The sequence below is a fragment of the Ziziphus jujuba genome, chromosome 5, assembly GCF_031755915.1.
Source record: "Ziziphus jujuba cultivar Dongzao chromosome 5, ASM3175591v1".
Taxonomy (NCBI): Eukaryota; Viridiplantae; Streptophyta; class Magnoliopsida; order Rosales; family Rhamnaceae; genus Ziziphus; species Ziziphus jujuba.
The window spans coordinates 350,245-422,333 of NC_083383.1; the positions used below are offsets into that span (position 1 = coordinate 350,245).

The 72,089-nt window shown below is 36.4% G+C and overlaps 2 pseudogenes; one reads left to right on the forward strand and one right to left on the reverse strand.

Moving 5' to 3' along the window:
- Nucleotides 1–29,534: 29,534 nt before the first annotated feature.
- Nucleotides 29,535–46,842, forward strand: LOC125420236 (ATP synthase subunit alpha, chloroplastic-like; annotated as a pseudogene).
- Nucleotides 46,843–51,785: 4,943 nt separating this feature from the next.
- LOC125420237 (protein Ycf2-like) lies at nucleotides 51,786–58,216 on the reverse strand (annotated as a pseudogene).
- Nucleotides 58,217–72,089: the final 13,873 nt, after the last annotated feature.

Below are 72,089 nucleotides of genomic sequence, written 5' to 3' on the forward strand. Positions count from 1 at the left end.
TATATGTATAAATTGATATTTCATTAAAAAATATATTATTTTAATATATTTTTATTCACAATACCTATATTTTTTTATTTAAAATAGTATAAAATGTTAAATAGTCAATTGATAAATTATTTATATTTATAATTTAAAAGGGACACTGTGAGACGGAAGAAAAATTCTAACATATTTTCTTAGACACTAATCACCACACCTCACATGCATGCACTCCACTGCTCCTCTAGCACGCCATAATTTTAACATATTATGTTGGGCACTACTCACTACACCTCACATGCATGCACTCCATTGCTCCTCTGGTACTAATTTTAACATAATTTTTCAATTTAATTAATTTGAGCATCATAGTTCATTAGCTAATTTGTCGATGCAACCATCTCGAAAACTTATACAAAGTAATTAAATTATTTTACCATGCAACATCACCTCAAAAAGTATTGTATCTAATTTTAGATATGAAAACAAAAAAAAAAACAAAAAAGTTATCAAAAAATGAAATATATCTTCCGTACATTTTTTTATTTGGTTCTTAGTTAAGAAAGATACATTTTTCTTTTTTTTTAAATAACAAAGATATATAATTTATAGTTGCCAAACAACGTACGTATGAATATAATTGATATTTTGGTAAAAAATATATTATTTTAGTATACTTTATTTTAGTAAAAAAGATATTATTTTAGTATACTTTTATTCACCATAAGTATAATCTTTATTTAAAAATAATATAAGATACCATGATATGCATATTATCATAGCCTTTTATGTCAACTTAATCATGATGGAATTTGGTGTAGGTTTATGTTGTTATACCCTAGAGCACAATCATTCAAGGTGTTAGTCAAGAATAATTGTTGTTGGTTCTTGGTTCTTGATTTTGTTTTTTTTGGGTTTTTTAAGGTTTTGTTTCTGGTTTTAATGGAGGTTTAGGGTTCTTGAGAAGGTTGTTAGCTTTTGGGAAGAAGAAGAAACCAAAAATGCAGTAGATGAGAGAGAGAGAGCCAAACATGTTGTTTTTCAAAATCTGTTTTTGAATATTTTCTTTCTCAACGTTTTTCATTACAATTTTCATACTTTTAAATACATCAAAAAGACAATAAGGCATGCTGCCATATTGAGCAATAAATACAAAAGCATTAAAAGTAACCAACAAAGCCAAACTACCTCAACTAACTCTAATCAATGTGCTGGGCATGCAAGAAACCTTCTTTAATGGGCACTTCAGCTTATCTAAGGCATTTGAATTTGAAAACCAGCTCCATTTGACTTGAAAATTGGAGGGAAGCCTTTTTGAATATTAAACTATGTTCCAGCCAAAAACCAAATAAAACAAAGTCCATTTACCCATTCAAAAGTAATCAAACTCGAGGCAATTTTGCCTAGTTTTCTGGGCAACAAAACTGCACAAGGGTCAGATTGTTTTGGGCTTAACTCAGCATTCCCAGCTCCAAATTGGGCCATTCTTTTTGCTGCTGCTTCCTCTGCATGTCTTGCACATTGTGGCAAGATCACCACATTTCAACACTCCTCCTTGGTGTTCTTGCTTTAAATATTTAGAAGCTTCCTCAAGGTCTCAAATCTTGCTTTTGGAAGTGGCTTGGTGAAGACATCTGCAACGTTATCTTCAGTCTTGATATATTCCAAGCTTACTTCTCCATTTTCTTCAAACTCCCTCAAAGAGTGATACTTCACCGGTATATGTTTTGTCCTTCCATGTTGAACAGGGTTCTTGGCTATTGATATGGCTGAAGTGTTGTCACATTTGATGATGATTGAACCCTCTTGAGGATAACCAAGGTCCTCCAATAACTTCCTAAGCCAAATGCATTGATTTGCACATGAAGAGCAAGCAATGTACTCGGCTTCGGTGGTGCTTTGAGTGGTTGTTGCTTGCTTCTTTGCATTCCATGATAATGGTCCACTACCAAGTGAGAAAAGATACCCCGAAGTGCTCTTCATATCATCCAAGCATCCAGCCCAATCACTATCCGAGTAGGCCATTAATCTCATCACATCTTGCCTATCATACCAAACTCCAAAGTCTTGTGTTCCTTTTAAGTATCTAAGAATTCTTTTGGTACCTACAAAATGGTTTTGGGATGGTACTTGCATATATCTAGACAAAACACATGTGGCATGCATAATATCCGGTCTTGATGAACATACATAGAGTAAACTTCCTATCATGCTTCTATATAGGGTCGGGTTTACCTTTGGTGTGTCATCCTCCTTCTTGTATTTGTCTCCTTGGCTCATTGGTGTTGACATTGGCTTGCATTCATCAAGGTTGAACTTTTTCAAAAGATCTTTGATGTATTTCTCTTGACATATGAAAATACCCCTATAGCATTGCATCACTTCCACTCCAAGGAAGTAATTCATTTTACCAAGGCTTGACATGACAAACTCCTTTTCAAGTTCATTTTTCAAAACTTCCACATTCTTTTCATTTTCACCCGTGACCAACAAATCATCCACATAGAGTGAGATAACAATCATGCCTTCTTCATTCCTTGCGTATAGTGTTGGCTCATTTGGACTCCCCCTAAAGCCTTGGTAGGTCAAGTAACCATCAATCTTGCCATACCAAGCCCTAGGTGCTTGCTTTAACCCGTAAAGTGCCTTGTGTAGATGGTAGACTTTGTCCTCATGTCCTTGAACAATGAAGCCCTCGGGTTGCTTGACATAAACCTCCTCTTGAAGCACACCATTCAAGAAAGCTGACTTTACATCAAGGTGGTACACCTTCCATGACATTGAGGCCGAGATAGATAGGATGAGCCTTATGGTCTCCATTCTTGCAACCGGTGCAAACGTCTCTCCATAATCTACACCCGCTTGTTGTGCATAGCCTTTTGCCACAAGCCTTGCCTTGTGCTTGCATATTGTTCCATCCGGGTTAAACTTGGTCCTAAAGATCCACTTTACACCAATTGGTTTCTTGTTTTTAGGTTTAGAAACCAAAGACCAAGTTTCATTCTTTTCTATCATATCCATTTCGGTTTACATGGCCTCCATCCACTCTTTCTTTTGCATAGCTTCTTGAGCATTGGTAGGATCACTCAAAGCAACATTGCACCTTTCATATATTTCGGACAATGGCCTTTCTCCTCTAACACCATCTCTAATCTCCAATTCGGCTCCCATGGTCTCAAGTGCATCCTCCTCATCATCTTCATTTTCTTCATTGTCATTGTCATTGGTTTCTTCTTCTTCATCATCCAACCGAGCATTATCTTCATGGACAAGAAGCTCCTCCTTTGTCCAATCCCAAACAGCATCTTCATCAATCCTCACATCCCTTGTTACCACAAGTTTCTTGGTTTCTAAGTTGAAAACCCTAAAACCTTTGGTAAGCTCACTAAAGCAGACCAAGATGCCCACATTTGCCCTTTTGTCAAGCTTGTCTCTCATGTGTGGATGAACATGAAGAAAATAAACACTTCCAAAGATTTTTATGTTGTCCAAAGATGGTTTTTCTCCATACCATATCTCATAGGGTGTCTTGGACTCATTAGCTTTGGTGTATGCTCGGTTTTGGATGTAGCTAGCCGTGTATATGGCTTCGGCCCAAAACTTCTTTAGCATGTTCTTCTCATGTATCATGCACCTTGCCATCTCCATCAAGGTCCTATTTTTCCTCTCACAAACACTATTTTGTTGTGGTGTGTATGGGGTTGTGAATTGATGCACCATTCCATTTTCTTTGCAAAAATCCTCCATAGCCAAGCTTTTATATTCTCCACCATTATCGGTTCTCAAGCACTTCATCTTTGCATTGCTTTGGGTTTCCACCATCTTCTTGAATTCCATGAACTTCTTAAGCACTTGTGACTTGGTTGTTAGAAAATATACCCAACACATCCTTGAATAGTCATCAATGAAGGTTAGGAAGTACTTACATCCTCCAATTGATGACAAACTCATTGGTCCATTTATTTTGTTTCTTTCAAAGCCTATTTAAAGGCTTATTTTTCAATAAGAATACAACTTTGATTTGATAAAGAAAATACTTGTGAGATTAATTATCTCTTTGTTCTTTGAGAACACCTAAAACACCATTAGAGAATTGGTTGTTTTAGCTTGACTTATCAATAGGTTTTCCATCCCCTATTGTGGTGTCTACACTATACCACAGTTTCTAACCATAGGTTGGTTAGGGGTTGAGGTCAATTCCATTAGAACTTGAACTTAATTCAGATCCGGACTAATATAATACGGGTTTAGGAGCAGGCATCCTAGGTTCGTATCATTTGGTATCAGAGACGAATTTTGTTTAGGTTTGATCTATCTTTATTTGCTTTATTTGTTTTTGTGTTATTCTGCAATTTTAGCATTAGGTTAAGGTTGCTTCTATCATCATACACGTTCTGCATCTTAAAAAAAAAAAAAAAAATTCATTCCTAGTTGAATTAGGATTTCCTAGTTTTATCGTATTTTTGTTTCCTAGTTTGTTGGTTGTTTTTCATCATTGTTCTTGTTGATTTTGGTTTTTGTTGATTTTTCTTTGCTGTTTTAGTCTTAAATATTTGCATTCATATATTCAAAAAAAAAAAAAAAACTGCACATTTGTGTTTATTTGGAGGTCATGGGTTTGGTGTTTGTTTTGGAGTTGGAATTGCAATTTTGGTAATTATTCTTGCTACTACAGTTGTTTATGTTCTATGAGTAAAAAAAAGAGGAAAAAAAAAAAAGGAAGAGGTAAAGCCGAATAAAAAAGAAAAAAAATATTTCGGTTTGTTGGAGTTTGATTTGTTGGAGCTGCTGGGTTTTTTTTATTATTTATTCAATATTTGAGTTGCTGGGAAATTATTTTTGCTGCTGGATATTTGGATTTTGGGTGCTTAAATTATTTGGATTAAAATCAGTTAAAGGATTTGATACAAAACTTGAATTACAAATAACAACAACCAACAACTATTCTATATTTTTATTCAATTTGATTCTTGTTCGTATTTGAATTTCCTTTTCTGGAATTTTATTCTTGAACTCATAATCTACTACCATTTGGTGCAGTTTTCAAAAATTCCAACGTTTTCCCATTATTTTATGTGTTTTCTTGTCTAGAAAACCGAAAAAATTAGGATTTGTTGGATTCTTTCGGTATTGCCTACCTTTTGCTTTCTATTTTGTTGATAAGTTTAATTAAAACATACCAGTGATCTAATTGCTATTTTGTGGGAGTTTTAATTAGAACTTTGAGATAATCCATTGAGTGGAAAAAGGCAAGAGTGTGTGAGCTTAAAAGAGGGTAAAAGTCGAAACTAGTGTGCAAACACGAATGTCGAGACCTTATTTGAGTGAAACATGTGAGGGAGTGAATATAGTGAGGATTTATTTGATTTTTACAGTATTCTACTAACATGACAGAATCAAGAATGAGGAGGAATCCATAGCATTCCATGGCGATGCTCGAGCTACCGGGAGTGGAGACCAAGTGGACATGAGAGTTGTTTTGGAGTCAATACAGAGGGTTAGTGCTCAAGTTGAGCATGTGAATCAAAGGATGGGAAGGCTAGAAGTTTCCCAAGGAATTTTGAACACAAGAAATAGGTAAGAATTCCACGGAGGACGAGGCCGAGGACGAGGAGGTCGCGAGAGACCGAGAGAGGAATTTGATGAGGAGCCATTCGGTGGAGACTTTGAGGAAGGTATGGATGAAACTTTTTTTGTTCAAGATAGAGCTGGCCATGGAAGATATAGGAGGGAAGATAAATATGATGATTTGGGAAATATCAAGGATAACATCCCACCTTTTATGGGCAAAAGTGATCCCGAAGCTTATTTGGAGTGGGAAGAAAAAATGGAGATGATTTTTGATTGCCACAACTATTCGAAAGGTAAGAAGGTGAAGTTGGCAGCAATGGAGTTTGGAAATTATGCACTCCAATGGTGGACCAATGAGCAAAATACCCGAAGGAGAGTTGGTGATGATTTAATCTCGACATGGCGTCAAATGAAAGGAGCCATGAGGAAACGGTTTGTGCCATCCCATTACCATAGGTTGCTGCATCAAAGGCTTCAATCTTTATCTCAAGGAACTAGGTCCGTGGAGGATTATTACAAAGAGATGGAGATGCTCATGATGAGGCTGAATATGAATGAGGATAGGGAGGCAACAATGGCAAGATTCCTTGAAGGGTTCAACCGTGACATTGCCAACCAACTAGATTTGCAACAATACTTGGAGTTGGAGGAGATGTTGCATGTTGCCATTAAGCTTGAGCACTAATTCAAGAGGAGGGGTGTAAGCTCATGGTTTAGAGGTGTTTCCAATGGTGGAAGGTCCAATTCTAGTGGCTGGAGGAACAATCCCATCTATGAAAGCAAGCCAAAGCCGAAAGTCAAAGAAGAAAGTTCAAATTGGCCAAGGAAGGAGACTAGAACCGAATCTGTCCAAGCACCAAAGAATGAGGTAAAATTAGATCCTAAACCTTCTAGAACTTATGATGTTGTGTGTTTTAAGTGCCAGGGAGGAGGACACATTGCTAGCCAATGCCTGAATAGAATCGGAAAGTGAAGAAAGTGAGGATGAAGCCAAGCAAGAGGAGGAGGACTTGGAGGATGAACCCGAAACCTTGCAAGCATCCAATGCTGAATTAAACTTGCTTTCTAGGAGAGTACTTGCTGCGTACAAAGACGAGGATGAAATCCAAAGAGAGAACATCTTCCACACCCGATGTGAAATTCAAGGTAAGATTTGTAGTATTGATAAATTAGGCTTAATAACTATCTCCAGAACCTTATAGATTACAATGGCTTAATGATAGTGGTGAAATAAAAGTGAATAAACAAGCCAAAGTAAAATTTAATATAGGTAGATATGAGGATGTTGTTTTATGTGATATTGTACCCATGATTGTTGGACATATACTATTAGGTAGACTATGGCAATTTGATAAAGATGCTACTCATTTTGGTCGAGAAAATAGTATTGTTTTCAGGTTTAAAGGGAAGAAGGTCAAGCTGGAACCATTATCTCCTAAAGAGGTTTACAAATGCCAATTACAAATGCAACAAAGGAGAGAAGCCGAAAAGCTCAAGGAAAAAGCAAGTATGGCACCAACGGCTTCACCATCTTTTCAAGAAGGTAAGAATGAGGTTGCTGATCAAGGTAAGGTTTCTAAGACTCATATTGAATGGAAATATTAAGGAAAAACCGAAAGAGAGGGGAAAGAAAGTGGCAAACCCGAGAGCTTGGAGAAGGAAGGGAAATTCGAGGTTTGCGCAAATCCAAGGATGAAAAAGAAAAAGAAAGAAAAGAAAGGTCAAATAGCAACTTTTATTTGAGTTTAGGGGATATTAATAAGGTTATTGAGTGTAAGAAACCTTTGTTGGTCATGATTTATAAAGAAAATTATTTTAATGATCAAACTAACTTTGAAGAATTTGAATTGCCAAGTTCAATGATTTCTCTTTTGAAGGAATTTGGAGATGTCTTCCCAAATGAAATTCAAAGTGGACTACCACCTATTTGAGGGATAGAACATCAAATTGACTTTGTTCGAGGAGCTGCCATACCGAATAGACCAACTTATAGGAGCAATCTCGAAGAAACAAAGGAGCTGCAAAAACAGGTAAGTGATTTGCTTGATAAAGGATACATTCGTGAGAGTTTAAGTCCATGTGCTGTTCCTGTTTTGTTGGTATCTAAAAAGGATGGTTCTTGGAGAATGTGTGTTGATTGTAGGGCTATAACTAACATTACCATCAAATATAGACATCCCATTCCTAGATTAGACGATATGCTTGATGAGTTGCATGGTGCTTGCATGTTTACAAAAATTGATCTTAGGAGTGGTTATCATCAAATTAGGATGAAAGAAGGTGATGATGGAAAACCGCATTCAAAACTAAATATGGGCTGTATGAATGGTTGGTTATGCCTTTTGGATTATCCAATGCACCTAGTACTTTTATGAGGCTTATGAATCATGTAATGTGTCTATTTATTGGTAAATTTGTGGTTGTTTATTTTGATGACATTCTAATATATAGCCGAAATTTGGATGGCCATGTGGATCAACTTAGGCAAGTTTTGCAAGTTCTTAGAAAGGAAAGATTGTTTGCTAACATTAAAAAATGTGAATTTTGCAAAGATGAGCTTGTGTTTCTAGGATTTGTAGTAAGTGCTGCAGGAATCAAAGTTGACCAAGCTAAGGTGAAGGCAATTCAAGAGTGGCCGGTTCCTACTTCTATCACTCAAGTGAGGAGCTTTCATGGCTTGGCAAGCTTTTATAGAAGATTTGTCAAGGATTTTAGTACCATAGCAGCACCATTGAATGAAGTTATTAGGAAGAATGTTGGCTTTAAATGGGGGGAGGTACAAGAAAAATCTTTTAATTTGTTGAAAGAAAAATTATGTAATGCACCTTTGTTAGTTTTGCCAAATTTTTCTAAGACTTTTGAAATTGAGTGTGATGCTTTGGGTGTAGGTATTGGAGCTGTCTTAATGCAAGAAGGAAGACCCGTAGCCTATTTTAGCGAAAAATTAAATGGAGCTACCCTAAACTACCTGACTTATGACAAGGAGATGTATGCTTTGGTGAGGGCTTTGGAGTCGTGGCAGCATTATCTCATGCCAAAGGAGTTTGTGATTCATACGGATCACGAGTCTTTAAAGCATATCAAGGGTCAAGGAAAGCTCAACCGAAGGCATGCCAAGTGGATTGAATTTATTGAAACATTTCCCTATGTGATCTGCTACAAAAAAGGTAAAGAAAATGTAGTTGCCGATGCATTATCCCCGAAGGTATGTACTCTTTTCTACCTTAGATGCTAGATTGCTTGGATTTGAACAATTGAAAGAACTTTATGAGCATGATAGTGACTTTGGAGAAATTTTTAAAATCTGTTTGAAACATGGATTTAATAATTTTTTCATATTTGAGGGATATTTGTTTAAGAAAAACAAACTTTGTGTGCCTAATTGTAGTATTAGGGAATTATTGGTTCAGGAAGGACACGGGGGTGGTTTAATGGGTCATTTTGGTGTTTTAAAAACTTTATCCTTGCTGCAAGAACATTTTTATTGGCCTAACATGAAGAGAGATGTTGAGAGAATTTGTGAAAGATGTTTGAAGTGCCAAAAAACAAAATCAACATTGAAGCCGCATGGATTGTATAAGCCTTTGCCGATTCCTACCTATCCTTGGGTAGATTTGTCTAAGATGGCACATTTTATTGCATGTAACAAAACTGATGATGCATCCAATATTGCTAATTTATTTTTCAAGGAAATTGTGAGATTGCATGGAATGCCAAGAACTATTGTTTCGGATAGGGATGCTAAATTCTTAAACTATTTTTGGAAAACATTATGGGCTAAATTAGGTACTAAGCTATTATTTTCAACTACTTGTCATCCACAAATTGATGGACAAACTGAAGTAATAAATAGAACCTTGTCTGCATTGTTGAGAGCATTAATTAGTAGAAATTTAAGAACTTGGGAAGAATGTTTGCCACATGTTGAATTTGCATATAATAGATCTTTACATTTAGCAACTAAATTTACTCCATTTGAAATTGTTTATGGTTTTAATCCTTTGACTCCATTAGATTTAACATCTTTACCTTTAAGTGAGCGTGCTAATCTAGATGGAAAATAAAAAGCTGAATTTGTAAAGCAGATTCATGAGAAGGCACGAGCAAATATTGAGAGGAGGATCGAGCAATATGCAAAGGTGGCTAATCAAGGCCGAAACTCAATGGTGTTTGAACCTAGAGACTGAGTGTGGCTGCATTTAAGGAAAGAAAGGTTTCCTAAACAAAGGAAATCCAAACTCATGCCGAGGGGCAATGGACCTTTTCAAGTTTTGGAAAGGATAAATGACAATGCCTACAAACTTGATTTACCGGGTGAGTATAGTGTTAGTGCCACCTTTAATGTTACTGACCTATCTCCTTTTGCTGCAGGTGATGACTTCGATTTGAGGAAAAATCCTTTTCAAGAGGAGGGGAATGATGTGAACTCTCCCAAGCTTACACCAATGACAACTCGCTGGGGTACTGATCCGATACAGATGAAGACTGGACCGATCACTAGGGCTTAAGCTAAGAGGTTTAAGGACAACCTTGCTGCCTTTATCCAGAGAGTAATTCATTCTCAAAAGGGTTTGTCCATACCTGAAGATAAAAGACCTGTTTGAAGTATCCAAGTGGTGGAGGCTGATACATCGGATACTTATACATCGGACGTTTTATATTGGACACCCTTGTCTCGGACATCGGAGCCTTGCCTTGGACATCTGATCTCGGACTTCAGACATCGGATGCAACTTAGCTCGGGCAGACATCAGTTAGCTCGGCCAGACATAACTTAGCTTAGACAGACATCAGTTAGCTCGACCAGACACAACTTAGCTCAGACATACATCAGTTAGCTTGGCCAGACACAAGTTAGCTCGGACAGACATCAATTAGCTCGGATAGGCCATAAGTTAGCTCGGATATCAGGCAAATATAAGTTAGCTCGGTTGAAGACATAATTCCGCCTAGATGTCAAAGTCAACTCGTTACCTAATTTGCGATTGACTTTATTTCTTTTGGGGTTTTTATTTATTTATTTTCTGGACAAATAACTTTAGGAAGGTTTTTTATTTTATTTTATTGTTAATTAATTAATTCTTAATTTAATATAAAGGAATTAATTAATCAAACTTAGATTAGGAAAGGAAGTATAGTTGCGGCCAACTGGGTTTCTTTATGTGTGTGGCCAGTTTTTCCTAGGGTTTTTAGGGTTTAGTTTGTTTCTTTCAAAGCCTATTTAAAGGCTTATTTTTCAATAAGAATACAACTTTGATTTGATAAAGAAAATACTTGTGAGATTAATTATCTCTTTGTTCTTTGAGAACACCTAAAATACCATTAGAGAATTGGTTGTTTTAGCTTGACTTATCAATAGGTTTTCCATCCCTTATTGTGGCGTCTACACTATACCAAGGTTTCTAACCACAGGTTGGTTAGGGGTTGAGGTCAATTCCATTAGAACTTGAACTTAATTTAGATCCGGGCTAATATAATACGGGTTTAGGAGCAGGTCGTCCTAGGTTCGTATCATTTCCCCTCGGGAATCCATAAAATTGCCACTACTTAGCTTTCAATTCGCCTCTGACCATCAAATGAAATGTGAATAACCCGTCCTCCTTCATTTAAAACAAGGGGTGCTTTTGGTTCTGTTGGTACTTGAAACAATTTTGTCTTCTCCATAGTACTATATCTCTAGTGTCAATAATTTTATATGAGGAACTACTAAACTCAATCACTTGCTGCCATTACTCTTCAGTTTTCTGTTAAGGTATATCCTATTGAGGTACTCAAATTGGATCAGCGATCAATTTCTAAGTTTCGTCCTAAACCTAATTGGTTACTCCCAATTACGTAAATCAATTGTTCTTCCCATTTTTATGGGACCTTCTATACTATAAACAATGGTATCTCCAATTATAGCCCCTCTGGGATGTAAAATATATCTTTTCTCACCATCCGCATAGTGTATGAGACAAATGTATGCATTTCGATTGGGATCGTATTCTAAAGTTACGATTCCACCATATATGTCTTTTTCATTCCGTCGAAAATCGATTTTACAGCATAGTTGCTTATGACCTCCCCCTATATGCCCTTCGATAATGATTCGTCTGGCATCATGACCTTTACCACAACAATGCTGCCCATAGATCATATTATTTCGTGGATTGGATTTCACTTGACTGTCTACTACTCCTTTGCGTGTGCTCGAGGTAGAAGTTTTGTATAAATGTATCGCCATGCTATTAAATATTTTGATTTAAGTTCTTTTCTTTGTAATAGGTGGAATAGAATAACCCAGTTGAAGTGTAATGATCATACGTCTGTAATGCATTGTATGTCCCATAATAGGTCCCATTCTTCTATCTTTTCCTGAGAGTCCATGACTATTCGTTGCTATTACCTTGACACCAAAGAAAAGTTCGACCCAATGCTTTATTTCTATCCTAGTTGATCCTAATTCGACATTAGAAGTATATTAATTTTTCAACAATAATCGAATACTTTTGTCTATAAATATTGCATATTTGATTCCATCCATAAATCTATTTTCTTCCCTATGAGTTCAAGAAGCTACTCGATCAAAGCAAATAGCAAGTTGAAAAATGCTAGCTTGAACTTGAAATTTCGTCTCAATAAGAATGCTAGGTCTTACTGTTCATATGTTATGATATGAATATGCCACCCCAATTCGTTATGTATGGATGATGAGATTCCATTGATACCGAGCCAATTCCAATAGACTTATTTTATTAGAGGATCCCATTGGCGTGCATCCAGTAGCAATTGAACCTACGAATTCGCCAATTATAAGTGGGTTGCTTTAACCATTTAGCCATGGATGCTTAATGGCGATCCTCATACATGGCGAATAACCAAATTCCAATTCAAATGAAATCTTTAGGATAAATCAATGCAATTTAGGAGGACTCAATGAAAGGACATCAATTCAAATCCTAGATTTTTGAATTAAGAGAGATATTGAGAGAAAGCAAGAATTCTCACTATTTCTTAGATTCATGGACCCAATTCAATTCAGTGGGATCTTTCATTCAAAATTTTTTTTTCCATCTAGTATGTTTTATAAAACTCTTGGACTCCCAAATTTGAAGTATCCTACTTTCACGCAATTCACATTTACAGGGTTCAACAAGTAATTGATATTTCATGATCAAGGGTGTAGTACTATTTGTAGTAGCGGTCCTTATATATCATATTAACAATCGAAAGATGGTCGAAAGAAAAAAAATCTCTATTTAACAAGGCTTCTTCCTATACCTATGAATTTCATTGGACTTAGAAATGATACATTGGAAGAATCTTTTGGGTTTTCCAATATCAATGGGTTGGTTGTTTCACTCCTATATCTTCCAAAAGGAAAAAAGATCTCTGAAAGCTATTTCCTGGATCTGAAAGAGAGTACTTGGGTTCTCCCAAGAACTAAAAAATGTATCATGCCTGAGTCTAACTGGGGTTCGCGATGGTGGAAGAACTGGATTGGAAAAAAGAGGGATTCTAATTGTAAGATATCTAATGAAACCGTCTCTGGAATTGAGATCTCATTCAAAGAGAAAGATATCAAATATCAGGAGTTTCTTTTTGTATATTCTATGGATGATTCGATCTGCAAGGACCATGATTGAGAATTGTTTGATCATCTTTCTCTGAGGAAGAGGTGAAACATAATCAACTTGAATTCGGGATAGTTGTTCAAAATCTTAGTGAAAGACTAAATTCTCTCATGTTTGCTTTTCGTGAAAAAATACCAATTGGAGTGGAGGGTTTCTTCAAACAACAAAGAGTTGGGTCAACTATTCCATAAAATGATATTAAGAATGTTTCCCATCTCTTCTCGAGAAACAAGTAGGCTATTTCTTTGCATAATTGTGCTCAATTTCATATGTGGCAATTCCGTCATGATCTCTTCTTTAGTTGGGGGAAGAATCCGCATGAATCGGAGTTTTTTAAGGAACATATCAAGAGAGAATTTGATTTGGTTAGACAATGTGTGGTTGGTAAACAAGGATTGATTTTTAGCAAGGTACGGAATGTATCGTCAAATATTCAATATGATTCCACAAGATCTAGTTTTGTTCAAGTAACAGATTCTAGCCAATTGAAAGGATCTTCTGATCAATCCAAAGATCATTTCGATTCCATTAGTAATGAGGATTCAGAATATCGCACATTGATCAATCAAAGCGAGATTCAACAACTAAAAGAAAGATCGATTCTTTGGGATCCTTCCTTTCTTCAAACGGAATGAACAGAGATAGAGTTAGACTGATTCCTTAGATGCCTTTCTGGATATTCCCCAATATCCCGGCTATTCATGGAACATGAGAAGCAGATGAATAATCATCTACTTCCGGATGAAATTGAAGAATTTCTTAGGAATCCTACAAGATCCATTCGTTCTTTTTTCTCTAATAGATGGTCAAAACTTCATCTAGTTCGAATCCTACTGAGAGGTCCAGTAGAGATCAGAAATTATTGAAGAAAGAACAAGATGTTTCTTTTGTCCTTTCTAGGCAATTGAAAAATAAAAAATAGTTAATATATTCAAGATAATTATGTATTTATAAAATACCGTCTCAATTCATCCTATTTCATCAGATCCGGGATGTAATATGGTTCTGAAGGATGAACTTGATAGTTCCAATAAGATTTCATTCTTGAACAAAAATCCATTTTTTGATTTATTTCATCTATTCCAAGATCAGAACAGGGGGGGATACATGTTACACCATGATTTTGAATCAAATGTTCAAGAAATAGTAGATCTATTCACTCTATCAATAACCAAGCCAGATCTGGTGTATATAAAGAATTTGCCTTTTCTATTGATTCCTACAGATTGGATCAAAAACAATTCTTGAATGAAGTATTCAACTCTAGGGATGAATCGAAAAAGAAATCTTTATTGGCTCTACCTCCTATTTTTTATGAAGGAAATGAATCTTTTTATCGAAGGATCAGAAAAAAATGGCTCCGGACCTCCTGTGGGAATGATTTGGAAGATACAAAACCAAAATTAATGGTATTTGCTAGCAACAACATAATGGAGGCAATCAATCAATATAGATTGATAAGAAATCTGATTCAAATCCAATATAGCACCTATGGGTGCATAAGAGATGTATTGAGAAATGTATTAAATCGATTCTTTTTAATGAATAGATCCGATAGCAATTTGAATATAGAATTCAAATGGATCAAATAGGAAATGATACTCTAAATCATAGAACTATAATGAAATATACGATCAACCAACATTTACTAAATTTGAAAAAGAGTTAGAAGAAATGGTTAGATCCTCTTATTTTTATTTCTCGAATCGAGAGATCCATGAATCAGGATCCTAATGCAGAAGAGCCATTTTCATTTTCAAGTAGTGTTTGATCAATTAGGTATTAATCAATATTCGATTGATTGGTCTGATGTTATCTACAAAAAAGATTTGTCTAAGTCACTTCCTTTCTTTTTGTCCAAGTTACTTCTTTTTTTATCCAAGTTTCTTATCTTTTTGTCTAACTCACTTCCTTTTTTCTTTGTCAGTTTCCGGAATATCCCCATTCATAGGTCTGAGATCAACATCTATGAATTGAAAGGTCTGATGCAATCAGTTGTTAGAATCAATAGGTCTTTAAATCGTTCATTTGAAAAAATGGAAACCCTTCTTATTGGATGATCATGATACTTCCTAAAAGCAATATTCTTGATCAATGGAGGAACAATATCACCAGTTTTGTTTAATAGGATACCATAGTGGATGATTGACTCATTCCATACTAGAAATAATCATAGGAAATCTTTTGATAACACGGATTCTTATTTTTCAATGATACCCCACGATTAAGACAATTGTATTAATGCAAGAAGGAAGGCCCATAGCCTACTTTAGTGAGAAATTAAATGGAGCTGCACTAAACTACCAGACATATAACAAGGAGATGTATGCATTGGTGAGGGCTTTGGAAACCTGGCAGCATTATCTCATGCCAAAAGAATTTATGATTCATACGGATCATGAATCTTTGAAGCACATTAAAGGCCAAGGAAATTTCAACTGAAGGCATCCCAAGTGGATTGAATTTATTAAGATCTTTCCATATGTGATCCGCTACAAAAAATGTAAGAAAAATGTGGTTGCTGATGCATTATCCCAAAGGTATGTTCTCTTTTCTACCTTATATGCTAGATTGCTTAGTTCTGAACAATTAAAAGAACTTTATGAGCATGATAGTGACTTTGAAGAAATATTTAGAACCTGTTTTAAACATGGATTTAGTACATTTTACAAATTTTAGGGGTATTTCTTTAAGGAAAACAAACTTTGTGTGCCTCATTGTAGCATTAGGGAATTGTTGGTTCGGGAAGGTCATGAGGGTAGTTTAATGGGACATTTTGGTATTTTTAAAACTTTATCCTTACTTCAAGAACATTTTTATTAGCCTAACATGAAGAGAGATGTTGAGAAAATATGTGAAAGGTGCTTGAAATGCCGAAAGACTAAGTCCACATTGAAGTCGCACGGATTGTACCAACCTTTGCCGATTCCTTCACATCCTTGGGTAGATTTGTCTATGGATTTTATTCTTGGTTTGCCTAGCTCAAGGACAGGTAATGATTCAATTTTTGTGTTATGGGTAGATTTTCTAAGATTGCACATTTTATTGCATGTAATAAAACTGATGATGCATCTAATGTTGCTAATTTATTTTTCAAAGAAATTGTGAGGTTACATGGAATGCCTAGGACTATTGTTATGGATAGGGATGCTAAGTTCTTAAGTTATTTTTGGAAAACTTTGTGGGCTAAATTAGGTACTAAGCTTTTATTTTCAACTACTTGTCATCCACAAATTGATGGACAAGTCGAAGCAGTGAATAGAACTTTGTCTGCATTGTTGAGAGCATTAATTAGTCGAAATTTGAGAACTTGGGAGGATTGTTTGCCACATGTTGAATTTTCTTCTAATAGGTCTTTGCATTCAGCAACTAAATTTACTCCTTTTGAAATTGTTTATGGTTTTAATCCTTTGATTCCATTAGATGTAACACCTTTACCTTTAAGTGAACATGCTAATCTAGATGGGAAACAAAAAGTTAATTTTGTGAAGTAGATTCATGAAAAGACTAAGGCAAATATTGAGAGGAGGACAGAGTAATATGCAAGGAATGCTAATCAAGGCAGAAAACAAGTTGTGTTTGAACTTGGAGATTGGGTTTGGTTGCACCTAAGAAAGGAGAGGTTTCCGGAGTAGCGAAAATCAGAATTGATACCGAGAGGAGATGGACCTTTTCAAGTTTTGGAGTGGATAAATGACAATGCTTATAAACTTGATTTTCCGAGTGAGTATAATGTTAGTGCTACATTCAATATTACTTATTTGTTTCCTTTTGCTGTAGGTGATGACTTTGATTTAAAGGCAAATCCTTTTCAAGTTGAGGGGAATGATGTGAATCTGCCAGAGATCATACAACGGATACCCCACTGGGGTACTGATCTGATACGGATGAAGACCGGGCTAATCATTAAGGCTCAAGCTAAGAGGTTTAAGGACAACCTTGCTGCCCTTATCTAGGGAGTAATTCAATATTAAAAGAGCTTGTCAATACCTGAAGATACAAGACCTATTTTAAGCATCAAAGTGGTGGAGGCTGATATAGACCCTGATAGCTGTCACCAGACATCATACATTGGACATTTTACATCAGACACCCATACATCGGACATCTATCATCAGACATCATACATCGGACATTTTATATCAGACACCCATACATCAGACATCTGACATCGGACTTCAGACTTCGGACATCAGACATAAATTAGTTCGGACATCAAGCACTCATAAGTTAGCTCAAATATCAGAAATAAGTTAGACATATTCCATCATCTATAGTAAAAAAGAATATTAACAAAAGGTTTTTCAACCCAGAGTAGATCTTTTTTTTTTTTTTTGTAAATATTTCTAACTTTGAATTTTCTTGATTTTCATCCACATCCATATAATAAGCTTCATAAACAGGTCTATTTTTATAGCGTGTCTCTTTAAAATGGAATTCTTCCTTTGTTTTTTCTTTTCCATTCACTTGTATCTCTTCCTTTTCATTGATTTGGTCCGGATCCTTCTTTTCTTCCAAAAAAAGGGAAGGAGAAGGTTCTTCTTTGGTTGATCTCTTTTGTTCTTGTTTAGTCCCCCTCGTTTCTAAAATTGTTTCTATTTCTACGTCTATTTCTTCCTCACTTTCCCCCCTTCCTTCCATTTTTGAGGTTTCTTTCAGTTTCTTAGTAACAATGGGTTATGGTATTTTGCCTAAATAATAGACATAGGTAATAAATAAGAGAATACTAAAGATTCGAGCCATAGAATTTCTCAATTCTGACATAAGGTACTTATTAGATCTAATAGAATTATTTTTCTATATCCAGTGATGTGATTCCGCCCGAGCCTGCTCAACCGATAACCCGCTGGGGTGCTGACTCGACATGGATGAAGACTAGGCCAATCACAAGAGCTCAAATTAAGAGATTTAAGGACAACCTGGAAGTATTTATACAGGGGGTAATCAATCTCAATAGAGCTTGTCCATACTTGAAGATACAAAGCCTATTCTAAGCGTCCAAGTGGTGGAAGCCGATATGGACCCGGGTGACGGTTTTGGTACATTTTTGGAGTCCGAGAAGCATGAAATGGTTCCAATGATTTATGCATATGCCTAAGAGGTCATGGAATCAAGTTAAAGCAGCCTCAAATGCAATCAAAAAGGGCTTGTACGGACAGCTTCAACAATTTGGCCGAATTTGCTGTATTGCTTGCTGGCTTTACTGTATTTTACTGTATTAGCCTTTTCTTATTTTTCCAAGCATGGGCAACGTGTGGGCCTTCATATTTAGTTTATTTGGCATCCTACAAAGCATCTAGAAGCTGATTTGGAGCTCAATTTGGTCAAAGATTGGTCAAAGTCAACTTAGTCAAAAAGCTAGTATTATAGTTTCCTAATTTGATTCTACTTTTTGTTTTAGGAAATTACCATTACTTTTTAGTTTTTATTTATTTATTTTCTGGAAAAATAAGTTTAGGAAAGTTATTATTTTATTATTTTCATTGTAAATTAATTAATTCCTAATTCAAAATAAAGGAATTAATTAATCCAAATTAGATTAGGAAAGGAGTGAGAATTTCGGCCACCATAGAACTCTTTATTGTGTGGCCTGTTTTACCTAGGGTTTTTAGGGTTTACTTTGTTTCTTTCAAAGCCTATTTAAAGGCTTATTTTTTAATATGAATACAAGTTTGATTTGATTAAAAAAATACTTGTGAGATTAATTATCTCTTTTTTCTTTGAGAACACCTAAAACACCATTAGAGAATTTGTTGTTTTAGCTTGACTTATCAATAGGTTTTCCATCCCCTATTGTGGCGTCTACATTATACCAAGGTTTCTAACCACAGGTTGGTTAGGGGTTGAGGTCCATTCCATTAGAACTTGAACTTAATTGAGATCCGGGCTAATATAATACGGGTTTAGGAGCAGGTCGTCCTAGGTTCGTATCATTTGGTATCAGAGCTAAATTTTGTTCAGGTTTGATCTATCTTTATTTGCTTTATTTGTTTTTGTGTTATTCTGCAATTTTAGCATTAGGTTAAGGTTGCATCCATCCTATACACGTTCAGCATCTTAAAAAAAAATAAAAAATTCATTCCTAGTTGAATTAGGATTTCCTAGTTTTATCGTATTTTTGTTTCCTAGTTTGTTGGTTGTCTTTTATCATTGTTCTTGTTAATTTGGTCTCTGTTGATTTTTCTTTTCTGTTTTAGTCTTAAATATTTGCATTCATATATTCAAAAAAAAAAAAAAAAAAAACAAGAAAAAAAAAAAAGAAGTTTACGGCAACATTTAAAAAAAAAAAAAAACTGCACATTTTGTTTATTTGGAGGTCACGGGTTTGGTGTTTGTTTTGGAGTTGGAATTGCAATTTTGGTAATTATTCTTGCTACTGCAGTTGTTTATGTTCTGTGAGTGAAAAAAAAAAGAAAAAAAAAAGAAGGTAAAGCCGAATAAAAAAATAAAAATAAAAAAAAAGAAGAAAAAAAAAATATTTCGGTTTGTTGGAGTTTGATTTGTTTGCTGGAAATTTGTTGGAGCTGCTGGTTTTTTATTATTTATTCAATATTTGAGTTGCTGGAGAATTATTTTTGCTGCTGGATATTTGGATTTTGGGTGCTTAAATTATTTGGATTAAAATTAGATAAAGGAATTGATACAAAACTTGAATTACAAGAACAACAACCAACACTTTTTTATAATTTTGTTCTCTTTGATTCTTGTTCGTATTTGAATTTCTTTTTATGGAATTTTATTCTTGAACTCATAATCTACTACCATCTGGTGCAGTTTTCAAAAATTCCAACGTTTTCCCATTATTTTGTGTTTTCTTGTCTAGAAAGCCGAAAAATTAGGATTTGTTGGATTCTTTCGGTATTGCCTACTTTTTGCTACTGCTTTGTTGATAAGTTTAATTAAAACATACTAGTGATCTAATTGCTGTTTTGTGGGTGTTTTAATTAGAACTTTGAGATAATTCATTGAGTGGAAAAAGGCAAGAGTGTGAGAGCTTAAAAGAGGGTAAAAGCCAAAACTAGTGTGCAAACACGAGTGTCGAGACCTTGTTTGAGTGAAACACGTGAGGGAGTGAATATTGTGAGGATTTATTTTATTTTTGCAGTATTATACTAACATGGCAGATTCTAGAATAAGAAGAGGGGATCCACCCTTGAGGATCAATGAGGAAGAGTCCGTAGCATTCCATGGCGATGACCGAGCTACCGGGAGTGGAGACCAAGTGGATATGAGAGCTGTCTTGGAATCAATACAGCGGGTTAGTGCTCAAGTTGATCATGTAAATCAAAGAGTGGGAAGACTAGAAGCCTCACAAGGAAGGCCGAATACAAGAAATAGGCAAGAATTCCATGGAGGACGAGGTCGAGGACGAGGAGGTCGTGAGAGGCCGAGAGAGGAATTTGATGAGGAGCCATTCGACGGCGACTTTGAGGAAGGTACGGACGAAACCTTTGCTGTCCAAGATAGAGCTGGCTGTGGGAGATATAGGAGGGAAGATACAGATGATGATTTGGGAAATATCAAGGTTAATATCCCACCTTTTATGGGTAAAAGTGATCCCGAAGCTTATTTGGAGTGGGAAGAAAAAATAGAGATGATTTTTGACTGCCACAACTATTCGGAAGGTAAGAAGGTGAAGTTGGCAGCAATGGAGTTTGGCCATTATGCACTCCAATGGTGGACAAATGAGCAAAGCACCCGAAGGAGGGTTGGTGATGACTTGATTACAACATGGCGTCAAATGAAAGGAGCCATGAGAAAGCGGTTTGTGCCATCTCATTACCATAGGTTGCTGCATCAAAGGCTTCAATCTTTGTCTCAAGGAAGTAGGTCCATGGAGGATTATTACAAAGAGATGGAGATGTTAATGATGAGGCTGAATATGAATGAGGATAGAGAGGCAACAATGGCGAGATTTCTTGGTGGTTTGAACCGTGACATTGCCAACCAACTTGAATTACAACAATACTTGGAATTGGAGGAGATGTTGCATGTAGCCATTAAGCTTGAGAACCAATTCAAGAGGAGGGGTGTTAGTACACGGTTTGGAGGAGTTTCTAGTAGTGGAAGGACAAGTTCAAGTGGCTGGAAAAGCAATTCCACTTGAAAACAAGTTGAAGCCGAAATTAGGAGAAGAAACTACCAACGGGCCAACAAGGGAGGTCAAGACCGAATCTGTCCAAGCACTTAGAGGTGAGATAAAATCTGATCCTAAACCTCAAAAATCCAGAGAAATAATTTGTTTTAAGTGCCAAGGAAGAGGACACATAGCCAGCCAATGCCCAAATAGAAGAATCATGGTGTTAAAGGGCGATGAAGAGCTCAAATCGGAAAGTGAAGAAAGTGAGGATGAAGCCAAGCAAGAGGAGGAGGACTTGGAGGATGAACCCAAAACCTTGCAAGCATCCAATGCTGAATTAAACTTGCTTTCTAGGAGAGTACTTACTGCATACAAAGATGAGGATGAAATTCAAAGAGAGAACATCTTCCACACCCGATGTGAAATTCAAGGTAAGATTTGTAGTATGATTATTGATAGTGGAAGTTGTACAAATGTAATTAGTAACATTGTAGTTGATAAATTAGGCTTAATAACTATTAAACATCCAGAACCTTATAGATTACAATGGCTTAATGATGGTGGTGAAATAAAAGTGAATAAACAAGCCAAAGTAAAATTTAATATAGGTAGATATGAAGATGTAGTTTTATGTGATATTGTACCCATGATTGCTGGACATATACTATTAGGTAGGCCATGGCAATTTGATAACGATGCTACTCATTTTGGTCGAGAAAATAGTATTGTTTTCAGGTTTAAAGGGAAGAAGGTCAAGCTGGAACCATTATCTCCTAAAGAGGTTTACAAAGACCAATTACGAATGCAACAACGGAGAGAAGCCAAAAAGCTCAAGGAAAAAGCAAGTATGGCACCAACGGCTTCACCATCCTTTCAAGAAGGTAAGAATGAGGTTGCTGATCAAGGTAAGGTTTCTAAGACTCATATTGAGTGGAAAGATCAAGGGAAAGCCGAAAGAGAGGGAAAAGGAAGTGGCAAACCTGCGAGCTTGGAGAAGGAAGAGAAATCCGACAGTTTGCGCCAATCCAAGGGAAAAAAAGAAAAAGAAAGAAAGGAAAGGTTAAGTAGCAATTTTTATTTGATTTTAGGGGATATTAATAAGGCTATTGAGTGTAAGAAACCTTTGCTGGTCATGATTTATAAAGAAAATCATTTTAATGATCAAACTAACTTTGAAGAACTTGAATTGCCAAGTTCAATGATTTCTCTTTTGAAGGAATTTGGAGATGTCTTCCAAAATGAAATTCCAAGTGGACTACCATCCAATCAAGAGGGAAAAGGTGAGCTTGCTGTCCAAGGTAAGTCTTCTAATACTCAGGTTGTGTGGAAAAATTTTAATAAAACCAAGAGTGAGAAATTTGGTGTAAAAGCTGAGAGTGAGGAAGGTGAGATGGCCGTGAGTGAGAAAGGAAAAGGAAGACAAGAAAGGAAAAATATAAATTTTTATCTTAGCTTTGGTGATGTTAATAAAGTAATTATGAATAAGAAATCATTGCTGACCATGAATTTTAAAGATACTTATTTAAGGATGTCTTTATTGCATAGAACTTTATCTGCATTGTTGAGAGCTTTACTTAGTGGTAATTTGAAAATTTGGGAAATATTGTTTGCTAACTTTAAAAAGTGTAATTTTTACCATAACGAGCATGTATTTCTAGATTTTGTTGTAATAGTGTTTGACCCAGGAGAATTGGTTTGGTTGCACTTACAAAAGGAAAGGTTTCCTAAACAAAGAAAGTCAAAGCTCATGCCGCCTATGGATGGACTTTTTCAAGTTTTGGAGCCGAATAATAAGAATGCCTACAAGCTTGATTTACCGGGTGAGTATAACATGAGTGCTGCATTTAATGTTGCTGATTTAACTCCTTTTGCTGCAGGTGATAATCTTGATTTAAGGACAAATCCTTTTCAAGAAGAGGGGAATGATGTGATTCCGCCCGAGCCTGCTCAACCGATAACCCGCTGGGGTGCTGACTCGACATGGATGAAGACTAGGCCAATCACAAGAGCTCAAATTAAGAGATTTAAGGACAACCTGGAAGTATTTATACAGGGGTTAATCAATCTCAATAGAGCTTGTCCATACTTGAAGATACAAAGCCTATTCTAAGCGTCCAAGTGGTGGAAGCCGATATGGACCCGGGTGACGGTTTTGGTACATGTTTGGAGTCCGAGAAGCATGAAATGGTTCCAATGATTTATGGGTTCAATACATATGCCTAAGAGGTCATGGAATCAAGTTAAAGCAGCCTCAAATGCAATAAAAAAGGGCTTGTATGGACAGCTTCAACAATTTGGCCGAATTTGCTGTATTGCTTGCTGGCTTTACTGTATTTTACTTTATTAGCCTTTTCTTATTTTTCCAAGCATGGGCAACGTGTGGGCCTTCATATTTAGTTTATTTGGCATCCTACAAAGCATCTAGAAGCTGATTTGGAGCTCAATTTGGTCAAAGATTGGTCAAAGTCAACTTAGTCAAAAAGCTAGTATTATAGTTTCCTAATTTGATTCTACTTTTTGTTTTAGGAAATTACCATTACTTTTTAGTTTTTATTTATTTATTTTCTGGAAAAATAAGTTTAGGAAAGTTATTATTTTATTATTTTCATTGTAAATTAATTAATTCCTAATTCAAAATAAAGGAATTAATTAATCCAAATTAGATTAGGAAAGGAGTGAGAATTTCGGCCACCATAGAACTCTTTATTGTGTGGCCTGTTTTACCTAGGGTTTTTAGGGTTTACTTTGTTTCTTTCAAAGCCTATTTAAAGGCTTATTTTTCAATATGAATACAAGTTTGATTTGATTAAAAAAATACTTGTGAGATTAATTATCTCTTTGTTCTTTGAGAACACCTAAAACACCATTAGAGAATTGGTTGTTTTAGCTTGACTTATCAATAGGTTTTCCATCCCCTATTGTGGCGTCTACATTATACCAAGGTTTCTAACCACAGGTTGGTTAGGGGTTGAGGTCCATTCCATTAGAACTTGAACTTAATTGAGATCCGGGCTAATATAATACGGGTTTAGGAGCAGGTCGTCCTAGGTTCGTATCATCCAGACTAATGCCAATCCAACCCATTTCATGCATAAAATGTGACCAATTAATCAACCAACAAAATACTTGTTACAAATAACATTTTGTTGTTGTATCGAAACATATAAATGTTGACTAATCTGACTAACATTGACTTGGTAAAATGAAATGGTTAAGTAATTGAAAAATGAAATTATTCAGGAATACACATTGAATGCTAAGATTACGCATTGAATTTTTTTTAGTAGATCCATAGTCAAAAAAGTGTTTGTGCTTGTTTCATAAGAAAGAAAACAAAAGATACGGTAGAGCTAGGACAATTATTGTATGAGGTCTACCCAATGCTAGATGCAGAGGCACATAGTAGATCAATATGAACATCATGAGCTGTCCCATAATAAAACCAGTTGTTTCTGATACTTTCTTCTCAGTTCCTTCTCCTCCTTCTTCCATAATGCGAGCTCGGGGAAGGAAGAGATAAGAGGGCCCTATGGAGAATGTGGTCAGAAATCCATAATAGAGTCTGACCACAGCGACTGAATTGATTATCTTCTTGGATAAGGATACTAGATTACCTAGTATAAAAGATTTAAAAATCATCACAAACCTCCTTTTTTTCTTTTCTATTGCAATTTCTGGATTATTATATGATGATTTTTAAACTTTCCATATATATATAGAAATAGAAAGAGATAGACTAGAAATGAGATCTCTTATCTCAATGTCACCAAAGGGATATTAAATGAATGGAATTGGGATATGGATGGAATATAATGAAATAGAGCCACTTTTGGGTTCCATATGAAATGAGGCATGGAACGGAGTGATACGAACCTAGGATGACCTACGCCTAAACCCGTATTATATTAGTCCGGATCTAATTATGTTCAAGTTCTAATGGTCAGCTTGACCCCTAACCAACCTTTGATTAGAAACCTTGGTATATAATGAAGATGCCACAATAAGTGATGGAAGGCCTATTGATAAGTCAAACTAAAACACTCATTCACTAATGGTATTTTAGGTGTTCAAAAGAACAAAAAGAATTCAATCTCACAAATAATTTTCTGTATGAATAAAGTATTGAATGTTATTGATAAAAAGAGCCCTTAAATAGGCTAAAAAGTTACAAAATAAAATCCTAGTTAACTAGGTAAAACCGGCCACCAAAAGAAAAGGAAACAAGTTGGCCTACTTTTACACTAATTTCCTAAACTAATTTGTATTAATTAATTCTTTTATGTTGAATAAGGAATTAATTAATTTACAGTGAAAAAATAAATAAATAATAACTTTCCTAAGTTGATTTGTTCAGCCAATAAATAAATAAAAACAAAACAAAAAGTCAAACGTAAATTAGGTAACGAGTTGACTAGTTTGACAACTAAGTTGACTTGGATAGGATATTTTTTGTTTGGGATATATCGAACAAGAGACTAGATTTTGTAATGATAATCCTCAAAACCAATACTTACCTATAATATATGATCCTTTCTTGAATGGCCCTTATTGGGGACGAATCACAAATTTTTTTTTCAACTTCAATCCTAAATCAAACTTCCAGAAAAAATAACATTAACATAGAGGGTTTTTGGATAAATAAGATTCATAGTATCCTTCTTATTTTTAATTACCCAAAATTCGAACAAATAAAAAAATCCATTTGATAAGAAACCGTTAACAACAAAAATTTTATATTTCTTGAACTTAATCAATGAACTTACTGAAAAACCACCATCAAGTTTAAATTTTAAAGAGCTTTCTTCACTTCTCGAAGAAGAACAAATAAAAATTGATTTAAAAGATAGCAAAAAAATTTATAAATTTCTAATTGATGCAATTATAAGAGACCCTAACAATAAAAAATTAAAAAAAAATCTATCGGACTAAAAGAAATTAGTAAAAAAGTTCCTCGATGGTCGTACAAATTAATTAATGATTTGGAGCAACAGGAGGGAGAAAGCGCAGACGGGGTGGCGACGGAGTATGAGATTTGTTCATGAAAATCCAAACGTGTAGTGATTTTTACTAATAACCTACAAACTACTGATACTAATACCAAAGATACTAATAATCCTAATGAAATAGTGGAAGTGGCTTTGATATGTTATTCACAACAATCGAATTTTCGTTGAGACATAATAAAAGATTCTATGCGCGCTCAAAAACGTAAAACAGTTATTTGGAAACTCTTTCAAGCAAATGTACATTCACCCCTTTTTTTTGGATAGAATCGAAAAAGGCATTTTTTTTTTCTTTTGATATCTCTGAGCTGATGAAAATATTTTTTAAAAATTGGATGTGGAAAAACATAGAATTAACAACTTCTGATTATATAGAAAAAAGGCCAAAAGGCACTGAGAAAAATAAAGAAAAAGACAAAATAGAAGAAGACAAAAGACGAGAAAAAGCATGTATAGAAATAGCAGAAGCATGGGATAATATTATATTTGCTCAAATACTAAGAGGTCTTGTGTTAGTAACCTACTCTATTTTTAGAAAAAATATTCTATTACCCTTCTTGATAATAGTTAAAAATATTATATGTATACTACTGTTTCAATTTCTCGAATGGTTTGAGGATTTAAAGGATTGGAATAGAGAAATGCATATTAAATGTATTTATAATGGCGTCCAATTATGAGAAATAGAATTTTCAAAAAACTGGCTAACAGATGGTATTCAGATAAAGATCCTATTTCCTTTTCGTCTGACACCTTGGTGCAAGTCTAAGCTACAAAAAACTTATAACGATCCAATGAAAAACAAAGGACAAAAAAATGATTTCTAATTTTTAATAGTTTGGGAATTGAAACTGAGCTGCCTTTTGGCTCTCCCTAAAACCACCTTTCAGTTTTTGAACCTACTTTTAAAGAACTCAACAAAAAAAATTAGAAAATGGAAGAAGCAGCATTTTTTAGTTCTAAGAATTTTACAATAAAAAAGAAATTTTTTTCTAAATGTTTCAAAAGATATAAAAAACCAGTTTAGTAAAACCATTATATTTCTAAAAGAAATAGTAAAAGAATTCGAAAAAATAAACCCAACTCTATTATTTGGCTTTAGAGAAATAAAAATATATCAATTAAGTGAAACTAAAGAAGAAAAAAATTCAATAAGAAATAATCAACTAATTCATGAATCATCCAGTAAAATTCGACCTCCAGATTGCATAAATTATTCATTAACAAAAAGAAAAAATACAAAATTTGACTGATAGAACAAATACACTCATAAATCAAATAGAAAAAATAAAAAAAGAGAACAAAAAAGAATTTATAATACAAAATATAAGTTCTAACAAAAACAAAATGAGTTATGATGATAAAAGATTAGAATCGCCAAAAAATATTGGGCACGTATTAAAAAGAAGAAATGCTCTACTAATCCGTAAATCACATTATTTTATAAAATTTTTTTTTCATCGAAAAGATATACATAGATATCTTTTTAGGTATCAGTGATATTCGGAACATTAATGCACAATTTTTTCAGGAATCAACACAAAAAATTCTTAATAAATATATTTACAATGATAGAAATATTTCTAATTCTAATAATGAAACAAATCAAAAAATAATTTATAGAAATAATAAAAGTCTAATTCACTTTATTTCAACTATACAAAAGTCTCTTTCTACTATTAGTAATAAAAGTTCCCTTTCTACTATTAGTAATAAAAGCGCACAGACTTTTTTTGCTTATCTTACACTTCACAAGCATATGTATTTTACAAATTATCACAACCCTCAGCCCTTAACTTATACTTATATAAGTTAAGATCCGTTTTTCAATATAATAGAATAGCTTTTTTTCTGAAGAATGAAATAAAGAATTATTTTGGTGGAACATAGAAACTATTTCATTCCAAATTAAGACATAATTCTCCTTGAAATTCGGGAATGAATAAAAGGAAAAATTGGTTAAAAGGTCATGATCAATATGATTTATCTCCGATTTAATGGTCTAGCTTAGTACCACAAAAGTGGCAAAATAGAGTCAATCAACACTTTATAGCTCAAACTAACCGTTTAAAGAAATGCAATTCATATGAAAATGAAAAAAGCCGATAAATTCTGTATGAAAAATAAAAGACTTTTGAAGCCGCCTCATTACAAAAGGAAACAGAGAATTTTAAAAAAACACTATAGATATGATCTTTTAGCATATAATTTATATTATCTAAATCTATTAATTATGAAGATCAAAACAACTCATCTATTTGTGGATTACCATCACAAGTAAATAATAACCAAGAAATTTTTTATAATTACAGTACACATAAACGGAAATATTTTAATGTGCTAGGAGATATCCCTATCAATAATTATCTAGTCGAAGATGAATATTATATATATGGTGAAAAATCCAGATAGAAAATATTTTGATTGGATAATTCTCAATTTTTTTCTGAGAAAGAAAGTCGATATTGAGGCCTGGATCAATATTGATATTGACACCACTAGTAATAAATGTAGTAAGACTTGGGGGAATAATTATCAATTACTTGATAAAATGGATATGCAAGGTCTTTTTTATCTCACGATTCCTCAAAATCAAGAAATCAACCTATCCATATCAAATCTGGATCGTTTCTATACTTTCACAAATATGAATAGAGAAAAGTGACTAGGCTCATTACATTAAAAAAAGCTAAGGAGCTTCCCTCATACATAAGTAATTGGGCGTGAGAGCCAAATGAATCGAAAGATTCATGTTTGGTTCAGGAATGGATCTGGAAGTTTTGAAATGAGTGGAAAGAAAATCTACTTTCATTAAGTGATTTATTAGATAATTGAAAACAAAGGATCTTGAAGACTATTCAAAATTCAGAAGAACTATAGGGGGGGGGTCGTGGAATGGCTGGAAAAAACCCAGTCCCGCTTGTGGAAAGTAGAAACAGAAGCGGATCAATTTTGAGCAAATGGATGCTCTCAAATAGAACGAGAAGAGTTGAATTTGATTAATTCAAGTTATAAAACCTTGGAACCATTAGAAAATTACAAAAATGAAACCATTCATTTTGAACAACAAAAAGCTTTTAATCAAGTTCGACAACTGCTTTTCCAACAAGCCTTACACAGAGCTCTAGGAACTCTAAATAGTTGTTTAAACACCGAGTTACATTTACGTACCATCAATACTAATATTGGTATGTTTGGAATGATGAAAGAAATAAAGGGTTAGTCTTTCTACTGCAGGCATTATTTTTCTTTCAAACAAAAATAAAGAATTAAGAAATACTCATGGTAACTATTCGAGCAGATGAAATTAGTAAACATTATTCATGAACGTATTGAGCAATATAATAGAGAAGTAAAGATTTTAAATTTCAGTACTGTACTCCAAGTAGGTGATAGCATTGCTCGTATTTGTGGTCTTGATGAAGTAATGACGGGGGAATTATTAGAATTTGAAGAAGGTATGATAGGCATTGCTCCGAATTTGGAATCAAATAATGTCCATGTTGTATTAATGGGTGACGGTTTGATGATACAAGAGGGTTGTTCTGTAAAAGCAACAGGAAGAATTGCTCAGATCCCGGTAAGTGAGGCTTCTTTGGGCCGTGTTATAAATGCTCTGGCTAAACCTATTGATGGTCGAGGTGAAATTTCAGCTTATGAATCCTGGTTAACTGAATCTCCCACCTCGGGTATTATTTAAAGATGTTTGTGATGTGATTCCGCCCGAGCCCTCTCTACCGATAACCCGCTATGGTGCTGACTCGACACGGATGAAGACTAGACCAATCACAAGAGCTCAAATTAAGAGATTTAAGGACAACGTGGGAGTATTTATACAGGGGGTAATCAATCTCAACAGAGCTTGTCCATACTTGAAGATACAAAGTCTATTCTAAGCATCCAAGTGGTGGAAGCCGATACGGACCCGGGTGACGGTTTTGGTACATTTTTGGAGTCCGGGAAGCATGAAATGGTTCCAATGCTTTATGGGTTCAATACATATGCCTAAGAGGTCATGGAATCAAGTTAAATCAGCCTCAAATGCAATGAAAAAGGGCTTGTACGGACAGCATCAACAATTTGGCCGAATTTGCTGTATTGCTTGCTGGCTTTACTGTATTTTACTGTATTAGCCTTTTCTTATTTTTCCAAGCATGGGCAACGTGTGGGACTTCATATTCAGCTTATTTGGCATCCTAAAAAGAATCTAGAAGCTGATTTGAAGCTCAAAGAGGTCAAAGATTGATCAAAGTCAACTTGATCAAAAAGGCTAGCATTTTTAGTTTCCTAATTTGCTGTTACTTTTTGTTTTAGGAAACTACCATTACTTTTTAGCTTTTATTTATTTATTTTCTGGAAAAATAACTTTAGGAAGGTTTTTATTTTATTCTTTCCATTGTAAATTAATTAATTCCTAATTTAATATAAAGGAATTAATTAATCAAACTTAGATTAGGAAAGGAAGTGTAGTTTCAACGAACTAGGTTTCTTTATGTGTGGTGGCTGGTTTTCTTTATGTTTTAGGGTTTTATTTCATGGCTTTATAGCCTATTTAAAGGCTTAGTTATCAATAAGAAAAAAACTTTGATTTGATTAAGAAAATACTTGTGAGATTAATTATCTCTTTGTTCTTTGAGAACACCTAAAACACCATTAGAGAATTGGTTGTTTTAGCTTGACTTATCAATAGGTTTTCCATCCCTTATTGTGGCGTCTACATTATACCAAGGTTTCTAACCACAGGTTGGTTAGGGGTTGAGGTCCATTCCATTAGAACTTGAACTTAATTAAGATCCGGGCTAATATAATACAGGTTTAGGAGCAGGTCGTCCTAGGTTCGTATCAGTTTGGTATATAAGCCTCTTCAAACAGGACTTATTGCTATTGATTCGATGATTCCTATAGGACATGGTCAGTAAGAATTAATTATTGGGGACAGACAAACCGGTAAAATAGCAGTACCCACAGATACAATTCTTAATCAACAAGGGCAAAATGTAATATGCGTTTATGTAGCTATTGGTCAAAAAGCATCTTTTATGGCTCAGGTGGTGACTGCTTTACAGGAAAGGGGAGCAATGAATTACACTATTATGGTAGCTGAAATGGCCGAATCTCCGGCTACATTACAATACCTCGCTCCTTATACAGGAGCTGCTTTAGCTGAATATTTTATGTATCGCGAACAATACACTTCAATTATTTATGATGATCTCTTCAAACAAGCACAGGCTTATCGCCAAATGTCTCTTTTATTACGCAAAATGCCGGGCCGAGAAGCTTATTCAGGAGATGTTTTTTATTTGCATTCACGCCTTTTGGAAAGAGCTACTAAATCAAGTTCTCATTTAGATGAAGGAAGTATGACTGCTTTAACAATAGTTGAGACTCAATTGGGAGATGTTTCGGCTTATATTCCTATTAATGTAATTTCCATTGCAGATGGACAAATATTCTTATCATTGATCTATTCAATGCCGGAATCAGACCTGCTATTAATGTGGGTATTTCTATATCCAGAGTACGGTCTGCAGCTCAAATTAAAGCCATGAAACAAGTAGCTGGAAAATCAAAATTGGAATTGGTGCAATTCACAGAATTAAAAGCCTTTGTACAATTTGCTTCTGATCTCGATAAAGCTACTCAGAATCAATTGGCAAGGGCCAATTTTTTTTTATATTTATTTTCCTTTCACTTTTATTATTCGGACGAAACAAATATGTGAAAGAATTTTCACATATTTTCTCAACATCTCTCTTCATTTTAGGCTAATAAAAATGTTCTTGCAGTAAGGATAAAGTTTTAAAAACACCAAAATGTCCCATTAAACCACCCCCATGACCTTCCCGAACCAACAATTCCCTAATGCTACAATTAGGCACACAAAGTTTGTTTTCCTTAAACAAATACCCCCAAAATATGTAAAATTTATTAAATCCATGTTTCAAACAGGTTCTAAATATTTCTCCAATGTCACTATCATGCTCGTAAAGTTCATTTAATTGTTCAAAACCAAGCAATCTAACATCTAAGGTAGAAAAGAGAACATACCTTCAGGATAATGCATCGGCAATCACATTTTCCTTACCTTTTTTTGTAGCGGATCACATATGGAAAGATCTCAATAAATTCAATCCACTTGGAATGCCTTCGTTTGAGCTTTCTTGGCCTTTAAAGTGCTTCAAAGATTCATGATCCGTATGAATCACAAATTCTTTTGGCATGAGATAATGCTGCCATGTTTCCAAAGCCCTAACCAAAGCATACATCTCCTTGTCATATGTCGGGTAGTTTAGTGCAGCTTCATTTAATTTCTCACTAAAGTAGGCTATAGGCCTTCCTTCTTGCATTAATACAGCTCCAACACCTACACCCAAAGCATCACGTTCAATTTTAAAAGTCTTAGAAAATTTTGGTAAAACAAATAAAGGTGCATTACATAATTTTTCTTTCAACAAATTAAAAGATTTCTCTTGTACTTCCCCCCATTTAAAGCCAACATTCTTCTTTACAACTTCATTCAAAGGTGCTGCGATGGTGTTAAAGTCCTTGACAAATCTTCGATAAAAACTTGCCAAACCATGAAAGCTCCTCACTTGAGTGATAGAGGTTGGTGTCGACCACTCCTTGATTGCTTTAACTTTAGATTGATCAACTTTGATTCCTGCAGTACTTACAACAAATCCTAGGAAAAAAACCTCATCTTTGCAAAAATCACACATGTTAGCAAACAACCTTTCCTTCCTAAGGATATTTAAAACTTGCCTATGATGGTCTACATGTTCATCTAAGTTTCGGCTATACACTAAAATGTCATCAAAGTACACAACCACAAATTTACCAATAAATGGACGCATAACATGATTCATAAGCCTCATAAAAGTACTAGGTGTATTAGTTAAACCAAAAGGCATGACTAGCCATTCATACAGCCCATATTTAGTCTTAAATGCAGTCTTCCATTCATCACCTTCTTTCATCCTAATCTGATGGTATCCACTCCTAAGATCAATTTTAGTAAACATGCAAGCACCATGCAATTCATCAAGCATATCATCTAATCTAGGAATTGGATGCCTATATTTAATGGTGATATTATTTATAGCCCTACAATCAACACACATTCTCCAAGAACCATCTTTTTTAGGAACTAATAAAACAGGAACAACACATGGACTCATACTCTCACGAATATAACCTTTATCAAGTAACTCACTTACCTGTTTTTGTAGTTCCTTTGTTTCTTTGGGATTGCTTCTATATGCAGGTATATTTGGTATGGTAGCCCCTCGAACAAAGTCAATTTTGGAATTTCATCCAGAAAGACATCTTCAAAATCTTGCAAAAGTGAAAGAATTGAACTTGGCAATTCAAGTTCTTTAAGGTTAGCTTGATCATTAAAATAATTATCTTTATAAAGCATGACCAGCAATGGTTTCTTACTCAAGATAGCTTTATTTACATCTCCAAAACTCAAATAAAATTTTTTATTCTTTCTTTCTTTTCTTTCTTTCCCTCTCTCTCTCTCGGCCACCACACAATTTCCATCACTCTCGGCTTTTCTCACACTCTTGGGTTTCTCTCCCCTTTTCACATCACTTTTGGTTTCTCTTGGTTTTTCCACTCAAGTTGGATCTTAGAACACTTACCTGGTTGGTCTTGCAAGGCTTGGACCCCTTGGATGGGTGCTGTTGCCATGGGGGCCATGCTAGCTCTCTCATTGAGTTGTTTGGCCACCCTCCTTTGTTGATTTGTATTTGATCTTTGTGCACCTCTTTAGAAGTTAATGCCTCAAGCTTGACCTTCTTACGTTTAAATCTAAAAAAAATACTATTCTTTCTTCCATAATGAATAGTATCTCTATGAAGTAAAATATGTCCCGCATGCATAGGCACAACATCATATAGAACCACATCCGCATATTTATCAATGCTGAATTTTACTTTGGCTTGTTTATTAAGTTTCATCTGACCAGTATCATTAAGTCATTGTAACCTATATGCTTCTGGATGTTTAATTGTTGTCTAGCCTGATTTATCTACCATAAGATTACTAATTACATTAGTACAACTCCCACTATCAATAATCATGCTACAAATCTTACCTTGGATCTCACATTGGGTGTGGAAGATGTTCTCTCTTTGAATCTCATCCTCATCTTTGTATGCAGCCAGCACTCTCCTAGAAACCAAGCTTAATTTAGCATGGGAAGCATTCAAATTTTTGACCTCACCTTCAAGCTCTTCCTCCTCCTCTTGCTCGATTTCATCACCACTCCCCTCACTTTCCAATTATAGCTCACCATCACCCTTTAACACCATGAATCTTCTATTCGGGCATTGGCTAGTGATGTGTCCTCATCCCTGGCACTTAAAACAAATAATTTCTCTTGTTCTTGAAGGTTTAGGATCAGATTTTACCTCATTTTTATATGCTTGGACAGATTCGGCTTTAAGCTCCTTTCTTGGCTGATTGGTGCTTTCTTCTCCCACCTTCGGCTTTGGCTTGCTTTCATAGATTGGATTGTTTCTCCAGCCACTTGGAATTAATGTTCTGCTTTTGGAAATTCCTCCAAACTATGAGCCTACACCCCTCCTCTTGAATTGATGCTCCAATTTAATAGCCACATGCAACATCTCCTCTAATTCCACATATTGTTGCAATTCTAGTTGGTTGGCTATCTCACGATTCAAACCACAAAGGAATCTTGCCATGGTTGCTTCTCTATCCCCATTCATGTTTAATCTCATCATAACCATCTCCATCTCCTTGTAATAATCCTCCACGGACCTACTTCCTTAAGATAGGGATTGAAGCCTTTGATGCAGCAACCTATGATAATGTGATGGTACGAACCGCTTCCTCATGGCTCCTTTCATTTGGCGCCATGTAGTGATCAAGTCATCACCAACTCTCCTTCGGGTGTTTTTCTCATTGGTCCACCATTGGAGTGCATAATAACCAAACTTCATTGCTAGCCACTTCACCTTCTTGGCCTCTGAATAATTATGACAATAAAAAATCATCTCCATTCTTTCCTCCCATTCCAAATATGCTTCCGGATCACTTTTTCCCATGAAAGGTGGAATGTTTACCTTGATATTCCCTAGATCATCATCTTCATTCCTCGCTGGTCTCCCATAGATTTTCCTTTCTTGAGGTTCAAAAATTTCATCAAACCCCTCATCCAAGTCATCTCCAAAGTTACTTCCCCCAAATTCCTCTATTGGTCTCCCTCGGTCTCCTTGACCTCGACCTCGACCTCCATGAGCATCCAACCTTATATTCGGCCCTCTCTGTGATGTTTCTATCATTTCCATCCTTTGATCTATGTTATCAAATCGGGCATTCATCCGCTACAATTGCTTCAATATAGCCCTCATGTCCATTTACTCACCACTCCCCGAAGCTCGGGAACCACCATAGAATCCTACGGACTCTTCTTCATTAATTCTTAAAGGTGGATCTCCTCTTCTCACCCTTAAATCTGCCATGTTAGTATGAATAATAGAAAAATAAAATAAGATCTCACCAAATTCACTCCCTCACGTGTTTCACTCAAACAAGGTCTTGACACTCGTGTTTCCACACTAGTTTCGGCTTTTATCCTTATTTAAGCTCACACACTCTTGCCTTTTTCCACTCGATGAATTATCTTGAAGTTCTAATTAAAACATCCAAAAAAAAGCAATTAGATCACAAGTATGTTTTAATTAAACTTATCAACAAAATAGTAGAAAAAAAATGAGTAATACCGAATGAATTAACAAATCCTAGTTTATGGCTTTTCTAGGCAAAATAAGGCAAATTAATGAGAAAATTTTGGAATTTTTAAGAACTGGACCAGATGGTAAGAAATTAAGGATTCAAGAATAAAATTTAGGAAAAATAATTTCAAACATGAACAAGAATCAAATCGAACAAAAATATAGAATAGTGCTGGTTGTTGTCCTTGTAATTCAAGTTTTGTATCAAATCTTTCAACTAATTTTAGTCCAAATAATTTGAACACCCAAAATTCAAATATTCAGCAACAGAAATAATTCTCCAGCAACTCCAAATATTGAATAAATAATCAACAAAACAGCAGCTCCAATAATTTCCAGCAAACAAATCAAACTCCAACAAACCGATTTTTTTTTTTATTCGGCCTTTTTTCTTCTTTTTTTTTTTTTCAACTCACAGGACATAAAACAATTGCAGTAACAAGAATCAAAACCAAAATTTCAATTCCAACACCAAATAATAACCAAACCTGTGACCTCCTAAACAAAATACGAGTTGTCTAGTTTTTTTTTTTTTTTAATATCTGTTCGGGTTTTTTTTTTTTTTTGAATATACGAATGTAAATATTTAAGAAAAAAGTAGTAAATAAAAATCAACAAAAACCATAATAGGAATAATGATGAAAAACAACCACCAAACTAGGAAACAAAAATATGATAAAACTAGTGATGGAATTTGGTGTAGGTTTATGTTGTTGTACCCTAGAGTACAATCATTCAAGGTGTTAGTCAAGAATGATTGTTGTTGGTTCTTGGTTCTTGATTTTGTTTTTTTTTTTTTGGGTTTGTTAAGGTTTTGTTTCTGGTTTTAATGGAGGTTTAGGGTTCTTGGGAAGGTTGTTAGCTTTTGGGAAGAAGAAGAAACCAAAATGTAGTAGTAACTCTAATCAATGTGTTGGGCATGCAAGAAACCTTCTTTAATGGGCAGTTCAGCTTGTCTAAGGCATTTGAATTTGAAAACCAGCTCCATTTGACTTGAAAATTGGAGGGAAGGCTTTTTGAATATTAAAATATGCTCTAGCCGAAAACCAGATAAAACAAAGTCCATTTACCCATACAAAAGTAATCAAACCCGAGGCAGTTTTGCCCAGTTTTCTGGGCAACAAAACTGCACAAGGGTCAGATTGTTTTGGGCTTAACTCCGCCTTCCCAGCTCCAAATTGGGCCATTCTTTTTGTTGCTACTTCCTCTACATATCTAGTTTATGATATCCAAAATTTAGATCCAAATCCCAAACCTTCTTCAAACGGCATCCAAGGAAGTGGACTTATGTTGCTGGAAATACAATTCCAGCAACCAGACAAAAAGCCCCTAAGCTTAGTTAATGAGCTTAGGGCATTAAAAAAAGGATATTGTTCTTAAACATTACAAGATAAAATAAAATTCATAAACATAAATAATGTTTGTTCTTTGATGTTGCAAAATAAAGAGTGCAAGTGTAACCGAACTACCTTGCACATTGTGGCAAGATCACCACATTTCAACACTCCTCCTTGGTGTTCTTGCTTGAAATATTTAGAAGCTTCCTCAAGGTCTCAAATCTTGCTTGTGGAAGTGGCTTGGTGAAGAAATCTGCAAGGTTATCTTCGGTCTTGATATATTCCAAGCTAACTTCTCCATTTTCTTCAAACTCCCTCAAAGAGTGATACTTCACCGGTATGTGTTTTGTCCTTCCATGTTGAACGGGGTTCTTGGCTATTGATATGGCTAAAGTGTTATCACATTTGATGATGGTTGAACCCTCTTGAGGATAACCAAGGTCCTCCAATAATTTCCTAAGCCAAATGCATTGATTTGCACATGAAGAGCAAGCAATGTACTCGGCTTCGGCGGTGCTTTGAGCGGTTGTTGCTTGCTTCTTTGCATTCCATGAGAATGGTCCACTACCAACTGAGAAAAGATACCCTGAAGTGCTCTTCATATCATCCAAGCATCCAGCCCAATCACTATCCGAGTAGGCCATTAATTTCATCATATCTTGCCTATCATACCAAACTCCAAAGTCTTGTGTTCCTTTTAAGTATCTAAGAATTCTTTTAGCACCTACAAAATGGTTTTGGGATGGTGCCTGCATATATCTAGACAAAACACATGTGGCATGCATAATATCTGGTCTTGATGAACATACATAGAGCAAACTTCCTATCATGCTTCTATATAGGGTCGGGTTTACCTTTGGTGTGCCATCCTCCTTCTTGTATTTGTCTCCTTGTCTCATTGGTGTTGACATTGGCTTGCATTCATCAAGGTTGAACTTTCTCAAAAGATCTTTGATATATTTCTCTTGTGATATGAAAATACCCCTAGAGCATTGCATCACTTCCACTCCAAGGAAGTAATTCATTTCACCAAGGCTTGACATGTCAAACTCCTTTTCAAGTTCATTTTTCAAAACTTCCACATTCTTTTCATTTTCACCCGTGACCAACAAATCATCCACATAGAGTGAGATAACAATCATGCCTTCTTCATTCCTTATGTATAGTGTTGGCTCATTTGGACTCCTCCTAAAGCCTTGATAGGTCAAGTAACCATCAATCTTGCCATACCAAGCCCTAGGTGCTTGCTTTAACCCATAAAGTGCCTTGTGTAGAAGGTAGACTTTGTCCTCATGTCCTTGAACAATGAAGCCCTCAGGTTGCTTGACATAAACCTCCTCTTGAAGCACACAATTCAAGAAAGTCGACTTTACATCAAGGTGGTACACCTTCCATGACATTGAGGCCGAGATCGATAAGATGAGCCTTATGGTCTCCATTCTTGCAACCGGTGCAAATGTCTCTCCATAATCTACACCCGCTTGTTGTGCATAGCCTTTTGCCACAAGCCTTGCCTTGTGCTTGCATATTGTTCCATCCGGGTTGAACTTGGTCCTAAAGATCCACTTTACACCAATTGGTTTATTGTTTTTAGGTTTAGAAACCAAAGACCAAGTTTCATTCTTTTCTATCATATTCATTTCGGTTTGCATGGCCTCCATCCACTCTTTCTTTTGCATAGCTTCCTGAGCATTGGTAGGATCACTCAAGGTAACATTGCACCTTTCATATATTTCGCACAATGCCCTTTCTCCTCTAACTCCATCTTCAATCTCCAATTCGGCTCCAATGGTCTCAAGTGCATCCTCCTCATCATCTTCATTTTCTTCATTGTCATTGTCATTGGTTACTTCTTCTTCATCATCCAACCGAGCATTATCTTCATAGACAAGAAGCTCCTCCTTTATCCAATCCCAAACAGCATCTTCAAAAATCCTCACATCCCTTGTTACCACAAGTTTCTTGGTTTCCAAGTTGAAAATACTAAAACCTTTGGTAACCTCACTAAAGCCGACCAAGATGCCCACATTTGCCCTTTTGTCAAGCTTGTTTCTCATGTGTGGATGAACATGAAGAAAACACACACTTCCAAAGATTTTTATGTTGTACAAAGATGGTTTTTCTCCATACCATATCTCATAGGGTGTCTTGGACTCATTGGCTTTGGTGTATGCTCGGTTTTGGATGTAGCTAGCCATGTATATGGCTTCGGCCCAAAACTTCTTTGGCATGTTCTTCTCATGTATCATGCACCTTGTCATCTCCATCAAGGTCCTATTTTTCCTCTCACAAATACCATTTTGTTGTGGTGTGTATGGTGTTGTGAATTGATGCACCATTCCATTTTCTTTGCAAAAATCCTCCATAGCCAAGCTTGTATATTCTCCACCATTTTCGGTTCTCAAGCACTTCATCTTTGCATTGCTTTGGGTTTCCACCATCTTCTTGAATTCCATGAACTTCTCAAGAACTTGTGACTTGGTTGTTAGAAAATATACCCAACACATCCTTGAGTAGTCATCAATGAAGGTTAGAAAGTACTTACATCCTCCAATTGATGACAAACTCATCGGTCCATACACATCCGAATGGACTAGCTCAAGCTTCTTCTTAGCTCTCCATGAACCGGCTTTAGGGAATGGAAGCCGTGTGGATTTCCCTAGTTGGCATACATCACATAGGCTTTCATCTCCTAAATCTTTGGCATGTCCTTCACAATGGCATTGGTGTTTTTCATGGCACTATAGCCAGATTGCCCAAGCCTTTTATGCCAAAGTTGAGAAATAGACTCCACTTTGGTTTTTAAGGCTTGTTCATTCTTAACTAGGTCCAATCTATACCTTTTGTCTTCAATGTTACCTTAAACAACTCATTACCACAAGCATCATATATGATACATTCATCTTTTGCAAAATTTAACGCAAAGCCTCTTTCTACCAATTGTGCTACACTAAGCAAGTTTTCACATAAACTAGGAACATATAGCACATCTTTTATCATTTTGGTACCTTCCTTGGTGTTCAAGCACACATCTCCTTTGCCTTCTACTTTCATGAACTGGCCATCACCAATCTTCACTTTGGTTTTGTAGTTTCGGTCAAGCTCCATAAACATACTTGTGGCTTTAAGGCATGTGGCCACAAATAGGTTCTCGGCTTCTTCATTAACCACATTGGCTTATTGTCTCCTTTGCTTGCAAACTTTGGCAATGTTGCCTTTTCCTCCACATCTTTCACAAGATGCATCCGGCCTCCAAAAACACTTGGATGGTGGATGTCCAAGCTTCTTGCAATGAGGGCAAAGTGGATGCCCTCCTCGGTTTTGATGGCTTTGTTGTTGTTGCTGTTGATTCCATCCACTTTTGTTGTTGTTTGTGTTGTTGTTGGTTGTAAAACCGGTTTGGTTGGTGTTGTTGCTCTTCCTTCCTTTATTCTTCTTTTTGTTGCCGTGGCCACCATAGAATGCACTCTCTATGGTCTCCTCCTTTCTAATGGCTCTCCTTTGTTCGGTTGCTTGAAGAGCATTGATGAGCTCACTCAAGGTTATTTCACTAAGATTTCTAGATTCTTCAAGGGAGGAAATCTTAGCTTCAAACTTTTCGGGTAAGCTCACCAATACTTTCTCTACTACCCTTTGATCGGTCAATTGCTCACCAAGGACCCGAATTTGATTTACCACTTTGAGCATCCTTTCCATGAAATCCTTGACAAGCTCATTCTCCTTCATCTTCAAGGTCTCAAACTCTCTTCTTAGGTTTAAAACTTGCATTTGTTGAGTTCTAGTATTTCCATGGAACTCCTCTTGAAGCTTTATCCAAACCTCTCTAATACTTGTGCATAACATTATCCTTGTAGAAATAGAATCACTCACGGAGGAGTGCAAGGCAGTGAGGGCCTTGAACCCCTTGGCAACTTCGGCCTCATGTGCATTTCTTTGTGCTTGGGTTGCATTAGCTCTCAACTCTTCCACTACATAACCTTCTTCTATGACTTCCCATAAACTAAAGGCTTGAAGGTAGGCTTTCATTTTTATACTCCAAATGGAATAGTTTTGGCTCTCAAACTCAGGTGGTGTTGGGGTTGCAAAGGATTGTGAGGCCATTTGAAAAAATGATTTTTGAAAAGTTTTGAAAAATGGACACAAGAACAAGCTCTCGGGTGGTGGTGTTTTGGTGAGTTTCAACTAGTCTTTTTGGGAGGTTTTGGTTTCGGTTGGAAGGCTTTAGGTGGGGGATCCTCTCACAAATAAAATGGTCTGGGTTGAAAGCTCACAAGGTCCTAAGAAATTACACTATGCTCTGATACCATGATGGAATTTGCTGTAGGTTTATGTTGTTGCATTCTTGGTTCTTGATTTTGTTTTTTTTTTTTTTTTTTTTGGGTTTGTTAAGGTTTTTTTTCTGGTTTTAATGGAGGTGTATGGCTCTTGAGAAGGTTGTTAGCTTTTGGGAAGAAGAAGAAACCAAAATGTAGTAGTTGAGAAAGCGAGAGCCAAAAATGTTCTTTTTCAAAATCTGTTTTTTTGAATATTTTCTTTCTCAACGTTTTTCATTACAATTTTCATACTTTTAAATACATCAAAAAGACAATAAGGCATGCTTCCATATTGATCAATAAATACAAAAGCATTAAAAGTAACCAACCAAGCCAAACTACCTCAACTAACTCTAATCAATGTGCTGGGCATGCAAGAAACCTTCTTTAATGGGCAGTTCAGCTTGTCTAAGGCATTTGAATTTGAAAACCAGCTCCATTTGACTTGAAAATTGGAGGGAAGACTTTTTGAATATTAGACTATGTTATAGCCAAAAATCAGATAAAACAAAGTCCATTTACCCATTCAAAAGTAATCAAACCCGAGGCAGTTTTGCCCAGTTTTCTGGGCAACAAAACTGCACAAGGGTCAGATTGTTTTGGGCTTAACTCAGCCTTCCTATCTCCAAATCAGAACATTCTTTTTGTTGCTGCTTCCTCTGCATATCTAGTTTATGATATCTAGAATTCAGATCCAAATCCCAAACCTTCTTCAAACGGCATCCAAGGAAGTGGACTTATGTTGCTGGAAATACAATTCCAGCAATTAGACAAAAAGCCCCTAAGCTTAGTTAATGAGCTTAGGGCATTACAAAAAGGATATTGTTCTTAAACATTACAAGATAAAATAAAATGCATAAACATAAATAATGTTTGGTCTTTGATGTTGCAAAATAAAGAGTGCAAGTGTAACCGAACTACCTTGCACATTGTGGCAAGATCACCACATTTCAACAACTAGGAGATCCTAATTCAACTAGGAATGAATTTTTTTTTTTTTTTAAATATGCAAAACGTGTATGATGATAGAAACAACCTTAACCTAATGCTAAAATTGCAGATTAACCCAAAGAACAAATAAAGCAAATAAAATTTGGCTTTAATACCAAATGATACGAACCTAGGATGACCTGCGCCTAAACCCATATTATATTAGCCCGGATCTAATTATGTTCAAGTTCTAATGGTCACCTTGACCCATAAACAACCTATGATTAGAACCTTGGTAGATAATAAAGACACCACAATAGGTGATGGAAGGCCTATTGATAAGTCAAACTAAAACACTCATTCACTAATGGTGTTTTAGGTGTTCAAAAGAACAAAGAGAATTCAATCTCAAAAATAATTTTTTGTATGAATAAAGTACTGAATGTTATTGATAAAACTAGCCCTTAAATAGCCTAAAAAGTTACAAAATAAAACCCTCAGTAACTAGGTAAAATCGGCCACTAAAAGAAAAGGAAACAAATTGGCCGAATTTTACACTAATTTCCTAAACTAATTTGTATTAATTAATTCCTTTATTTTGAATAAGGAATTAATTCATTTACAATGAAAAAATAATAAGATAATAACTTTCGTAAGTTGATTTGTTCAGCCAATAAATAAATGAAAACAAAACAAAAAGTCAAACGCAAATTAGGTTCATGTTGTCAAAGAGTTGAACAATGAAAACAAAGGGTGTGTGCTTGATCAAATTGATCAGGTCATGTAGGAACAAAGTTCAAGTCTACCGGTCTATTAGGATGCCTGCATACATCACTGCACTTCCGCTTGACACATATCGTAATGCTAAAAGGCTCGTCTCGCCATGACCTTCTCTTGAATTCTCAAAACTTTTGTCGCTCCACCCCCGCAGGGCAGAAAACCCATCGTTGTTTTGGCTGTGCTATCGGAAGCTTTGGGGATGTTAGAATAGGAGAGCACTCATCTTGGGGTGGGCTTACTACTTAGATGCTTTCTTTTCAACACTTATTCGCTCCGCACTTGGCTACCCAGTGTTTACTGTGGGCACGATAACTGGTACACCAGAGTTGCATCCTTCCCGCTCCTCTTGTACGAAGGAAAGGTCCTCTCAATGCTCTAACACCCACATCGGATATGGATTGAACTGTCTCACAACATTTTGAACCCAGCTCACATACCATTTTAGTGGGCGAATAGCCCAACCTTTGGAATATACTACAGTCCTAGGTGGCGAAGTGTCGCCATAAAGGTGCCAAACTTTCTCATTGATGTGAGCTATTGGGGCAGATCAGCTTGTTATCCCTAAAGTAACTTTTATCTGTTGAGCAACGGCCCTTCCATTTAGCACCATCGAATCACTAGGCCAAATTTCGTCCCTGCTCAATGGGTGGGCCTTGCAGTCAAGCTCCTTTCTACCTTTATGCTCGAGGGCCAATCTCCATCTGGCCCGAGGAAACCTTTGCATGCCTCCTTTAACTTTTGGGAGGCTTGTGCCCCATAGAAACTATCTACTTGAGACTATCCGTTGGCCTATAGGTCCTGACACAAGGTTAGGTCTAGCTTTTCCAGAATGGTATCTCACTGATGGCTCGGGCCCTCCCAGAAGGAGGCCATCTTTGCCCTCCACCTAAGCTGCACAGGAAAGGCCCAAAGCCAATCCCAGGGAATAGTGAAGCTTCATAGGTTCTTTCTGTGCAGGTGCAGGTAGTCCACATCTTCACAGACATGTCTATTTCATCGAGCCTCTCTCCGAGACAGTGCCCAGATCATTACGCGACAAGGAAATTTCACTACCTTAGGACCGTTATAGTTATGCCCGCCATTCATTGAGGCTTTGGTCGCTAACTCCCCTATCTGCAGGTCACTAACTTCCTTGACCTTCTAGCACTGGTAGGCATCAGCCCCAATTCATGGTCTTATGACTTTGCAAAGACCTGTGTTTTTGGTAAATAGTCACCCGGGCCTGGTCACTGCGACCCCCTTTGTGAGGAGGCACCCCTTCTCCCGAAGTTACGTGGCTATTTTACTGAGTTCCTTAGAGAGAGTTGTCTTGCATCGCTAGGTATACTCTACCTACCCAATTGTGTCGATTTTGGGTATAGGTGCCCTTTTGTTGAAGGTCATTTAAGCTTTTCCTTGGAGTATGGCATGGGTTACTTCAGCGCCGTCGTGCCTGTTACTCGAACATTGGCTCAGGGCATTTTCTCTACCCTTTCTTACCCTAAAAAAGTAGTGGTACCTTGCATCCTTGAACCGATAACCATCTTTTGGCTAACCTAGCCTCCTCTATCCTTTGAGACCAACGAGGGGTAGTATAGGAATATTCACCTGTTGTCCATCGACTACGCCTTTCGGCATGATCTTAGGCCCTGACTCACCCTCCGTAGATGAACCTTGCAGAGGAACCTTTATATTTTTGGGGCATTGGATTCTCAGTAATGTTTGTGTTACTCAAGTTGACATTTTAGTTTCTGCTTCATCTACCATTGCTCATGCAAGTGATTCCTTCTAAGCGGAACAATCCCCAATCGATGCATGTTTACATCTCATAGCTTCGGTAGATTGCTTATCTCCGTTCATCTTCAGTGCAAGATTGCTCGATCAGTGAGCTATTACACACTCTTTCAAGGGTGGCTGCTTCTAGACAAATCTCCTGGCTATCTCTACACCCCTACCTCCTTTATCACTGAGCAGTCATTTAGGGGCCTTAGCTGGTGATGCGGGTTGTTTCCTTCTCGACAATGAAGCTTATCCCCCATCATCTCAGTGGCCAACCTTGACCCCTGTTATTTTGAGGCCATATCTAGTATTCAGAGTTTGCCTCGATTTGGCACCGCTCTCGCGGCTCGCACCGAAACAGTGCTTTACCCCTAGATGTCCAATCAACTGCTGTGCCTCAACTTATTTTGGGGAGAACCAGCTAGCTCTAGGTTCGAGTGGCATTTCACCCCTAACAACCACTCATCCGTTAATTCTTCAACATTAGTAGGTTCAGACCTCCACTTAGTTTCACCTCAGTTTCATCCTAGTCATGGATAGATCACCTAGGTTCGAGTTCATAAGTAATGACAATTTACCTATGAAGACTCGCTTTTGCTACGGCTCTGGTGGGTTCCTTTAACCAAGCCACTGCCTATAAGTCACCGACTCATTCTTCAATAGGTGCATAGTTAAAGCCTTGGTCTCCTCCTACTGCTTGGGAGCTTACGATTTCATGATCTATTTCACTCCCTGATGGGGGTTTTTTTCACCTTTCCCTCATGGTACTACTTCACTATCGGTCACCCAGGAGTATTTAGCCTTCCAAGGTGATCTTTGCTGATTCACACGGGATTCCACGTGTCCCATGCTACTCAGGTCAGAGTGTAACCTAGTGATATTTTTGGCTGCTAGACTCTCTCCATCTAGGGTGCAGCACTCCACCGCTTCGCTTAGCAACACGACCCTTGTATTGCTCTCCCACAGCCCATTTTCACGGTTTAGGCTGCTCTCATTTCGCTCGCCGTTACTACTAGAATTGCTTTCACTTTCTTTTCCTCTAGCTACTAAGATGTTTCAGTTCACCAGGTTGTCTCTTGCCTGCCCATGGATTCAGCAGCAGTTCGAAAGGTTGACCTATCCAGTCCTGATCTATGCTTATTTTCAACTCCCTGAAGCATTTCGTCGTTGATTACACCCTTCCTCGTCTCTGGGTGCCTATCCACCGTAAGCCTTTCCTCGTTTGAACCTCCCACTTAACTTTAAGGCTATGCCATCCCCTAAGGTGCTGCTAAATGGGATGATCTTATTAATGTCCTTGAATGCCAAATCGTAGCGTAGATCGAACTACCGGATCTAAAAAATTGGGTGCTGTCATATAGCTTTATATCGGCTAAGTTCACGAGTTGGAGATAAGCAGACTCGAACCACTGACATCCACCATAGGGTAAACCATCGTCTCTTAGGCCCTCGACTGATTCTATCATATAGGCCAACGATAGACAATAACTTCCCCCGAAGAAAGCTTACAACTTTCATCGTACTGTGCTCTCCAAAGAGCAACTCTTCTTAAAATCTGAAAAGATACTGAGTTGGAATCCCATTCTAACTAAGGATTCTTGTGGTTCTAAAGGATCTAGCTACAGGAGAACCAGGAATAGAGAGCTTTCCCCCATTTTCCACCCAACTCTTTGGTCTTAAGAATGCTGGTTTTAATAATGAGTGATTGCCCTTCTCTGACCCTTACTGCCTAACCTGAATGTGGATAGCTACTGTGTTCCACTTATTGAACAGGGTTCTATGGTCGATCTGCAACCCCTGGATGCCGAAGGCATCCTTAGGGTGATCTCGTAGTTCTTATGAGGTGGAGATGATCAGGTTGGTCCATGGATTCTCCTTCCTTTTGCCGCATTTCGCTCAAAGGGTTGAAGAGAGATAGTGCATAAAGCTGTTCGCAAGGGCCAACTTGATCCTCTTCCCCAAGGATCCCAGATGAGGGAACCCTGGGAGAGCCGCCAACTCCAACTATCGTCCATGCACGATCCATACTAGATCTAACAAACTGCCCATCCTACTTCCTATACGTTCTTGATAGCCCATCTTTGTCTCAGTAGAGTCTTAAAGTGGCATGTTTTGGTCCTCTTCCTCATTACTTATAAAAGCTGTTCAGGTATAAGATGCTATCATTACCGCATGGATAACTAGACATCCAACCTATAATTGCAACGACCCAATTGCAATAGCGGAGCTCTACCAACTGAGCTATAACCTCCCGAGCAAAGTGGAGCATGCATGAAGGTGTCAAATGCTTCTTCTATTCTTTTCTTTGGTACAGCTGGGCCATCTTGGACTTGAACCAGAGACCTTGCCCATGAAGTAAATCATCGCACCTACGGTCTAACCAATTGGGAGAAAATCAATAAATTCCTTTTTGGGAGCGATTCATCTTTCCCAAATGCAGCATACAACTTTTCTTTGTACTACACTTTCCAAGTGTGCTTGTTCCTCCCTTCTTCCTTATCACGGCAAGTGTTTATGAAATAACTCCGATGAGAAGAAAAAAGAAGGCGTTAAGAGACCCTCCTAGCCAACCCCTCGACATTCTAAGATCCTTTTCCAAACGTGCTCCCATTTTGAGTTAAGAGATAGATAGATAGACACATCCCATTGCATTAATCTGGGGCATTCGTAGTGATTGAGGGGGTCAAAGAACAAGAAGGGAGTTATTTATCAGCCAAGCATTCTTCATACGGCTAGATCCAATCTCCTAGTCCCTGCAGAAAGGAAAAAAAAAATTTCACATTCTTCCCTTCGGGAAAGGAGGATTTGGAAAATCCTATTGATTACAGGTTTCTCCAAACCTCTGGGAAAAGCATGAAAAAAAGGCTCAAATGGCACAATCCCTCCTGCACCCTAAAATGAACGGGTGATCTCATAGTTCTTGGTTTGTGAAGATACGTTGTTAGGTGCTCCATTTTATTTTCCCATGGAGGCCTAACCTAAACCTATGCTTGAGAGATAGCTATGCATATACTGATAAGGGATGTATGGATTCTCAAGAAGAGAGGAGCCATGGTGATCCATGCTGGACTACCGGGATCCCATGAGTGAATAGAAAGTTGGATCTACATTGGGTCTCACCTGAATTATCCCATCTATCCTCTTCAGGAGAAGTTCGTTTTCAAACCCAGTTCGAACATGGGAAGTACACCATGCTAATGTGCCTTAGATGATCCACATCTCAGGGTTAAGCGCTGATGAGCACATTGAACTATCCATGTGGCTGAGAGCCCTCACAGCCCAGGCACAACGATGTAATTATTAGGGGTGCACTTTACCATTGAGCTAATAGCCCATCGTGGAGCCTCCTGGTGGGAGCCCGCTATGCCAAAAGAGAGAGACACCCCATCCTTCTCTTTCCTTTTTTAGGCCTCCACATCGCCACACGGGAGGGACATGGGGATCTAAAAAAGGGATCCTATTAACTATTCCAACCTAGCATAATAAGCTTATGAGCTTAGTCTTACTTCGCCATCGAGCAACGAAAGAAGACTTCCATCTCCAAGTTTCACTGAGACGTAGCTCGCTTCTTTTTGGGTGTGCAGCAATGTCAAACCAAAATACCCAACAAGCATTAGCTCTCCTAAAAAAGGAGGTGATCCAACCGCACCTTCTAGTATGGCTACCTTGTTACGACTTCACTCTAGTCACTAACTGTGACTTCAGCATCCCCCTTCTTTCGGTTAAGTTAAGGACTTGGGGCATGGCCAGCTCCCATAGTGTGATGGGCGGTGTGTACAAGGCCCGAGAACAAATTCACCATCGTATAGCTGATCGGCAATTACTAGCTATTCCCGGTTCGTGTAGGCGAGTTGTCGCCTACAATCCGAATTGAGGATGGGCTTTTGGAGTTAGCTCACCCTCATGGGATCGCGACCCTTTGTCTCGGCCATTGTAGCATGTGTGTCACCCAAGGCATAAGGGGCATGATGACTTGACGTCATCCTCACCTTCCTCCAGCTTATCACCAGCAGTCTGCTTAGGGTTCCAAACTCAACGGTGGCAACTAAACACGAGGGTTGCACTCATTGCTGGACTTAACCCAACACCTTACGGCACGATCTAACTAAATCCATGCACCACCTGTGTTCGCGTTCCCGAAGGAACCCCTATCTTTCAAGAGAATTCGCGGTATGTCAAGCCCTGGTAAGGTTCTTCGCTTTGCATCGAATTAAACCACATGCTCCACCAATTCCTTTGAGTTTCATTCTTGTGAACGTACTCCCTAGGTGGGATACTCGATGCGTTAGCTACAACATTGCACAGGTCGATACAAATAGTGCCTAGTATCCATTGTTTACGGCTAGGACTACAAGGGTATCTAATCCCATTCATTCCCGTAGCTTTCATCGCTGCATCAGAAATTCCTTCTACCCCTACCATACTCTAACTTGGTAGTCTCCACCGCCTGTCTAGGGTTGAGCCCTGGGATTTGACGGCAGACTTAAAAAGCCACATACAGACACTGTACGCCTAATCATTCTGGATAATGCTTGCATCCTCTGTATTACCGCGACTGCTGGCACAGAATTAGCCGATGCTTATTCACTAGATACCGTCATTGTTTCTTCTTTAGGAAAAAAAGTTCACGACCCATAGGCCTTCTACCTCCACGTGGCATTGCTCCATCATGCTCTCGCCCATTGCGAAAAATTCCACACTGCTACATCCCGTAGGAGTCTGGGCTATGTCTCAGTCCCAGTACGGTTGATCACTCTCTCAGACCAGCTACTAATCATCACCTTGGTAAGTTATTTCCTCACCAACTAGCTAATCAGACTCAAGCCCCTCCTCGAGCAGATTCCTCCTTTTGCCCTACAGGGTATTAGCAACCATTTTCAGCTGTTGTTCCCCTCCCAAAGGTAGGTTCTTACGCGTTATTCACCCAGCCACCACTGGAAACACCACTTCCCATATGACTTGCATGTGTTAAGCATGCCGCCAGTGTTCATCCTAAGCCAGGATCGAACTCTCCATGAGATTCATGTGTGATAGCATCTACTATACCAAGAATATCAGTGAACCCAATTATTGAAATTGCTCAAGATACCCTTTTTTAGCTTCTATAATCTATTTCTTAGTTCCCTCTTAGTAACTAGAATTAAAGAATTAGTAGATTTGTTCCAACCAAAATGGCAGAAGCAAACAAAATAAAATAAGGTGTATAAACAAAACTTCTGTTTATACACCTTATTTTGCTTATTTGGACCCATCACCTAGTTACGATATCACATTGATAGCCTCTACTCGTGTCCTACAATGGCCGGGACAAAGGGTCGCGATCCCACGGGGGTGATCTAACTCCAAAAACTCAGACACATTGAGTACATCCTATACACGTATCATAAATCTTTACTGAATGTGACATTAGATCTTTATAACATTCTAAATTTTACATATCTCTCGTTATTTGGGACTCTATTCATCTCACCTCATTGGGCTTCTATTGAATCGAGAAACAGGTTTGATTGTCCATCTTTTTGATATAATATATAAATATAAGATAAGGCACCCTCCGGATAATTCAAATCGAATAAATTGGATGTCTGATTTGGGCCTATATGACATGACCGATCAATAGAAATACTCTAACACTCTACCTTTGTCATATATTCCATACATCACACCGGAGAGATATCATATTCATGGAATACGATTCACTTTTAAGATGCCTTTGGTGGTGAAATGGTAGACACGCAAGACTCTAAATCTCGTGCTAAAGAGCTTGGAGGTTCGAGTCCTCTTCAAGGCATAATATTGAAAATTGAGAATGCTCAGTGAATTAGAATAAGTATGGTAGTGGGTCACGAAATCTTGGTGATCTTCTCTATCCAATGAATGGGGAGTCCGCTTTGAAATCGTCCGTCTACACCCACCTCACCCCCCAAGTATATGCTTTAATTGGAATCACACAAGGGTATATTGATATAATAGAAACCTATGGTAAAATGCCCCCCGTAACCCAACAGATAAAGTAAATTATATAGTCCATTTTAAAGATTGGCAACTTGCCCATTTAGTGACTTTGGCACTGGACATTCCCAAAATGGGTACTATCCAGTCGGATGAATTCAATAATAGACACCTGTTGGCATTCCAGCCTTCCTTCTCTTTTCAAGGCCTATCTGAAAGAGAATCCAGTACTTCTTGGTCGTGAATATCTGAATAGTCAGTCAACTGGAATGTGCATTATCCATCTGGAATGTGTATTATCCATATAAAGGTCAATTGAGAAGATATGTCGACCTGAGATGAATAGAATTGTCTATCTATTTTATTTAGTTATTCAATTAAACCAATGATCGTTATTGTAGCAGATAGCAACAACCATTTCATTCGACATGCATATTTTTTATTTTCCAATGTATTTACATATTTCATTAATGGAAAATTTAATGTAATGAGTAATAGTTCTGGTTATTCGCTATTCAAGAATTCTTGTTTAGGCAGGTTATACCATCCATCCCTAATGTTTTGATCTAAGATTTCAATTCTTCCATGTCTTAGCAGTAGTATATTGTTCCATGGAGCTGAGGTCCAAAATATGGAAGAAATGGGTGTTTCCATGACTTTACCACCCGGTCAATTTTGTTCCTCTTAATCCCTGTTTCATGGCCACATATCTTTCTGGCTAAGGAATGGGAAACCTTTCTCTTGTTACATGAATCCAATTTTCATTTCATCCAAGAAAAGCCATATTTTTCTCAACCATGTCTTTGTCATTTGATCCGATAACATTTCATTAGCTAGAAACAGCTTTGATAAATACTGATAACTCTCGGATGGAGTATTAGACTAGAAAAATCCATTAGATAATGAACTATTAGTTCTAAGGAATCTCTGGTGATGAATCAACAATTCAAAGTACTTTTCTTGCGTATTCTTGATAAACTAGCATTTATATATAGATGCAAGAAGATCTGTTAGGGAAGTAAGAAACCCTTTTAACATCTCTTCATCTGCAAAGAATTCTCAAAGTGAAAACACAGAGACAACGAGCTGATATTTGAATAGGAAAAAGAGTGGATCTACAAGGTCCAAAATGAATTGGCTTATTCAAACAAAAGCCTTGTTCTTTGGAAGATCTATCTCATGTTTGGTACTGCATGGTTCCACTTTACAAGAACTCCAAATCATTCTCTTGAAGCCCATCCTCTTCTTCATCAATGATCCGTTTGCCTCGAAATGACCTGGCCTAATAGGGAAATCCCAATTCATTGGGCCTTTTGATACAACCTAATAGAAAACCCCAAAGGTACCATATTCTAGCAGCCTAAACTATGTGATTGAATAAATCCTCCTCTATCCGTTGCAAGTCGAGGACTCTTTCTCCTTCCCTTTCTCTAAATTCTGATTCGTATTGTTCATAGACAAATCTCTGATCAATGATAGAACAAGATCCATTTTGCATCATATCTAAGGGATTCCCTGGTTTAGGTCGAAGGAGCAATGTCACTCGATCATTATCAAACTGGCTGCAATTGTTTTTGTCTGTGAGGATCCCACCAGAGCGCCTTCTACTTCTAATAGGCCATGAACTAGATCAAAATCATTCCTAACGAGTCCATAACAAGTGATCCCATTTTTTTCATCGAGTCCGGATAGAGACCAAAGGTCTTGAGTGACCAATCTGGCAAAATAACTTAAAAGATAAAGAAGTATTGTTAATTTCTTCATGCTCGTTACATGATTTCTTTTTCGTATAGATAGACATAGGATCTATGGAGCAACTACTTAGAAGTACATTTTGTGCAACAGCCCTTCCTATCTGATAGAAAAGGATCCCATGATCCTGAACCGATCTTACCTGGGATCGCAAATCCTAAGTCTATAATTGATTTCTTCTATGTAATACTAATCGATATGGCCTCATTGATAAATGCTACAATATCTCATACATTGGAACCCATGGTTATGGACCTGAATCCATTAGTATGGAACATTTTCTTTTCCAAGTGAAATCCCCTAGTATATGAAAGAGTGTAGAAGTGCTTTCGTTGTTGTGGAATAAGAAGCCTTTGTATTAATGCATGTATTTAATTTACTCGAAGCTATTAGAGCAGGATCCACTTTTTGGGGAATATGAGTCGAAGCAATAACAAGAATATTTCTAGTGGAACATCTTTCACAGTCCTTGGAGAGATAGTTCACTAATAGACCATGGGATAAGTAATTTGACTCATTCACATCCAGATCATGAATGTTTGGAATCCATATTATGCAAGGAGACAATGCTTTTGCTAATTCGAATTGAAGGGTGATATAAAATTGATCTATTTCCGGCATTATATCCATAGTTAGCGCATTCATCATAGTTAGAAGCTCCAGCTCCATATCAAGGTCACGATCGATGTTGTCATTATCATCAATATCGTCACTATCATTAACAAGAAAACCCTTTTTATCCAGGAATTTGTTCATAAATACTGTAATGAAAGGAACATAAGAGTTTGGTGCTAGGTATTTGACCAAATAGGATCGTCTAGTTATTATAGAACCTATCACTAAAATACCCTTAGAGAGGGATAGGGCTAAGCGGAGCAAAAAAGGTTTTCCATGAGATGGGAATGAAAACTATTAGCCCCATAGGAGGTTTATGAATAAGTGGTTGTCTGATAATGAGCAAAGAATATCCGTCTTTCTGCTAAATAGGATGTATTGAACTCATAACTCATAAGATACTTTTTACGAATGTTAACTAAGTATCGTAAGTAAATTGCTCCCGGTTCTTCAATCATTTGATAACCAGAGTCATTCTTTGATAAGTGATCACTATGAGTCAGACTCAATAGAATTTGATCAATCCTTTTTTCTATTGTTAAGGTGGAGAACTAAACCAGGAATTCTCTTTCTTTATCATCAATCGAATTACTGTTTGAGACCCAGGATTCTATTTTATCATCAATCCAATCACCGTGCACGTTTTTTCTTTTTCTTATCAATGAATAGATCTCTTTACTTGTATGACTTAGATGTCTTGTATCTCTCAAAAAATAGATTCGATTGATGGGATTTGGTATGATACTTATGAAATCAATGATATCAATGAGATTGATATTCAAATATTTCTCTTAGAATGTATTGATTTGACCCCATAAGCAGGACCACCACCCCATAGCATGTTGCCACCAGAAGCAGAACCCCGTATTTCTTCTAGAGAATCTCCTAATTGTTCTAGAGCAACTAGAAAAAGATTCTTTAACCAGAACAAATTCAATTCAGATGTAGGATACCTATCTAGAAGTTTTTGTAACTCAACCATGTATGATGGAATCATCAAAGATTTGACCCTTTCGAACTCTATTTGTAACTCATTATAGGCTCGAGAAACAAAGAGAGGTGTTTTCTAATGAGATATCCAGCAACAAGAAGAAGGAAAAAGATTGAATAGAGGAACTCCCGAACATTTGGCAAGCTCAGATGTGTCGATATTAATGGTGACTCATTATTTCGATGAATTATTTCTTCAAACAGAAGAATATTATGTAAACACTTACTTGAAATCTCACTTATTAGATTCCATTGTGGAAGACATAGTTTTTTTTCTGAAGAATTTGCCATGATATATCTAATCCATGCATAAGTCTGAATATCTGAAATTTCAAATATGAATTAGACAGATTCATACCTGAAAGAGGTTGACAATAAGTTCTTTCAAAATTAACTATTTGACCATTTGTTAGAAGTGTTCCAGAAATGTCTGCAATTGAGTAAAGAGCTCTATGAACAAATGGATTGGCTCGAATTGGAAAATGGAAAGATTTGTACAAGTTATACTTTTCATTGCCATTTTGTGGAAAATCATTAAGTATGAGTATGTTAGACACCTGTAACTCGATTGGTGAAATAGTATCTCTCTAAAAAAAAAAAAAAACATATTTTCTTTACTGCCGCGCAAAGAAAATATTTTGTTGCGAATGAACATGATACTGAGGAATTGTCCATAAGTACAATCATAATTATTGATACGAGCCTTTTCCACATAAAAAGGGATTCCTTTGTTGCAATAAAAGCAAAAGTGATGTGGATTATTCAAGAATCAAAGTCGATTTACTTTATAAAAAGAAGATATCAATGAATTTCTATGAAATGGTTTCACAAGATTTAGACAATTGTTTTGATCATGGGATATCATTGAAAAATAGGAATACATGTTATCAAAAGATTTCCAGCGATTATTTCTAGTATGGAATGAGTCAATCATCCACTTTGGTATCTTATTGAACAAAAATGGTGATATTGTTCCTCCATTGATCAAGAATTTCGCTTTTTGGGAAGTATCATGATCATCCAATAAGAAGGGTTTCCATTTTTTCAAATGAACGATTTAAAGACCTATTGATTCTAACAACTAACTACATCAGACCTTTCAATTCATAGATGTGGATCTCGGACCCATGAATGGGGATATTCTGGAAACTCACAAAGAAAAAAGGAAGTGAGTTAGACAAAAAGAGAAGAAACTTAGACAAAAAAAGAAGTAACTTGGACAAAAAGAAAGGAAGTGACTTAGACAAATCTTTTTTGTCAATAACATTAGACCAATCAATCGAATATTGATTAATACGTAATCAATGGAACACTACTTGAAAATGAAAATGACTTTTCTGTTCAGAAATGAAATGCTCCAAATGTTCATGTAAATTCTTGCTCCCATTGGACCATTGTGTCTATATGCATTAGGATCCCGATTCATGGATCTCTCGGTTCGAGAAATAAAAATAAGAGGATAGAACCATTTCTTCTAATTCTTTTTCAAATTTGATAAATGTTGGTTGATCGTATATTTCATTATAGTTCTATGATTCAAAGTATCATTTCCTATTTGATCCCTTTGAATTCTATATTCGAAGTTGCGATCAGATCTATTCATTAAAAAGAATCGATTCAATACATTTCTTATGTACCCATAGGAGCTATATTGGAGTTGAATCAGATTTTCGATCAATCTATATTGATGGATTACCTCCATTATGTTGTTGCTAGAAAATACCATTAATTTTGGTTTTATATCTTCCAAATCATTCCTGTTGGAGGTTCAAAGCCATTTTTTTCTGATCCTTCGATAAAAAGATTCATTTCCTTCATAAAAAATAGGAGGTAGAACCAATATAGATTTCTTTTTCGATTCATCCTTGGAGTTGAATACCTCATTCAAGAATTGTTTTTGATCAAATCTGTAGGAATCAACAGAAAAGGCAAATCCCTTATATACACCGGATTTGGCTTGGTTATTCATAGAGTGAATAGATCTGCTATTTCTTGAACTTCTGATTCAAAATCATGGTGTAACATGTATCCCCCCTGTTTTGATCATGGAATAGACAAAATAAATCATAAAATGGATTTTTGTTCAAAAATGAAATCTTATTGGAATTATCAAGTTCAGCCTTCAAAACCATAACATATTTATAAATACGTAATTATCTTGAATATATTAACTATTTCTTTATTTTCCAATAGTCTGGAAAGGATAAAAGAAACATCTTGTTCTTTCTTCAATAATTTATGATCTATAGTAGACCTCTCAGTAGGATTCGAACCAGATGAAGTTCTGACCAGCTGTCAGAGAAAAAAGAACGAATGGATCTTGTAGGATTCCCAAGAAATTCTTCGATTTCTTTTGGAAGTAGATAATTATTCGTCTGCTTCTCATGTTCCATGAATAGCCAGGAAATTGAGGAATATCCAGAAAGGCATCTCTGTTCGTTCCGTTTGAAGAAAGGAAGGATCCTAAAGAATTGATCTTTCCTTTAGCTGTTGAATCTCTCTTTGATTGATCAATGTGTGATAATCTGAATCCTCATTACTAATGGAATCGAAATGATCTTTGGATTGATCAGAAGATCCTTTCAATTGGCTAGAATCTGTTACTTGAACAAAACTGGATCTTGTGGAATCATATTGAATATTTGACGATACATTCCGTACCTTGCTAAAAAATCAATCCTTGTTTAACAACCACAGATTGTCTAACCAAATCAAATTCTCTCTTGATATGTTCCTCAAAAAACTCCGATTCATGTGGATTCTTCCCCCAAGTAAGGAAGAGATCATGACGGAATTGCTACATATGAAATTGAGCACAATTATGCAAAGAAATAGCCTACTTGTTTCTCGAGAAGAGATGGGAAACATTCTCAATATCATTTTATTGAATAGTTGACCCAACTCTTTGTTGTTTGAAGAAACCCTCCGCTCCAATTGGTATTTTTTCACAAAAAGCAAATATGAGATAACAAATCTAGTCTTTCACTAAGATTTCGAACAGCTATCCCGAATTCCAGTTGATTATGTTTTGCCTCTTCCTCAGAGAAAGACGATCAAACAATTCCCAATCATGGTCCTTGCGGATCGAATCATCCATAGAATATACAAAAAGAAACTCCAGATATTTGATATCTTTCTTTTTGAATGAGATCTCAATTCGAGGGACGGTTTCATTAGATATCTTACAGCTAGAAAACCTCTTTTTTCCAATCTAGTTCTTCCACCATCGCGAACCCCAGTTAGACTCAAGCATGATACACTTTTTAGTTCTTGGGAGAACCTAATTACTCTCTTTCGGATCCAGGAAATAGCTCTCAAAAATCTTTATTCCTTTTGGAAGATACAGGAGTGAAACAACCAACCCATTGATATTGGAAAACCCAAAAGATTCTTCCAATGTATCATTTCTAGGTCCAATGAAATTCATAGGTATAGGAAAAAGCCCTGTTAAATAGAGATTGTTTTCTTTCTACCATCTTTCGATTGTTAATATGATATATAAGGACCGCTACTACAAATAATATTACACCCTTGATCGTGAAATATCGATTGCTTGTTGAACCCTGTAAATGTGAATTGTGTGAAAGTAGGATACTCCAAATTTGGGAGTCCAAGAGTTTTATAAAACATACTTGGTGGAAAAAAAATGTGAATGAAAGATCCACTTAATTGAATTGGGTCCATGAATCTAAGAAATAGTGAGAGTTTTTGCTCTCTCTCAATATCTCTCTTAATTTGAAAATCTAAGATTTGAATTGATGTCCTTTCATTGAGTCCTCCTAAATTGCATTGGTTTATCCTAAAGATTTCATTTGAATTGGAATTTGGTTATTCACCATGTATGAGGATCCCTGCTAAGCATCCATGGCTAAATGGTTAAATCGTCCCACTTATAATTGGCGAATTCGTAGGTTCAATTCCTACTGGATGCAAGCCAATGGGACCCTCCAATAAAACAAGTCTATTGGAATTGGCTCTGTATCAATGGAATCTCATCATCCATACATAGCAAATTGGTGTGGTATATTCATATCATAATATATGAACAGTAAGAACTAGCATTCTTATTAAGACTAGAACTCATAGGGAAGAAAATAGATTTATGGATGGAATCAAATATGCAGTATTTACAGATAAAAGTATTCAGTTATTGTTGAAAAATAAATATACTTCTAATGGTTAATCAGGATCAACTAGGATAGAAATAAAGCATTGGGTCAAACTTTTCTTTGGTGTCAAGGTAATAGCCATGAATAGTCATCGACTCCCACGAAAAGGTAGAAGAATGGGACCTATTATGGGACATACAATGCATTACAGACGTATGATCATTACGCTTCAACCGGGTTATTCTATTCCACCTGTTAGAAAGAAAATAACTTAAATCAAAATACTTAATAGCATGGCGATACATTTATACAAAACTTCTACCCCGAGCACACGCAAATGAGCTGTAGATAGTCAAGTGAAATCCAATCCATGAAATAATTTGATCTATGGGCAGCATCATTGTGGTAAAGGTCATAATGCTAGAGGAATCATTACCATAGGGCATAGAGGGGGAGGTCATAAGTGTCTATGCCATAAAATCGATTTTCAACGGAATGAAAAAGACATATATGGTGGAATCGTAACTCTAGAATACGATCCCAATCAAAATGCATACATTTGTCTCATATACTATGCGGATGGTGAGAAAAGATATATTTTACATCTCAGAGGGGCTATAAAATGGGAAATGCCCTACCATTGAGTGTGGTTTGAACTATTGATTTACGTAATTGGAAGTAACCAATTAGGTTTACAATGAAACCTAGAAATTGATCGCTGATCCAATTTAAGTACCTTTACAGGATATCCCTTAACAGAAAACTGAAGAGTAATGGCAGCAATTCATTGAGTTCAGTAGTTCCTCACATAAAATTATTGACTCTAGAGATATAGTAATATGGAGAAGACAAAATTGTTTCAAGCACCGACAGAACCAGAAGTGCCCCTTATTTCAAAGGAAGGAGGATGGGTTATTCACGTTTCATTTGATGGTCAGAGGCGAATTGAAAGCTAGGCAGTGGCAATTATAAGGATTCCCGGGAAGTATCGACGTAATTTCATACATTACCCATAATATGTGGAAGTATCGACGTAATTTCATAGAGTCATTCAGTCCAAATGCTACATGAAGAACACAAGCCAGATGAAGGAACAGGAAGACCTAGGATGTAGAAGACCATAACATGAATGATTCGACAAATTTTGATTCCTATATATCCACTCATGTGGTACTTCATTATATGATACATATAAGATCCATTTGTATAGATATCATCATCTACATCTAGAAAGCCGTATGCTTTGGAAGAAGCTTATACATTTTGGGAAGGGGTTTTAATTGATAAAAAAGAAGAATCTACTTCAATCGATATGCCTTTAGGCACGGCCAGACATAACATAGAAGTCACGCATGGAAAGGGCGGACAATTAGCTAGAGTAGCAGGTGCTGTAGCAAAACTGATTGCAAAAGAGGGGAAATCAGCCATATCAAAATTACCTTCTAGGGAGGTCTGTTTGATACTCAAAAACTGCTTAGCAACAGTCGGACAAATGGGGAATGTTGAGGTTAACCAAAAAAGTTTGGGTAAAGCCGGATCGAAAGGTTGGCTAGGTAAGCGTCCTGTAGCAAGAGGAGTAGTTACGAACCCTGTAGACCATCCCCATGGAATGTTGAAGGGAAGGCCCCAATTGGTAGAAAAAAAAACCCGCAACCCCTTAGGGTTATCTTGCACTTGGAAGAAGAAGTTGAAAAAGGAATAAATATAGTGATAATTTGATTCTTCATCGCCGTAGTAAATAGAATTTGCTTGTTCATTTTTACAAACAAAAATAAAATAAAAAATAGGACTAATTAATTGTGACACGTTCACTAAAAAAATATCCTTTCGTAGTGAATCATTTATTAAGAAAAATAAATACGCTTAACACAAAATCAGAAAAAGAAATAATAGTCACTTGGTCCCATTTAGTTTGATACTTCAGTTTAAATTTTAAATTTTTTCTTTATTTAGTCTTTATTTAGTTAATATCTGTAGTATATTTAGTTAATATATATAGTATGCATAGTTAACTATTTTCATATTTTTAATATTTTTTTGTTTTTAATTTAAATATATATATATATATTGATGTGATTCCGCCCGAGGCCGCTCAACCGATAACCCGCTGGGGTGCTTACTCGACACGGATGAAGACTAGGCCAATCACAAGAGCTCAAATGAAGAGATTTAAGGACAAACTGGGAGTATTTATACATGGGATAATCAATCTCAACAGAGCTTGTCCATACTTGAAGATACAAATCCTATTCTAAGCATCCAAGTGGTGGAAGCCGATACGGACCCGGGTCACGGTTTTGGTACATTTTTGGAGTCCGGGAAGTATGAAATGGTTCCAATGATTTATGGGTTCAATAAATATGCCTAAGAGGTCATGGAATCAAGTTAAATTAGCCTCAAATGCAATCAAAAAAGGCTTGTACGGACAGCATCAACAATTTGACCGAATTTGCTGTATTGCTTGCTGGCTTTACTGTATTTTACTGTATTAGCCTTTTCTTATTTTTCCAAGCATGGGCAACGTGTGGGACTTCATATTCAGCTTATTTGGCATCCTAAAAAGCATCTAGAAGCTGATTTGAAGCTCAAAGAGGTCAAAGATTGATCAAATTCAACTTGATAAAAAAGCTAGCATTTTTAGTTTCCTAATTTGTTTTTACTTTTTGTTTTAGGAAACTACCATTACTTTTAGGTTTTTATTTATTTATTTTCTGGATAAATAACTTTAGGAAGGTTTTTATTTTATTATTTCCATTGTAAATTAATTAATTCCTAATTCAAAATAAAGGAGTTAATTAATCAAATTTAGTTTAGGAAACTTAGTTTAGGACATATTAGAATTCGGTCAAGTTTCCTAATTCCTATAGGAGTCCGGTTTTGAATTAATTTTTTAGGGTTTTTTTCTTTGTAAACTTAGCCTATTTAAAGGCTTGTTTTTCAATATGAATACAACTTTGATTTGATTAAGAAAATACTTGTGAGATTAATTATCTCTTTGTTCTTTAAGAACACCTAAAACACCGTTAGAGAATTGGTTGTTTTAGCTTGACTTATCAATAGGTTTTCCATCCCCTATTGTGGCGTCTGCATTATACCAAGGTTTCTAACCATAGGTTGGTTAGGGGTTGAGGTCCATTCCATTAGAACTTGAACTTAATTAAAGATCCGGCCTAATATAATACGGGTTTAGGAGCAGGTCGTCCTAGGTTCGTATCATTTGGTATCAGAGCTAAATTTTGTTCAGGTTTGATCTATCCTTATTTGTTTTATTTGTTTTGTGTTATTCTGCAATTTTATCATTAGGTTAAGGTTGCATCCATCCCATACACATTCTGCATCTTAAAAAAAAAAAAAAAATTCATTCCTAGTTGAATTAGGTTTCCTAGTTTTATCGTATTTTTGCTTCTTAGTTTGTTGGTTGTTCTTCATCATTGTTCTTGTTAATTTTGGTTTTTGTTGATTTTTCTTTGCTGTTTTAGTCTTAAATATTTGCATTCATATATTCAAAAAAAAAAAAAAAAAAAAAAGAGTTTGCAGCAACATTTAAAAAAAAAAAAAATTCACATTTGTGTTTATTTGGAGGTCACGGGTTTGGTGTTTGTTTTGGAGTTGGAATTGCAATTTTGGTAATTATTCTTGTTACTGCAGTTGTTTATGTCCTGTGAGTGAAAAGAAAAAAAAAAAGGGAAAGTCGAATAAAAAATAAAAATATTTCGGTTTGTTGGAGTTTGATTTGTTTGCTGGAAATTTGTTGGAGCTGCTGGTTTTTTGATTAGTTATCCAATATTTGAGTTACTGGGGAATTATTTTTGCTGCTGGATATTTTGATTTTGGGTGCTTAAATTATTTGGATTAAAATCAGTTAAAGGATTTGATACAAAACTTGAATTACAAAGAACAACAACCAACAACTATTCTATATTTTTGTTCAATTTGATTCTTGTTCGTATTTGAATTTCTTTTTCTGGAATTTTATTCTTGAACTCATAATCTACTACCATCTGGTGCAGTTTTCAAAAATTCCAATGTTTTTCCATTATTTTGTGTTTTCTTGTCTAGAAAGCTGAAAAATTAGGATTTGTTGGATTCTTTCGGTGTTACCTACTTTTTGCTACTGTTTTGTTGATAGGTTTAATTAAAACATACTTGTGATCTAATTGCTGTATTTAAGTGTGTTTAACTAGAACTTTGAGATAATTCATTGAGTGGAAAAAGGCAAGAGTGTGTGAGCTTAAAACAGGGTAAAAGCCGAAACTAGTGTGCAAACATGAGTGTCGAGACCTTGTTTGAGTGAAACACGTGAGGGAGTGAATATTGTGAGGGAGTGAATATTGTGAGGATTTATTTTATTTTTGTAGTATTTTACTAACATGGTAGATTCTAGAATAAGAAGAAGAGATCCACCCTTGAGGATCAATGAGGGAGAGTCCGTACCATTCCATGGCAATGTCCGAGCTATCGGGAGAGGAGACCAAATGGACATGAGAGCTGTTTTGGAGTCAATACAGCGGGTTAGTGCTCAAGTTGAGCATGTGAATCAAAGGATGGGAAGGCTAGAAGTTTCCCAAGGAATTTCGAACACAAGAAATAGGCAAGAATTCCATGGAGGACAAGACCGAGGACGAGGAGGTCGCGAGAGACCGAGAGAGGAATTTAATGAAGAGCCATTCGGTGGAGACTTTGAGGAAGGTATGAACAAAACTGTTGCTGTCCAAGATAGAGCTGGCCGTGGAAGATATAGGAGGGAAGAAACAGATGACAATCTTAGCAATATCAAGATCAACATCCCACCATTCATGGGAAAAAGTAATCCCGAGGCATATTTGGAGTGGGAAGAAAAGATGGAGATGATATTTGACCGCCATAATTATTCGGAGGCTAAGAAGGTGTAATTGGCAGCAATGGAGTTTGGCCATTATGCACTCCAATGGTGGACCAATGAGCAAAACACCCGAAGGAGAGTTGGTGATGACTTGATTACTACATGGCGACAAATGAAAGGAGCCATGCGGAAGCGATTCGTACCATCACACTATCATAGGTTGCTGCATCAAAGGCTTCAATCTTTATCTCAAGGACATGGATCTGTGGAGGATTATTACAAGGAGATGGAGATGCTTATGATGAGATTGAACTTGAATGAAGATAGGGAAGCAACCATGGCAAGGTTTCTTGGTGGTTTGAATCGTGAAATAGCCAATCAACTAGAATTGCAACAATATGTGGAATTGGAGGAGATGTTGCATGTGGCTATTAAATTAGAGCATCAATTCAAGAGGAGGGGTGTAAGATCATGGTTTGGAGGTGTTTCCAACAGTGGAAGGTCCAATTCAAGTGGCTGGAGGAACAATCCCATCTATGAAAGCAAGCCAAAGCCATAAGTCAAAGAAGAAAGTTCAAATTGGCCAAGGAAGGAGACTAGAACCGAATCTGTCCAAGCACCAAAGAATGAGGTAAACTTAGATCCTAAACCTTCTAGAACTTATGATGTTGTGTGTTTTAAGTGCCAGGGAGGAGGACACATCACTAGCCAATGCCCAAATAGAAGAATCATGGTGTTAAAGGGCAATGACAAGCTAGAATCGAAAAGTGAAGAAAGTGAGGATGAAGCCAAGCAAGAGGAGGAGGACTTGGAGGATGAACCCGAAACCTTGCAAGCATCCAATGCTGAATTAAACTTGCTTTATAGGAGAGTACTTGCTGCATACAAAGATGAGGATGAAATTCAAAGAGAGAACATCTTCCACACCCGATGTGAAATTCAAGGTAAGATTTGTAGTATGATTATTGATAGTGGAAGTTGTACAAATGTAATTAGTAACATTGTAGTTGATAAATTAGGCTTAATAACTATTAAACATCCAGAACCTTATAGATTACAATGGCTTAATGATAGTGGTGAAATAAAAGTGAATAAATAAGCCAAAGTAAAATTTAGTATAGGTAGATATGAGGATGTAGTTTTATGTGATATTGTACCCATGATTGCTAGACATATACTATTAGGTAGGCCATGGCAATTTGATAAAGATGCTACTCATTTTGGTCCAGAAAATAGTATTGTTTTCAGGTTTAAAGGGAAGAAGGTCAAGCTGGAACCATTATCTCCTAAAGAGGTTTACAAAGACCAATTACAATTGCAATGAAGGAGAGAAGCCGAAAAGCTCAAGGAAAAAGCAAGTATGGCACCAACGGCTTCACCATCCTTTCAAGAAGGTAAGAATGAGGTTGCTGATCAAGGTAAGGTTTCTAAGACTCATATTGAGTGGAAAGATCAAGGAAAAACTGAAAGAGAGGGGAAAGAAAGTGGCAAACCCGAGAGCTTGGAAAAGGAAGGGAAATCCGAAGGTTTGCGCCAATTCGAGAGAGAAAAAGAACAAGAAAGAAAAGAAAGGTCAAGTAGCAACTTTTATTTGAGTTTAGGGGATATTAATAAAGTTATTGAGTGTAAGAAACCTTTGCTGGTCATGATTTATAAAGAATTATTTTAATGATCAGACTAACTTTGAAGAACTTGAATTGCCAAGTTCAATGATTTCTCTTTTGAAGGAATTTGGAGATGTCTTCCCAAATGAAATTCCAAGTGGACTACCATCCAATCAAGAGGGAAAAGGTGAGCTTGCTGTCCAAGGTAAGTCTTCTAATACTCAGGTTGTGTGGAAATATTTTAATAAAACCAAGAGTGAAAAATTTGGTGCAAAAGCCGAGAGTGAGGAAGGTGAGATGGCATTAAGTGAGAAAGGAAAAGGAAGACAAGAAAGGAGGAAGAATATAAATTTTTATCTTAGCTTTGGTGATGTTAATAAAGTAATTATGAATAAGAAATCATTACTGACCATGAATTTTAAAGATACTTATTTAAAGATGTCTTTATTGCATAGAACTTTATCTGCATTGTTGAGAGCTTTACTTAGTGGCAATTTGAAAATTTGGGAAATATTGTTTGCTAACTTTAAAAAGTGTAATTTTTACCATAATGAGCATGTATTTCTAGCTTTTGTTGTAATAGTGTTTGACCCAGGAGAATTGGTTTGGTTTCACTTACGAAAGGAAAGGTTTCCTAAACAAAGAAAGTCAAAGCTCATGCCACCTATGGATGGACTTTTTCAAGTTTTGGAGCCGAATAACAAGAATGCCTACAAGCTGGATTTACCGGGTGAGTATAACATGAGTACTGCATTTAATGTTGCTGATTTAACTCATTTTTCTGCAGGTGATGATCTTGATTTGAGGACAAATCCTTTTCAAGAGGAGGGGAATGATGTGATTCCGCCCGAGGCCGCTCAACCGATAACCCGCTGGGGTGCTGACTCGACACAGATGAAGACTAGGCCAATCACAAGAGCTCAAATTAAGAGATTTGAGGATAAACTGGGAGTATTTATACAGGGGATAATCAATCTCAACAGAGCTTGTCCATACTTGAAGATACAAAGCCTATTCTAAGCATCCAAGTGGTGGAAGCCGATATGGACCCGGGTCACGGTTTTGGTACATTTTTGGAGTCCGGGAAGTATGAAATGGTTCCAATGATTTATGGGTTCAATACATATGCCTAAGAGGTCATGGAATCAAGTTAAAGCATCCTCAAATGCAATCAAAAAGGGCTTGTACGGACAGCATCAACAATTTGGCCGAATTTGCTGTATTGCTTGCTGGCTTTACTGTATTTTACTGTATTAGCCTTTTCTTATTTTTCCAAGCATGGGCAACGTGTGGGACTTCATATTCAGCTTATTTGGCATCCTAAAAAGCATCTAGAAGCTGATTTGAAGCTCAAAGAGGTCAAAGATTGATCAAATTCAACTTGATAAAAAAGCTAGCATTTTTAGTTTCCTAATTTGTTTTTACTTTTTGTTTTAGGAAACTACCATTACTTTTAGGTTTTTATTTATTTATTTTCTGGATAAATAACTTTAGGAAGGTTTTTATTTTATTATTTCCATTGTAAATTAATTAATTCCTAATTCAAAATAAAGGAATTAATTAATCAAATTTAGCTTAGGAAACTTAGTTAAGGACATATTAGAATTCGGTCAAGTTTCCTAATTCCTATAGGAGTCCGGTTTTGAATTAATTTTTTAGGGTTTTTTTCTTTGTAAACTTAGCCTATTTAAAGGCTTATTTTTCAATATGAATACAACTTTGATTTGATTAAGAAAATACTTGTGAGATTAATTATCTCTTTATTCTTTAAGAACACCTAAAACACCGTTAGAGAATTGGTTGTTTTAGCTTGACTTATCAATAGGTTTTCCATCCCCTATTGTGGCGTCTACATTATACCAAGGTTTCTAACCACAGGTTGGTTAGGGGTTGAGGTCCATTCCATTAGAACTTGAACTTAATTAAAGATCCGGGCTAATATAATACGGGTTTAGGAGCAGGTCGTCCTAGGTTCGTATCATATATATGGGCGAATGACAGGAATTGAACCCGCACATGGTGGATTCACAATCCACTGCCTTGATCCACTTGGCTACATCCGCCCCTATTACAAATTACAAACAAATAGGTCAATTTACACCATTTATTGTTTTTTTTTTCCTTCTTCAAACTAAAAGAAGAAAAAATGGAATTGAAACCTTTAAATTTAAATGTAAAATAAATAAAAAAATTGAAAAGAGGATATCGTAAACAAAAATTTTTACATAACAAAAGTATGGGTATGTTGAAGTAAAGATGAAGAGAGAAAGCATCCTCTGTTCACCAATCCGATCTTCTTTCAAAAGCTGGTAGAGAATAGGCTTTAACGCTAGAGGAGAGCTAATTGCTTTTTTAAAGAAGCATTAAAATAAGCTCTTGCTCATGAAGCTCTTTCAGGTCATCAATTCAAGAGGAGAGGTGTAGGCTCACGGTTTGGAGGAGTTTCCAACAGTGAAAGTTCAAATCCAAGTGGCTAGAGAAACAATCCTACCTTTGAGAACAAGCCAAAACCAAAACTTGGTGAAGAAAGTTCCAATTGGCCAAAAAGGGAGTCCAAACCTGAATCTATCTAAGCACCAAAGAATGAGGTAAAATCTGATCCGAAACCTTCAAGATCAAGAGAAATTATTTGTTTTAAGTGCCAGGGATGAGGACACATCGCTATCCAATGCCTGAATAGAAGGATCATGGTGTTGAAGGGTAATGGTGAGCTAGAATCAGAAAGTAAGGAAAATGGTGATGAAACAGAGCAAGAGGAGGAGGAAGAGCTTGAAGGTGAGGCTAAAACTTTGAATGCTTCCCATACTGAAGTAAGCTTGGTTTCTAGGAGACTGCTGGCTACATACAAAGATGAGGATGCAATTCAAAGAGAGAACATCTTCCACACCCGATATGAAATCCAAGGTAAGATTTGTAGTATGATTATTGATAGTGAAAGTTGTACCAATGTAATTAGTAATCTTGTGGTAGATAAACTAGGCTTGAGAACAATTAAACATCCCAAATCTTATAGGTTATAATGGCTTCATGATAGTGGTGAGATGAAAGTTAATAAACAAGCCATAGTAAAATTCAGCATTGATAAATATGTGGATGTGGTTTTGTGTGATGTTGTGCCTAGGCATGCAGGACATATTTTACTTGGTAGGCCTTAGCAATTTGATACAGGTGCTATTCATTATGGTAGAGAGAATAGTATTATATTTAGATTTAAAGATAAGAAGATCAAGCTGGAGGCATTAACTCCCTAAAGAGCTGTACAAAGATCAAATACAAATACAACAAAGGAGGGTGACCAAACAACTCAAGGAGAGAACTAGCATGGCCCCCACGACAACAACACCCATCTAAGGAGTCCAAGGCATGCAAGACCAACCAGGTAAATGCTCTAAGACTGAAATTGAGTGGAAAAATCATGGGAAAGCTAAAAGTGAGGTGAGAAGGGGAGAGAAACTTGAGAGTGTGAGAGAAGTGAGAAAAGCCGAGAGTGAGAGCCAAACCGAGGGGAAGAAAGAAAAAGAAAGAAAAGAGAGGAAAAATAAAAAATTTTATTTGAGTTTTGGGGACATTAATAAGGCTATCTTGGGTAAGAAACCATTACTATTCATGATTATAAAGATAATAATTTTAATGATCAAGCTAACCTTGAAGAACTTGAATTTCCAAGTTCAATTCTTTCTCTTTTGCAAGATTTTGAAAATGTCTTTCCGGATGAAATTCCAAAGGGATTATCGCCAATTAGAGGGATTGAACATCAAATTGAAATCCCGAAGATACAAAGAAGTTGCAAAAATAGGTAAGTGAGTTACTTGATAAAGGTTACATTCGTTAGAGTATAAGTCCATATGCTGTTCTTGTTTTGTTAGTGCCAAAAAAAGATGGTTCTTGGCGAATGTATCACCATTAAATATAGACATCCAATTCCTATATTAGATGATATGATTGATGAATTGCACGGTGCTTTCATGTTTACTAAAAGTGATTTTAGGAGTAGATACCATCAAATTAGGATAAAAGAAGGGATGAATGGAAGACTGCATTTAAGACTAAATATAGGCTGTATGAATGGTTGGTCATGCCTTTTGGTTTAACTAATGCACCTAGTACTTTCATGAGGCTTATGAATCATGTTATGTGTCCATTTATTGGTAAATTTGTGGTTGTGTATTTTGATGATATTTTAGTGTATAGCCAAAACTTAGATGAGCATGTAGAACATCTTAGGCAAGTTTTACATATTCTTAGGAAAGAAAGGTTGTTCGCTAACATGATAAAGTGTGACTTTTACAAAGATGAACTTGTTTTTCTAGGATTTGAAGTAAGTGCTACAGGAATCAAAGTTGATCAATCTAAAGTTCAAGCAATCAAGGAGTGGCCGACACTAGCTTCTATCACTCAAGTTAGGAGCTTTCATGGTTTGGCAAGTTTCTATCAAAGATTTGTCAAGGACTTCAGTACCATCGCAGCACCTTTAAATGAAGTTGTAAAGAAGAATGTTGGCTTTAAATGGGGGGAAGTCTAAGAAAAATCTTTTAATTTGTTGAAAGAAAAATTATGTAATACACCTTTATTAGTTTTGCCAAATTTTTCTAAGACTTTTGAAATTGAATGTGGTGCTTCAGATGTAGGTATTGGAGCAGCTGTGTTAATGCAATAAGGAAGGGCCATAGCGTACTTTAGTTAGAAATTAAATGGAGCTGCACTAAACTACCCGACATATGACAAAGAGATGTATGCTTTGGTGAAGGCGTTGGAAATGTGGCAGCACTATCTCATGCCAAAAGAATTTTTGATTCATAAATATTTGAAGCATATTAAAGGTCAAGGAAAGCTCAACCAAAGGCATGCCAAGTGGATTGAATTTATTGAGACCTTTCCATATGTGATCCGCTACAAGAAAGGTAAGGAAAATGTGGTTGCCGATGCATTATCCCGAAGGTATGTTCTCTTTTCTACCTTAGATGCTAAATTGCTTGGTTTTGAACAATTAAAGGAACTTTATAAGCATGATAGTGACCTTGGAGAATATTTAGAACCTGTTTGAAACATGGATTTAATAAATTTTACATATTTGAAGGGTATTTGTTTAAGGAAAACAAACTTTGTGTACCTAATTGTAGCATTAGGGAGTTATTAGTTCAGGCTTTATCCTTGTTGTAAGAACATTTTTATTGGCCTAAAATGAAAAGAGATGTTGAGAGAATATGTGAAAGGTGTTTGGAATGCCGAAAGACCAAGTCCACGTTGAAGCCGCACGGATTGTACCATCCTTTGCCGATTCCTTCTCATCCTTGGGTAGATTTGTCTATGGATTTTATTATTGGTTTGCCTAGGTCAAGGACAGGTAAGCATTCAATATTTGTTGTTGTGAATAGATTTTCTAAGATGGCACATTTTATTGCATGTAATGAAATTGATGATGCATCTAATGTTGCTAATTTATTTTTCAAAGAAATTGTGAGGTTACATGGAATGCCTAGGACTATTGTTTCGGATAGGGATGCTAAGTTCTTAAGTTATTTTTCGAAAACTTTGTGGGCTAAGTTAGGTACTAAGATGTTATTTTCAACTACTTGTCATCCACAAAATGATGGACAAACCGAAGTAGTGAATAGGACTTTATCTGCATTGTTGAGAGCATTAAGTAATAGAACTTGGGAGGATTGTTTGCCACATGTTGAATTTGCTTATAATAGGTCTTTGCACTCAGTGACTAAATTTACTCCATTTTAATTGTTTATATTTTAATCCTTTGACTCCATTGGATCTAACACCTTTACCTTGAAGTCAGCGTGCTAATCTAGATGGAAAACAAAAAGCTGCTTTTGTAAAGCAGATTCATGAAAAGACTAAAGCAAATATTGAAAGGAGGACCAAGCAATATGCAAGGGATGCTAATTAAGGCCAGTTATCTTTGAACCTGCAGATTGGGTTTGGTTGCATTTAAGGAAGTAGAGATTTCCTGAACAGTGGAAATCAAAATTAATGCTGAGAGGAGATGGACCTTTTCAAGTTTTGAAGCGGATAAATGACAATGCTTACAAATTTGATTTGCCGGGTGAGTATAATGTTAGTGCTACATTCAATGTTGCTGATTTGTCTCCTTTTACTGCAGGTGATGACTTTGATTTGAGGCAAATCCTTTTCAAGAGTAGGGGAATGATAAGAATCCACCTGAGCTAGCACAACCGACAACTCGTTGGGGTACTGACTCAATATGGATGAAGACCGGACCGATCACTAGAGCTCAAGCCCAGAAGTTTAGGGAAAAACTTGCTGCCATTATCCAAAGCATAATTCATTCTCATGAGGGCTTGTCCATACCCAAAGATCCAAGACCTATTTTGAGCATACAAGTGGTGGAAGCCGATACAGGCCTGGGTAGCGTTTTGGTACATTTAAGGCGTCCGGGCAGCATGAATTGGTTCCAATGCTTAATGGATTCAATACATATGTTTAAGAGGACGTGTAATCAAGTCAAGGAAAATTCACACCCATCCCAAAAGGGGCTGTGTGCATGGATTGAAGAATTGGCCTGTTTTGCTGTATTTTTCGCTGACTTTACTGTATTTTGCTGAGTTGGTTGTTTCTCTTTCTTCCAAGCAAGGCCAACGTGAGAGACTCCATAATAAGCTTATTTGGTATCCTAAAAAGCATATTGAAGATGATTTGGAGCTCAAATTGGTCAAAGATTGGTCAAAATCAACTTAGTATAAAAGCTAGTATTTTAGTTTCCTAATTTGATTCTACATTTTGTTTTAGGAAATTACCATTACTTTTTGGATTTTATTTATTTATATGCTGGAAAAATAAGTTTACAAAAGCTATTATTTTATTTTAATATTTCATTGTAAATTAATTAATTCCTAATTCAAAAATAGAGGAATTAATTAATCCAATTTGGATTAGGAAAGTATGCAAGTTTCGGCCACCTTTAGGAAACAACTAGCATGGCCGGTTTTCCTTTTTTTTTTTTTAGGGTTTTATTTTTTTTTCAATTAGCCTATAACAGGGCTTTTTTTTTAGGAAGAACACACCATTAATAATTTTGAGAATTTATTTTGTGAGATTGAATTTCTCTTTGTTCTTTTGAACACCTAAAACACCA